A 72,089-nucleotide genomic window follows, 5' to 3' on the forward strand; every position below is an offset into this window, starting at 1 on the left:
TTGTACATTTCAGAATGTGAGTTCCGTTGTTCTCAGTTCAGTTCTTGGTGTCCTGGTACAGGCATTTTACTAAAGAAATCTGTGTGTCACTGTGGATCTGTATCTGGACCAGTTGAATCCCAACTGGCAAGATTCTGGTACCTTAGACTAAATAAACAGTATCCCTTCTACTGTGTTATAGTTGAAGACTCTTTTCCTTCCCAGAAGTGACATTACATACATATTATACATACATTATATACACACATATACACTATACACACATTTCATGAAAGATGACATTTTGAGTTCAGAAATGGAGCCCAATATCATGTTTCTATTTGTAAGATATTTTGTTTTGTAATACTGCAAAAAGAATTCAAGTAACTTGCCTGTTTATGATGCTTTATACGTTTATTCTATCCTGTGGGTAGATAAGGATTTTTAAGCATGAGAAGTCAAGGTGAGGTCATGTAAATAATGAACATAGTCATCCTATAATAATAATAATAATAATAACCCATAATTAAGGTTTTCTTTTTAAAAATCTTATGCTCTTGTCACTTTGCCATACTTTCCAAGATAAACTACCAGGGAACAGTTTCCAGGTTGCAACTAAAGTGTTAATAAGCCTCTTATGCATCATTTTTCTGAACTTTTCTTTCTCATTGCAAAATTTGTTATAACACTTATTATTTAGTGATATTTTTGTTTAATAAAAATCCCTTTATAGGAATATTATATACTCTTTGTTGCTTAATTGAAAAGGAATCACTAAGTGTGGTATTCTTGTAGGTGAACACAAACATATATTCTATAATAAGAAATTGCAGTACAAAATCTTGTGTTGCTGGCTTTCAATCTGAAAATGGAAGAATAGGAATACTCACTTTGTGAATGAGGGATTGTAAAGCCCTTAATAAAGGGAATGATGTATAGACAAAAGGCTCTGGAACTGTGAAGTGAATGGGCTCGAATAAACTGTGCTTTTCTACTGATAAAAATAAAAGAATTGAGACATTTTAACTCTGTCATTCTCCACAAAGTTTCATTAAGTACAATCTACCAACTTTTCTAAGGTGATCTTGAGTATGAACAAAAGGCTGTGCTGTATCAAGAATAAAAGGCAGATATTTCATTTTTTTAAAGAACATTTTTTGTTTAGTAAATCTTACCTGTGTGACCTGATTCTATCTCCAGGTAGAGAGTGTCAAAATTAGGCTGTGAAGTTGGGCACAAGCGAAAGTTAAGATAAATACTGTGTATTTTTTTAAAGCTCCAGTGAATAATTCCAAACTCCCCACATGCCCATGTTTGAGTGGCCATCGCAGGGGAAAAAAAGATCATTGACGAGACTGTGAAATTATGGAGTCTTTACAACTATGGAGGAAATCCCGGATCAGCCCATCTATCATTCTACTGATGACTTCCCTCTCACTCTTTATTTTCTGAGGCCCTAAATCCTAAAACTCAGCACCAATTCTTTGCTTCCAGTCCCAGACTTTCAGTTTGCTGGCTATATAACTGAATTATGGACTTTCTATTGTTAGAAAAACAATAGAAATTATGTTTTTTAAGAAAATGCAAATGTATATACAATGATAAGCAATAGGAGTTTGTGGGCCTGAAGGTCGCCATCCTGAGCAGATAAAGTACAAATTTCTCATTGGTTTAGCTGTTTTAGCATAAGGCCTCATCCTCTCTAAGGCTCTATCCTTCAAGCTGGCATAACCATTTTTTATGGATGGAAGGGAGGGAGACATTCTAGGTTATTTGCATGGAGACAATGGTGTTTTCAGCTAGATTTCTCTTGTCAAAATTACAGCATGATCACAGACTGTGTCAGATTTCCCATCAGAACTGGACCGGGAGCCACATGACTCTGCAAAGATCAGATAGCAACTTGACACATCTGTACTAGTGAAGTGTCAAGTTGGGAGCCACTAAAAATAATGTTGGTTCCCTCAATAAAACAGGCAAAGCGAAGGGCAAAAAGGACAAATGAGATGGAAAATACGTCCAATTAAAGACTTTTACCACAGAGCCCGGGAGGCTCTAAAATAACTATCCTGACTCAGGGGTGGTCTGAGAAATTAAGAGCCAGCGTAAGACAGAGAAAAATGCAGATAATGCTAGCTTTTCTCCTTTTAATTATAAAATAAGGGCTTACTTAAATTCTTATCTAGAGCTATAGCTGAAACTTGGGAATTTGAATATGTCGGAACAATAGCATGGCTATTTTTCCTCTGCACCCAAATGCTTGATTTTGCCACAGCAGGGGTCTCATTCTTAAAGTTTTTTTTATTAAGTTTTTATTTTTCAAAATTTATTCATTTTTGAGAGAGAGAGAAAGAGAGAGAGCAAGCGTGCGCACAAGCAGGGGAGGGACAGAGAGAGGGAGAGAGAGAATCCCAAGCAGGCTCCACACTGTCAGCACAGAGCCAGACGTGGGGGCTTGATCTCGTGCGAGATCACAACCTGAGCTGAAATAGACACTTAACTACCTGAGCCACTCAGGCCCCTGGAGGAGCAGAGGTCTCTTACCGGCCCATCCAGAGGTCAGTGGTCCAAAGGCTGGAATGACATCCGGCAGAGAAAGCCCAGTATTGGAGGACGTGAAGCCAACTCTGGGACGCGAGTGATAATGGTGGGTGCGGTGTGGCGGTGGCACTGGATCTCCAGACGTGTGTGTCTGTGCCTGCGTCTGGCCTTCGCTTGGACCTCCAGCTCCCTAAGGGACTCCGCTCTGGATGCCTTTGCCTCTGACTCCAAAGAGACACTTGAGCAGGAACTGCCAAGTAAGGAAACTGCTGTCCTTTGGGACAGTGAAATACTGGAACTTGGGGCATCCTCTCACTAGGCTCTTCCCTGAGTGCTTTTTATTTCTTCAGACAATGCTAGGTAGCAGTGGTACCAGGCCCCTAAGAACCAGCCCCTACAAAGGAAGAGGCTAAGTTATATCTGAAATGCACCTGCAAATAAAGTCTTTGAGGGCAGGGACCCTAGACAGCATTACATCTCCAGCGTCTGGCACATCAGAGATGTGCAGCAGGCGTTTGATGGATGAATTTAAATATAGCATAGTTTTGTCAGATTGAAGCCATTTACAAGTAGGTGCTATCACTCTTATCTGCATAATTTTTTATTTTTTTTTACTTTTAGACAGAGAGCTCACATGGGGGAGAGAGACAGCGGGAGGGAGAGACAGAGAGGATCTTAAGCAGGTACCATGATCAGTGCAGAGCCCGGTGCTGAGATCATGACCTGAGCCAAAATCCAGAGTCAGATGCTTAAATGATTGAGCAACCCAGACACCCCTACATTATTTTTATGCAAGTTCCAGTAAGATTATGAGTGCTAAAACACTAGGGATTTGTCTCTCCTTGGAGCTAATAAGTCAGTGAACTGATATCTGATATTGAAGACAATGTAAAATGAATTTCTTTTCAATTTGTCAATATGGGTTTGCTGTTTCATTTATAAGATTTTTCATAAGGGTGGAGCTAACTAGAATCATGGTGAAGCCACTCTTGCCTGATAGGATTTGTACTGCTGCCTCAGGAAGTTAGTAGTTTTATCTCCACTTTATGGGCTGGAAAGAGATGCTAGTGACTGGCATGGCGTCCACTGAAATCACATTCAAAGCAGTTAAAATATTTTTGGATCCCTATTATGAAAGGTCAGGGAAGGGAAAGGAGAACAAAGATATTTATTTAATAGTTCACCTCTGCCCTTAAGAGGCATCAAGCCTAGTTGAGAGGCAGAGACATGTACACATCTACATGCCTTTTGCCTTCACTTCATACAGAACTTGCTCAAATGTTCTATCCACTTAACTGACTTTATTTTGCTTCATGGTACTTATCACATTTGTTCACTATCTGTCTGCTCCCTCTAGGCTGTAAGCCCATGAAGATAAAAGGGATTTGTTTATTTCATTCATTTCTCTGTTTCAGTGTCCTGCACACTGATTGGCACATAGTAACTCCTTAATAAATATTTACTGTTGACTGAACTATCAATATCAGGTAGCCTATAATTTCTTCATTGACTTAAGACTAGATAATTTATGAGACCTTCAGTGATAACATTTTACAGTCCCCTATGGTCAAGAACAAAGGACCAGCCAATAAAAAGGATTAAAAACAACTGTTTCAGGGCTTAGTCAGTGAAGCATCTGACTTCAGCTCAGGTCATCATCTCACGGTTCATGAGTTTTAGCCTTACGTCCAACTCTGTGCTGACAGCTCAGAGCCTGGAGCCTGCTTCAGATTCTGTGTCTCCCTCTCTCTCTGCCCTTCCCCACTAACGCTCTGTCTCTCTCTTGCTCTCTCAAAAAATAAATAAACACTAAAAAAAACCTGTTTTACTCTGTTTAGAAAAGAAATGTGGAATCCAGTTGATTCTACCTTTTTTGAAGACTTATTGAGACAGCTTATTTTCAGCAAGGCTTTTTGTTTGTTTGTTTTTGGGGTTTCTGCTAGAGTCAATTCTCTTTACCACCTCTGTTGTTGGAGTCACAATAGTACAGATGGTCCTCAAAAATGTCTGATGACATTTTGTAGTATACAGAATCTCCTACTCACAGAAATAATCTTTTTATGGATATTGCAGTCTTTGGGGAAATGAAGGCCACAAGTTCTGAATTGATTACTTGAGGGGAAAAAAAGAATCAATACATAACTGCTTAACGTCTCTCAGACTCTGAATTACAGGAAAATTTTTGTTGAAACACAATGAAGTTATACTGTGCAATTCAATCACAGACTAAATCATTCAGAGTTGGTTTTGCCCAAAAACCCATCAATAATAGAAATAATGTTTAGTAGCAAATGCAATTTTGAAGATTGATGTGAACTGTCATCTTAAATAGCCATCGCTTTAACCAATTATGTTTTTTCATAGTTATCTCCAGCTGTGTGTTTTTTTTTTTGTAGACATGGTATGTTGGATAACCAGATGATATTAACTAAGGAACTGTAATTCTACAGCCTTAGCTTGGCTTATTTTATGCCTCAGGGAATGAATAAGTATGTAAATTAGACATGAATCACCATAGTCACCTGTCAATCCAAAAATATTCATGAGCAAGGTAAGCCAAAAATGACTGACTGGCAATTGTAGAATCTATTGAAATGTAATGCTTTCTTTAACATGTATTACCTTCTCTAATTGAATTAGCTGAGTGTCATGTGTTTGACTCATACACCAAACTGTATGAGGGATTGATGAATGGGAGGTGATAATCTGAGGGTCAGGCTAGATTTGAAAAAATTAAAAATATCAGGAAATCACTTAAGATTGGGTAAAATGACCTTTAAGTTACCTTCCAACCAGACTCTGTATGATTTTAAGAAATCATAGCCTATCAATGCATGCCTCCATCCAGCAATATCTTGCAGAGTAACAGTAACAATTTGAACTATCTGTGATAGAGTAGAAGAGATCATTAACAAATCCTCAACTGTGATTGTCAAATAGCTGAACATATCATTTCCAAGTTGCTGAGTCTTAAGAGTCACCTGATAAACTTGTTAAAAATACCCACTCTCAGGTTCCTCTCCATCCCTGAGATTTGCAGATTCTGGTGAAGTGGATACAATTTGAAAAAAAGGGAGAACCTTTCTAATATCCTATCAGGAATGAGATAGCTGAAGTTTTACCTTTCCATAGTAACTAAAGAAAACAGCCCACCTTATATCTGACCATTTCTAATTATCTACATGTTTGCTGGGGGATTAGGAGTTTAGGTTTTAAATTACCAGGGACAGAAGTTTAACCCCATCCAAACTTAATTAATGTTTTACATATACAAATATAAAAGAATTATTATATATAAAACTGTAGATGTGGTTGTTTTTAAAACATCAAATGGGAAAGACCTGTTTCCCACTCCTCATTTGTACTGCAATATCAATTCTCAAGAAAAGAGGCCTTGTTAAAGCTCCAAAATGGTGTGCAGTTGCCAATAGGAGGTTACAGATTACCCTGTTAACACTCCATTCATGATGGAGAGAACACTGTGAAAGGATGGGTGCACACTAGCAGCTGAACAATATCATTAAAAATAAAAAAGTTTTATGGCCTCATGTATATGAACTGAGATGCCATGTGATTATAATCTCAAATGACTCAGGATAATATTTGGTATATTTATATGTGGTTACTTTGGGAGCAACAGATTTATTTGTGAAAACTTTCAGAATTCACTCTGTACAAAAAAGTACCCAGAAAAAAATTTCTAGGAATTAGTATGATAAAATCATTAATTAAAATACTTAATCCCCTGCTGATGTTCTATAATGGAGATGTCACCAGAAAAACACAGCATGACTATTTTTTGCTGTAAGAAGATGTTGCATTCATTATACAGCACACTCGCTGAGGGACAGATGAAGACGTTTGCACTCATGCAGTTATGTGGGCAAATGGACACATACTACCTGTGCAATGAGTTGTTCTTTGCATTTTTAGGTGAAGAAACCAACATTCATGGCTACATGTTTGGAGCTAACGAGAGATGGACTTTCTTTCTTGATGTTTTACAAGTTAAAAACAACATTAGGGGCACCCAGGTGGCTCAGTCCATTAAGCGGCCAACTCTTGATCTCCACAGGTCATGATTTCATGATTTGTGAGATCGAACCCCATGCTGGGCTCTGTATTGACAGTGCAGAGCCTGTGTGGGATTCTCTCTCTCCTTCTCTCTCTGGCCCACCCTTCCTCCCCCTCTCTCTAAATAACTAAATAAACTTTAAGAAAACAACATTAAAATATCTTCCACGATTTCAGGGAAAATCAAATTTCTAGTTGAAGTTGAGACTGAGGAGGAGTAGGATGGATGAACATCGAAGCTGAGATGGGGATGTCCTTGGGCATATTCCTCTGTGCTTTACTTCTTCACTAGGAAAGTTATAGGAGTTTCTCTGAGGTTGCAAGGATTTAATGAGTTCACATGTGTAAAGTACTTGGAAATACAGCCCAGTAAAATGATTCTCAATAATAACAATGATTGTCATCATGGATCTTATAACCGGAAGTGGTCTGAGGAACTCGCCTAGTCTGGGCTTCCCTCTCCAGCAGCAGGATTATCCAGGTCTAAAGACAAAGTGATGTGGACTCACAGAAGAAGGTCTAGAATCTACCTAATAAATCAGTCTTTCTTATGTACATCCACTGAGATGCTGCCCTAGCTTTTCTCTGCTTTTGAAAATAATTTTAGAACATTTTCTGTTACATATTGGGTGCTTGTCAAAAATCTAATAGAAAAACAATTATATGAGCTATTCTCTTTGAACTTTTGTTTGATACTGAATGCACCTGATTGAGGGTTTCAGCATAAACATTCAGTGTCCTGTTAACTTTAATTTCCAAGTGAAGTTTCATAATTTCTCTCTTCTGAAGGTGGGTTTTGTTTAATGGTATTGAGATCTCAAGAGAGTTATAAGGTCAAATTGGCATAAACACACACATTCCATTTTTTTAAAAGGGTGTTTTGTTTGAAGGAGTTACAAGAAGGTTATGAAGCAATATATATTAGTGAACACACACACACACACGAGATTAACAAGCTGTCTTGGGGTGCCTGTGTGGTTCAGTCAATTAAGAGACTGACTTCAGCTCAGATCATGATCTCATGGTTTGTGGGTTTGGGCCCCTCACTGGGCTCTCTGCTGTTAGTATGGAGCCTGGAGCCTGCTTCAGATCCTCTGTCACCCTCTCTTTGCCCTCTCCTGATCTCTCTCTCTCTCTCTCTGTCTTTCTCAAAACTAAATAAATATTCAAAAATTTAAAACAAAAGAGATGTCTTAATTAGTGGAATAGTGTTTAGTTAATTTTTCAGTTTATTCTTTGGGAATGGGATGATCCATTTTGAGTAGCAGTCCACTTAAAATTGGTTGTTTACATTATGAAGTTCTTTACATCCTATAGAACTTTGACCACCCCCTGCTTTCCCTGTAATTAATAATACTATATTGTACATATGTCTTAGAGTGAACCTATGGTGTGCTTTTACATTTTTAAAAGTTTGTATAAAATACTGTCTTCTTCAATTGATTCTAAGTCATCTTCATATTGAGTGTAGTACAGTTTTATACACTCCCAATTTTAAGTGTGCATGTGCTTGTGTATATATGTAATACTGGCCCACTTCTCTCCAGTTCTGTGGCTACCATATCTTAATCAGACTAACCATCATCTCTTACCTGGATTTTTGAAAATTCAATTGTTTTCTCCTCTTTCGATTTTGCCCCATCCAGATTATTCATCACTGAGCAGAGTAACGTTTTTATTAAAATTTTTTTAATGTTTATTACTTTTGAGAGAGAGAGTGCGTGTGTGTGTGTGAGTTAGTGATGGAGGGGCAGAGTGAGAGGGAGACAGAATCTGACTCAGGCTCCAGGCTCCAGGCTCTGGGCTGTCAGCACAGAGCCCGATGCAGGGCTCGAACTCACGAACCAAGAGATCATGACCTGAGCCAAAGTGGAACGCTTAACCAACTGAGCCACCCAGATGCCCCCAAAATCTTCTGCTTCTTAAAGAAGATGAAATAAGAAAGGGGGAGCAGACATGGAGCAAGTCTCACTTGTTGTTATTACAGATCCTATCCATCCATGCTGATTTATTTTGTCACAGCTTTTAATTATCCTTCCCAACTTCCCAGTTGATATGATTTATAAAAGCAAGAACTGCTGTCATCTTCATCAATAAGTCTCTAGCAACTCAAATGGTGTCTAGTACAACGTAGACACTAAAAATTTTGTGTTGAATAAATGGATAGACATGATAGGCATTAAATAAATGTTTATGGTTTTCCCATTGCTGGATACATTACTTCATAGAGTACATATTCACTAAATTTTGAATGCATAAATATGATAGAAAGTTGACAATGAAATGCAACAGCAAAACATTGGAGGTCATTTCACACAACCTTGAGCTAGCTGAGTTGGTAAGATTCAACTAAGCATGTTGAATATGCGAAACTAACCTCTGATTTAATCATAACACTAATAACAAATGAAAATCAGCAAGTAAGCTTCTTCACTCTCTTATATGTTCCGATTCTTCTGATTCAAGTTGACTGTATCAAGTCTCTGTTAAGACCTTTGACTTGATATTTTAGCAGTGGTTCTGTGCTTGTACAGCATTTTGCTTTAAGATGGGGATTAGAGAGGAAGTGTAGAGTATGAGGCTGGTAAAAAGAGTGAAATTAATTGACCCAGTTAGATAAATGCTCCAAACAATGGTATGAACTCATTCAATATGAAGCATCTATTTTTATAAAGAAGAAAGAGTTTTGATAAGAGTTCTTTTGGAATAAACATACAATATTAGAGAGAACATGGCTTTGTCATCAAACAAATTCATGACCTAGAAAATTCATTTTCTATTCCTCTCTGAAAAAGAAAACTAATTATTATCTCATGCTTATTCTAGAAAAGGAACAAGTATAGAACCTTCTCCTCTTGCAGTAGAGCACCCTGCACATGCTCTGGTATAGAAACACCATAGTATTAAGGGACTGTTTATTCATATACTAGTGAGATGGGATTTGGTCTTACTTTACATTCTATCTGCAATGCCCCAAACTTCACTGTAATTACTACTTTTCTTTTGAGCTGAAATATCTTAGCCAACGTGTTCATTTTATCAAATAATATTCACCTACCTGTTTACTTTTTCTGGTTCTTTTCATTTGTTAATGTGGAGTCATGTGATGTTGTTTTCTTACTTCAGTATAGCTTTGCCCTTGCCCTCCTTCTTTTGAGTTATTTTCAAATATATTACATTTCCATATGTTAAAGGCTTGAGTACAATTATATACATATTGTTTTAAAGTCTACTTACTGAGGCGCATCGGTGGCTCAGTCGGTTGAGTGTCCAACTTTGGCTCAGGTCAGGTTTGTGGGTTCCCTGCATCGGGCTCTGTGCTGACTGCTAGCTCACAGCCTGGAGCCTGCTTCAGATTCTGTGTCACTTTCTTTTTCTCTGTCCCTCTCTGTATCTCAAAAACAAATAAAAATGTAAAAAATAAAGTCTACTTATTTATTTTATGAGACAGAGAGAGACAGAAAGGCAGAGAGAGAGAGACAGAGAATCCAAGCAGGCTCTGCTGTCGGCATGGAACTCAATGTCTGGCTCGAACTCACGAACCATGAGATCAGAACCTGAGTTTAAATCAAGAGTCAGATGCTTAAACAACCAGGGGCCCCAATATGTACTGTTTTATGCAACAATGTATTGCATATATGTATTGTTCTATACAGTTATTTTTAAATAAGTTAAGGGAAGAAAGAATTAAAGATCCTTCCTGAATAAGAGTTGTGCTTTTCTAAGTTAACTAGGTCATGAGAAACATGTTGAATCTGGTCAGTCGTGTTTTCTGCATTTTATTTGTGCTGAATCAAATGTTCAGATCCATATACCATCTGTTTTGCTATAAACTTATAGAAGATTTGACTTCTACTCACTGCTTGTTTAGTAAATAAAAACATGCCTATTGACTATAAGGTGACTGTAAAATGTATGTGACTTTTACCTCTACAGACTTTATAATGCTTTCTCATGAACTCTTCTCAATGACCATGACACAACTCCCTTCACCTGAAGATAATTAGCTGCCAGTCAACCCTGAATATATGACAAGAAGACACGAGTGTAAACTGGAAAGAGAAGGATGAACACATAGCTTTGCATTTAGCATAAAGTGACACCTTGCGAGCTAACCTTACTCTTCCTTTTTAATCTTTTGATCACTCTTCACTTCCTTGCTGTCTTCCCTCACCACTATCCAGATCTATGACCTCAGAATCCTACCACTCTTTGGCTGCAAATATTTTCTCCCAGGCTGTGGTGTCCTTTCATTTTCTTAACAACATTTAAAAAAAAATGTTAATATTGTTAAAGTCCAATTTATTAAGTTTTTTCTCTTTAATGGCACATGCTTGTTTCTAAGGACTTTTTTTCTAAGCCACTGTAAAAAGATTTTCTTTCTTAAAATTTTCCCATTAATGTTTATAATTTTCAGCATGCAGACTTTGATATTATTCTGTTAGGTTATACCTTAGAATTTCATATTTTATGGTTCTATTGTAAATGACACTCTTTAAAAATTTTTTAATTTCTAAGTATGCCTTGGTACTTTATGCAAAACATTTAATTTTTGCATTTTGACCTTTATTATTCAACATTGCTAAATTCACTTACTCTAGTTATTGCTTTTTTTGTAGGTTATTTGGGACTTTCTATTTAGATGATCATGTCATCTGTGACTAAAAACTTAATTTCTCCCCTTCTCATTTAAAAAAAAATGTTTATTTATTTTTGAGAGAGAAACAGAGCATGAATGGGGAAGGGGCAGAGAGAGAGGGAGACACAGAATCCGAAGCAAGGCTCCAGGCACTGAGGAGGCAGCACAGAACCTTATGGGGGGCTCAAACCCACAAACTGGGAGATCATGACATGAACCGAAGTAAGACACTTAACCAACTGAGTTACCCAGGCGCCCCTTCCCTTCTCATTTTTATGCCTTTTTTCCCCCTTGCCTTAATACAATGATTAGGATCTCTAGCACAACACTGAATAGAAGCGATAAGAGCGGAGATACTCGCCTTATTTCCTTCTCTTAATAAATGTTTTCAATTTAAAAACTGCAGATAATAAAGAATTTCAGAGCAGTATGTGGTCCCAGATCTACCATTAAGTAATTGTGTATAGGCTGAGATACTATTTCTCCTTTACTTTATTGCAGTGAATATCCCCAAGCACAAAAAAATGTTTATTTAATACAAAGTAAGTAACATATTTAGTAGTATGAAATGGAATATTGGATTTCTTTAACTTTCTTTCTAAGAGGGGGGAAGGCAGGAAGAGGGAGAGAGAAAGAGAGAATCTTAAGCATGCTCCATGCTCAATGTGGAGCCTGCTGCAGGGCTCCACCCCATGACCCTGGGATCAGGACTTGAGCCAAAATCAAGAGTCAAATGCTCAATTGATTGAGCCACCCAAGTGCTCCAAGAATACCAGATTTCTTGATAGTAATTTATATTTATAGGAATGGAATAGAAAAATGCTTGAGACATGATTTAGCTCCCTGATTCATAGACAACATTTCAGGGCATATCTATAGTTATACCTATTACTCAACATTACTTAAATTTTATTGCTTAGTCACATATTGTGTGTACATTAAAAAGTGTTCAGACAAATCTAAAGTTAAAAATACCAGACTTGTAAATCAATTACAAATAGTTATCTAGCTGTGAAGTTTTAGTCTCTGGGGACCCTTCCTCTTAAGATTGCAGTCGGTGGGTGACAAAGAAGATGTGGATCGCATTATAAATAAGAACAGTAGCCTGATGGTTTCAAAATGAACTTTTTATGGGTTTAAATTGTGAGAATTAATTTATGAAGTCTGGATGTCTTTGAGTAAACTAATGCAATTAAAAATTTCTTACCCTGAAGGGCTAAAAGCAGCCTTTAGATGATGGTGATTCTACCTCTGTGTGTCCCTAGCCTCATTGTTTTTTAATAAAATATTCCTACAACATTGTCAGTTCAATAGGGAATTTAAAAAATTAATGCACTTTTTCTTTTCATACCTGCTTGAATTTGATCTTTTTTTCACCCCTTTCAGCCAGAGGTATCTATTATCTCAAGAAGATAAGGATCATAATAATTAGGAAGGCAAAAAAGTTAATTTCAACTTTAAATTGACAAAAGAGGATCTTATGGCCCAGACAGACAATGGTTCGGAAAGTCTTGCTGTGTGAGAAGAAAAAACTTTCTTATATTTTAAAAGCTTTCCTTTGCATACTAAGAGGAAAAGATGGTGACCTTTTTTAAGCTGAGATTTTAAGCTATAGCTAGTAAGAACTGAAGATATGCCCAGGTTAAACATGAAGTGTTTTTTTTTTTTTTAAATTAGGGGCACCTAGGTGGCTCAGTCAATTAAGCATCAGACTCTTGGTTTCAGCTCAGGACATGATCTCGGGGTTCAAGAGACAGAGCCCCTGACAGCACAAAGCCTGCTTGGGTCTCTCTCTCTTCCTCTCTCTCAGCCCCTCGCCCTTGAAATAAATAAATAAACGTTTAAAACAAGAGAAAAAATTAATTTTTAAAAATTAAGTATTTTAGTTTGGTGATAACATTTAAGTTCTATTCTTTTTTAAAAATTGTTTTATGTTTATTTATTTTTGAGAGTGAGTGAGAGAGAGAGAGAGAGAGAGAGAGAGAGAGAGAACCCAAGAGGGAAGGGGCAGAGAGAAGGAGACACAGTATCTGAAGCAGGCTCCAGGTTCCGAACCACCAGCACAGAGCTGGACCCGGGCTGGAACCCACAAACAACGAGATCATGACTTGAATGGAAGTTGGATACTTAACCGACTGAGCCACTCAGGGGCCCCTACATTCTATTCTTAGCCGCTTTTCACACGGAGTTTTGGTAATGGTGAAGTGTGGAGTAAGGCAGAAACTCAGAGAAAATGAGGACAAGATGCTCTTGCTTCCTGAAGGGAAAGCCCCTCACAGCCCAGTCTTCTCTTCCCCAGCCTTTTCCCTTCAGGCCTTGCCTTGGGTGTGAGGCCCCCAAGGCCCCATCTTCCAGGGGAGCCCTTAGGGATCTCAGGGAGCCTCCTCTCCGCATCCCACTCGGAGCTTCTGCAGGTGAAGGAAGCAGTGGTGGGGCATGTTTGGGGGGCAAGAGGATTCGAGACGATGCAGGAGCGAATCTCGGCTCTCAGTGAAATGTGGCCGTTCCACAGACGCCTGCATAGCCCGAGGCGGTTATACAAGATCAAGGAGGATAAAATTAGGCTGAGAGCTGATACAAAACAGTTGTGGCTACATGTGAGGAATTCTGCAGTGCCAGCGAGGGGGAGGCTGGCCAGCTGTGAGACGTGGGTGATGCTTTTGCACGCAGTTAGCATGCCGCGCCCTGGCTGAGGAAGTCATTCAGTTTATATCAGCCATGGACACGTCTTCATTAGAGGTTTTGAGCAGGGGCCCAGAGACAAGCCTGGCAGGACAAGTTCATTAAGGAGAGCATCTGAGCCTCTGATAATCTTGGGCCGTGAGAACACTAGCTTTCCTCTACCATGCAGAGATGGGACACTCCTTGAGGACAAAGAGCCTGAGCGGGAGATTAAACTTTGACCTGGCCCCATATTTAGCGAAAAGAGACTACGTTCATTTTATCATATTTATTTAAAAAAATTTTTTAATGTTTATTTATTCTTGAGAGAGAGAAACAGTGCGAGCAGGAGAGGGGCAGAGAGAAAGAGGGAGACACAGAATCTGAAGTAGGCTCCAGGTTTCAAGCTGTCAGCACAGAGGCTGATGTGGGGCTCAAACCCACAGACCCTGAGATCATGAACTGAGTCAAAGTCGGAGGCTTAAACAAGTGAGCCTCCCAGGCGCCCTAAGAATAAATTCATTTTAATTAGAAAGTTTAATTCATTCCTCTAAGCTTGTCATCAGAGGGAAAGACACTCAGGAACAAAATGAACTCTGTTTTGAACAATCGGGAAGGAACTTTTTGATCATTGCATTCTTATCATATGTGAATTTTCATCCTATTCTATCCTTACAGGAAAAAATATCATTTTTTTAGAAGAGAACATTTGCTTCATGCATGTGATCTGTGACTGCTGGCTCTTTGAGTGATGGTCCTAAGCTGAATGCTTGACTTCTTGGCAAAGACCAATCCTGTGCCCTACCTCTTTCTTACCTCTATCTTATCAGATTTGGGGTTAGAAAATGAAAAAGCTTTGCAATTTGACCCTACTTTGGTGAATAATATATTTTGTGTACCATGATGAATCAATTACAGCCTAAATTTTTTGAATAGTAAAACATATTCCTTACAAGAAAGTAATCCATATGTTACTGAGAATAAATTTCAGACAAATTTTAAAAGTATACAATAGGGGGCACATGGGTGGCTCAGTCAGTTAAGCAGCCAACTTCGGCTCAGGTCATGATCTCAGGGTTCGTGAGTTCGAGCTCTGCGTCGGGCTCTGTGCTGACAGCTTAGAGCCTAGAGCCTGCTTCAGATTCTCTGTCTCCCTCTCTGACCCTTCTCCCACTCACACACTGTGTGTCAATCTCTCTCTCTCTCAAAAATAAATAAAAGTTAAAAAAAAAGGATACAATGCGATGTATACAGCTTTCATTTAGATGATTAGCTTGGGATGATCCAGTTGGACCTGCCAATATCAGTTACAGATCAAGTACTAATATATTCAGGGATAGTGTTCTAGAATGGAGGCACTGTGTATCCAGAACAAAGCAGGACTGTTTCTTCTTGGCTGCAAAGAACTTCTTGCTTCCCCTGACGTTCAAAATTCAGGTCACAGGACTATTTAGAATTGGGCCTGTTTTGAGATCTTCCATACTTTGGGAATGGCAATTGTCATGGAGGCCTTCCTCAATATCCATACAGATTTTAGTTTCAATATTTCAAAATAAATTAGAGAGCTTATAGGTGAAAGTCATTCAAATGTATTATTTTTTCTTAGATATAAGTTTAAAACATGAGACAGAGAAACATTTAGAAGTAAGGAAGAATTCCTTGCCTCTTGATAATCATTGACCTATAAGCAATGATTCTTAAATTTCTGTCACTAGACCAACAGCTTCATTTGGGAACGTGTTATGAGAACTTACTAAAAATACAATATTTTGAGCCCTGCTGTACAACTACTGAAATAGAAACTATTTTTACAAGCTTTCCAGGTGATTCTGATGCATGCTAAAGATTGAGAATCACGAATCAATAGAACATTACTAAAGAAAATCACTTTTTCTGAAATCTCTTAAAAATAAGAAAGACACCTGTATATATATATATAGAGAGAGGGAGAGAATGCTTTGGTAAAAATCTTTTCAAGATGTAGTTGGACCAATGCTATTTACAATTATTTCATTTACATGTATCTAAAATGTATAATTATACATTTCTCAAAATGATGCATATAGTGGTAGTTTCAGTTTGGTCACTTTTGAATATAAACTTATGTGGTATACAAAGGATAAAAAATTAAGTATATAAAAGTATGCAGAAAAGTACATAGAACTGTGCCTGGCACTCAGCTGAATGTTATAAAAAGTGATAGCTCTTTTATTTTATTTTGGTTTTTACTTGAGAGAGAGAGAGAGAGAGAGAGAGAGAGAGCACAAATGGGGGAGAGGGACAGAGGGAAAGAGACAGAGAATACCAAGCAGGTTCCACTCTCACCATGGAGCCTGATGTGGGACTCAATCCCACAACCCTGGGATAATGACCTGAGCTGAAATCAGGAACTGGACACTCAACAGACTGGGTCACCCAAGTGCCCCTAAAGTGATAGCTCTTAAGGAGCACTTATTTCATGTAGGCTACATGCTAGCCAGTTTTATATACGGCATTTTGTGTAAATATCTAATCTTTATAACTAATGTAAGATATCTTCCCAAATATCAGCAATTAGCTGGCACTGAGCCAGCCGGAAGTCTTCTTCAACTACGACCTTAACTTCTCAGAGTTAATTGTATGTAAGTGCCACTTTAGCCAGGAGATTCATTAATGACTACAGTGAGATCTTATTCTGAAATACTAGTCTCTTAGTAATAATCAGTGTGCATTTAATACTAAGTATCAGAATCATATGGCGACACTTTGGAATAAAGCCATCGAAGAAGTGACCCATCAGCAGCAGCATTCATACTCACGGTGTGCTTAAATATCTTTTCCACCACCTATATTTGGTGCTAAATCTTCTTTATAATGTGAGCACTTTCGTGCTGTCTCTTCTCCCATGACTCTGTTATAAGTCACTACGTAAAGACTGGTCCTTCTGACTGCCTGGACCATGAGAGGGGCGTACACAAGAGCAGCATTTAAGTCAGGGACTTGCTAGATTGAAATTGTATTACATTAATTCAAAATTTGTCTTTCCTCTGAAAACTTGGACGCTGTGCTACATTACGGCCATCTCAAACATTCTTTTGGAAAGAGTAGTGGTAAAATAAATTTGAAAAATTCCATATGACTCTATGTTATGTTAGTTGTTATCCCACTTCTGTGTGAGGACAAATCAACATTAATGAAATGAAGTTGAATTGCCCATAACAATTATGTATAACTAGCGATATTTTGAGAGCTGATGCTATAGAAGTAGGGAGGAGAAGATGTTTAAGAGACTGGAATTCACTAAAAAGCTATATGTTTTTAGTTTATGGGCTCAGAGTTCAAGAGAGTGCTGCTATTATTCAATCACACCATCAGGAGGTTATATAAGACTTTTGTTTTCTCCTGAAACTGCGCTAAACCTAGAGTAAAGGACATTTTTTTGAAAGCATAAGCAGACTAGGAAGAATGTTACAGGTTGAATTGTGTCCTTTAAAGAAGATATATTGAAGTTCTCCAGTAGCTTCCAAAATAATCTTATTTGGAAATAAGGTCATTGCCAATGTGATTAGTTAACATGAAGTGATACTGGGGTAAGGTGGGCCCTTAGTCCAGTATGATAGGTAAGACAGCGACATGGAGGAAAGATGGCCATGTGAAGACATGCACGGGGAAAACGCCACCAGAGGCTGTAGGCTGAAGTTGCTGTAATACAGCTACAAACTGAGGACTGCCCAGGACCAACAGAAACTGGAAGAGTCCAGGGAAAATCCTCCCCTAGAGGTTTCAGGAAGAGAATGCCACTGTTAACAACTTAATGTCGAATTTCTAGCTTTCAAAACTGTGATGGAGGGGCACCTGGGTGGCTCAGTTGATCTCGCGGTTTGTGGGTTCGGGCTCCTGTCAGGCCCTGTGCTGACAGCTTGCTCAGAGCCTGGAGCCTGCTTCGGATTCTGTGTCTCCCTCTCTCTGCCCCTCCCCCGTTCATGTTTTGTCTCTCTTTGGCTCTCAATAATAAATACATGTAAAAAAAAGTAAAACTGTGAGGGAATGAGTTTCTGGCATTTTAAGCCACCACATTTATGGTATTTGCTTGCACATTGAAGCAATGGGACAGGAGTAAAGAACAAAAAATGGGAAACTGGAAAGGCTCGCAAAACCACTAATTAATTCTGCAGAAGCAAGAAATCTAATTCCTAAGTTTATATGCAAAAGGTCAAGAAGCAACCTGGTTTACCTTGCTTAAGCCCCCCCAAAACACTGGAAATGATAATCCAATGTACTTGTGTAAATTAGGTTCCTGAACCCGATTCCAACATGTTTGTGTGGAGGCTTCTCTACACCAACAAGCAATGCTTGGATACCAGCTGGTGCCCAACTTCACAGCCTAATTTTGACACTATCTACCTGGAGATAGAATCAGGTCACACAGGTAAGTGGTTCAGCCCCACAAGACTCCTTTCCAATTCAGATGCTAATCACAGACCCAGGTTACCTGTGATTCTGAACAATTGACAGCAAACTGGAGGTTCCAACAACTTCTCCAACTAAAGATGCCAATTCTGAGTCTGGGTCATTACCTGTGCTTCCTACCAGCTGTCTATGCCAGAGGTTTCTACAACCCTTTCTGCGGGGTCAGTTAATTTGCTAGAATGACTCACAGAACCCAGGAAACTCCCACACTTACGAGATTACCAATTTATTACAAAGAATATTAAATCGAAGGCCAGGTGAGGAGATCCATAGTACAGGATCCCAAACGAAGGCGCTGTTGTCTCTGTGAGACCAGCACAGCGGCATGTGGAAGCAAACTGGTTCCTTTCTGCACCTTCCTTTTGGGTTTTTATGGAGGCTTCATTACATTACATCAGCATGATTGATTAGCTCGTTGTCCATTAGTGAGGGATTTGACCAGTGGGCCCTCTCGCCTCCCCAGAAATCAAGGATGGGAATGAAATCCATACCTGTGGTCGTTTCCCCTGGCCACCAGCCCCCATCCTTAGGTGCTTTGAAAAGTCACTTTCATTAACATAGACCCAGTTGTTATGAATAACAAGACACTCATTTGACCTTTATGGTTCTGATGCTTTTGAAGAACTGAGAATAGGAGACCAAATAGAACAAAAGATGCTCCCATTGCTCCTGTTGCTCAGGAGATTCCAAGGGCTTGGGGATCTTGAGCCAGGAACCAAGGACAAAGTCCAAATATAGACAAGAAATGTATTTTGTCATGTGATTTAATAAATCATAATATTGCCTTATGGAAGCAGGGATGAGGGAGAGAGGAGGCTGGAGGGTATGTGTATATATAGAGGGAATCAAGCATGAGGCAATAGTATAGAAACAAAGGGTAAACAGATTGGCCCTATGGGCTTATGAATAGAAAGAGATGCGGACCTTGAAAAATCATCCTGAGTTCCTGAATGTAGAAGCAGGTGCTTTTTAAATTAAGAGCGTAAGAACTCTCAGCCAGTCATAGGGAGGACTTTTCAAGAGTGTTGAGCTTACATGGATGGATCTCTTGGCATTTCATACCATCTTCTAATGGTATGATAATACAATTTAAAGATGTGGCAAGGTGGGTAGAGTGGCCAGTGTGTGAACAGCGATATTGCAAAAAGTTGCATTGAGGGCAATAGTGTGATTTGACAGATTATGAAGGAGATGACATTAAATTGGAAGAAGTTGGGTTCTGTGTAAATGTTTTCTGGTTTAGGATAAATTTTTAGGGAGAAGGGCACCCAACCAACCCTGGCTCTTGAGGAATAGGGAGGTTAAGAACAATGGCACTTGGCTCCAACCGAGGAATTGCCAGTTAGTTCACTCTAAGACTATGGTAAAAGAATCACTGAATTTCAACCTAAACAGTGATAAATGAAAAGCCTTTGAAAACTAATTGTAAGTATGAAAATCCTATGAGAAGTTTATTAAAGATTTTATTTTTCTAGTTTTTCAGAATTTTCTAAATGACATGGTGATTTGGTTTTAAAGATATATGACATATTTGTAAAAATTCACTTTGCACTTGAATTCTTTTTCTATGATGTATTAATTTAATGAGGCACTTTTCATTTGAAAAATAATTGGTTGTCCTGCTGTTTTTGTACCTCACGGTTGAAAAACAATGACCCTAGTTTGTAGCTATCAAATGAATGTATGCAAATTATTTCGTGTGATAGCGAAAAAATCACAAATTGGATTAACCCATTAAGTACAACCTCCAAACTTAAAACACCCCAACTAGAAGTGAAATTGTATTTGCTTTTATAGAACATATTTCTGTTCAATTGAAATACATGTATTACTGCCTAATAGAAATACATCTATTCCTGATAAAGATCATATGGTAGGTGAAGTTTTTAATTGACAAAAATTATACAATAATCTTATTGATATCTCATTTTGCCTGTCTTAGGAATTTTCATGTCTGTGTGAATTTCCTGTACATACAAAATTAAATTGGATTTTCTCCTGTTAATCTATCTCATGTCAATCTGATTCTTAGTCTTGCTAAAAGGACCTGGAAAAGCTGGGGAAATTCTGCCTTCCTGACAACATCTGAGTTGTAAATATGAGAGCAAAGTAAATACTTCTTCTTAAAAAATATTTATTTATTTATTTTGAGAGGGAGAGAGAGAGCATAAACAAGGGAGGGGCAGAGAGAGAGGGAGAGAGGTAGAATCTCAAGCGGGCTCCACATTGTTAGCACAGAGCCCAATGTGGGGCTTGATCTCAGGAACTGTGAGATCATGATCTGAGCTGAAATCAGGAGTCAGATGTTTAACCAAGTGAGCCATCCGGGCACCCCCAAAGAAAGTATTTCTAACTGTGTATGAAAACTGTAACCAGAAGAATTAAATAATGGAAGTTAAACTTAATCACCATATTGTAGTTTTGTATATAAATATGTTAAATAACAAAAACTCAGTGGAATAAATTTTAAAGATCTAATTACTTTATTGAAGAGTTTGTGAATCAGGCAGCATCTCATCTAGCAATACAAAGGCACCCTAGATGCCCACAGAAAGGGAAAAGTTTTTAAAGGCAGGACAAGGAAGTCATAAACAAGAAAAAGATTGCTTCTGGTGAGGTCACCTTCCTTTGTGGAACAAAAGAGCCTATTAGGGGAATTACTGTATCTTCCTTTGAGAAATCCATGGACAAAGGTGGTGGATTACAGCATTGGTCCTAATCAGAAAATTCCAGGCTGATGGATGAGGATTGCATTTCTGAGGAAGGTTGATGCTCATGTTAGGTGAGGTATTAAATCTTGTTGGGCTTAGCACAAGTGACTTCCAACTTGGGCCTGTTATTTCTTTTTAACCTATCTTCAATGGCTTGGATGAATGATGCTTGTATAATTTTAAGTTTGGCATTACATTTCCCAAAAACAATGGAATTCATTTTAACTAGTAAATGTGGTATTAAAGAAGCACCTTAAATTAAAAAAAAATTGGTACATGTGGAGAAAAAAAATCACTGTTTCAGTAGTTTGTTTTTCCTTTAGAAAATAGTATAATGCTAATTCTTTTTGTTCACAATGTCCCCTTTTCAAAATGTAGTTTAAAATAAATGGATTTAGGTCAAGGGCTATTTTGAAAATTAAATAGGGTCACTAATTCCCTCGTAGAATTATAACTAGTTGTTAAGTGAGCCAGTTTCCCTAAATGTTAACTGGATAGTATATATTGTGTTAATTCGGGCATTGTAACATTAATGCTTCTTTCATTTGTGGATTATGTATATTTCAAAAAGATTATATCACTTCCTAATTTTATGTAGCTCTCAAGAGGCTAGGCTATATAAATCAAAAATTCAGATTATAATTTCACAAACAATTCAGTTCAGTAAAAAATTTAAACTGAAAAGTTTAATTCCAAAAATGTTGATGAAACATATTGAAATAATCATGATTACTGTGACGTACACAAAGATGATGCAAATATTTTGCATACATATAAATGTATACATGCAAAATAAATCATTTGCACATATGCAAAAATACAAACTGTTTTAAAAAGAAAATATCAACTTTACCCAGACTTAAAAGATAGAGCTGTTGGGACATCTGGATGGCTCTGTTGGTTAAGCAACGGACTCTGGATTTCAGCTCAGGTCATGATCTCACGTTTTGTGAATTTGAGACCCGTGTCGCTCTGTGCTGACAGCACGGGGCCTGCTTGGGATTTTCTCCACATGTACCAGTTTTTCAAAACTTAAGGTGCTTCTTTAACACCACATTTACTAGTTAAAATGAGAGCCTTTTCTCTCTCTCTCTCTCTCTTTATCTCTGCCCCTCCTCTGTTCATGATCTCTCTCTCTCAAAATAAATAACTTAAAAAAAGATAGAATTGATTAAAATTTTTTTTCTATGAAGATAAATGTTAAAAAAATTTAATTGGCATTTTACCTCCTACTTGTCAAATTCTATTTTCATCAAATGTGAACATAGATATGCACAATTAATGTAAGTATGGAAATGTACATGTACAAGTAATGGCAATGCTTCCATTCACCATCACTAAATAGGTTATTTTATTGTTTTGCAAGTGGGGGTGGATTTATTTCCATCGTGGGTCCATTTACACTTTCTTCTTGAGTATGAGCAACTGTTCCTTATGATCGGTGGTTCCCTGCTGAGATGGCTAGAAGTGAGTGGCGTTAGAGGTGCAAACTAATAATAGTGACCACTCCAATAGTGCTTAGTATGTGCCTGGCTCTTTGAAATTCTTTACACATATTAATATAATTACTTCTCAGGATAACCCAACAAGATGTGTACTATTATTATCTCCATTAGGTAACTTGTTTACACAGCTGTTAAGTGACAGAAGAATTCAGACCCAAGGAGTCTTGTCCTGGAGACTGTCCTAGACCAAACTACTATCATAGCCCAAGACTTTAAAGTAATAGGTCTGTAGAGTTATTCACTCGCAGACTCACCATTAAAAATATTGATTATGCTAAATTGGGATAAGGAAGGAAGAGGGAGGCAGAAGCTATTCTGAAGCACTACACAACTAAGGGAGTTTATCAAATTCATCCAATGATCTGCTCTATTATTTCTGGAACATTGGCAGTCATAAAAGAGAAAGAAAGTAGTAAAGAGAGAGTCTTCTAAGATTTACCATTTGAACCATTAAATGCTTTAAGTTAGAACAGAAGAAAGGCTCCGTGGTTCTGTTTTGATCTTGGTCATAGAGACATTCGGAATAAATGTTTTATCTGACAGTCCCAACAATTCAAATGTTTTCAGATCCCTCAAATCAATGAAAAAATAAGCATTATGGACGAGTGTCAATAAATAGGTATAGTCTAGTGGCCAATCATAAACAAGTGTCTGAACAACTGAAAAACATGGCACCCTCCTTCTTTCTGGGCATGAACACAACAGAGCAGAGAGAACAAATAGGTCTTGGCTCAATTGCCAGGTCACGTGGCTTGCAGGGGCAGGGGAGGGGGGGTGTCGGTGCTCCAGGGGCTGTGTTGTGCAGATTTCTGGTGCTGCATTCCAGACACCAAAGGAAGAGAGGCTGCACTGAGTTATCAGCATCTCCTAGAGTATTTGTCATCTTGTTTGGAGGGTAAAATGTCTTAATTGCAATAATTATGAAGAGTCCTCCAAGTTAATGTGTAGCATTACATTAACTGATTACATTCTCCCTTTGCCTCAGTTTGCCTGTCAGAGAGAGTAATCATTTACTTATATTACTCTGCCTCTGTAGCTTGTCAGGACACAATATGTTCCTACTTTAAAGTCATTTAAACGAAGATATTATGGAAGCATAAAGCATTTTAATTCACTTGTTTAAGGTAGCATCGTAAACCCAGTTAGAAGAATAAACAAATGAGGAATGAAAGCTCAAAAACATGATTGCTTTTTACTTGCTGTTCTAAAGTTTTAATTCTAGAGAAAATATTTTATTTCTCCCAAGAAGCAGAGCATTGCTTACATGAGTGCTCATGGCATACCTACTTGAGAAATAATCACCTGTTTGCAATAGCAGCACCGCGTTGGAATCTCACCAGGTACACTCGGTAGTCAGCGTGAGCTCAACTCTTCCTGCGTGGAGCTACTTCTGCTGAAACTTTGTGAATTTGGAAAGACGATGATTAACTATCTGTGAACGGGTTTCACGGTCACAGACTGCTTCAAAAGTGTGGTTATGAGAACACTATTAGTAATGAGTTAACTGTAAAAAATTATTCAGCATCTGGGGCTTGGGGTTGCCAAGAACCACGGCGTGTTCTTGACTGTTGGCTGAAATTCTGGAGCAGATGAAAGGGCGAGGAAGAGCAGAATCCTGTGCTGACATCGGATGAGGCAGGTGCTGAGATGACTAATGGGATGAAGTCACATACGGTACCTTTAACTCAGTAAACATTTCTGTTTCATAGCGATAACTAAAAACGGGGGAGGAAAAAGCAAATTTTGAAGTCTGTCTTTAAAGGTGCAACTGCAGACACTTTAGGCTAGAAAGACAGAAGGTCGCTTGTCTCCATACTGACACGTGGTCTTGTGAGCTTTAAGTTACTGCACATTTATTAAGAGGCAAGAGGAAGTTGTCTGGAGGGGCAGTCTTGAGTTTTGCTGGTTTGCTGAAAGCACAACAGTTGGGCTCAACTTATGTTGGTTCTTCAGCGGGCCCTATTTGCACTAAGGATTACTGACTTCCTCTGTTCGGGATCAGGTTTGTAACTGTTGCTTCCGGGACGTTCCAGGGCTGTGGCCTACAGGGCATCTAAGCAGGGTGAATCCTGGGCACATTTTCATCAGTAGGGAACTCTGATATGACCGTCCTCATTCAGTTCTCTGATTTCAAACTCCTCTCTCAGATTTCTGTGCCTTTAGGTGGAATTTCCTCACGTGGAAGTACTCGCCTTTTCAACAAAAATCTCATCAATCATTGCAAACAGAGCTATTTATATTTAAAGAAAAACTAAATGGAGACTTTTCTCCTAAATCTGGCAATGGCCTTGGCATTCAGCTCTCTCCAGGATGGGGATTCTCCTACTGCATCCAAACTATATATAGATTGATTGTTTTGCCTAAATATGGGTTCAGTAATTTGAAACTGATTTTTTCCAAAGGAGAAAGGAAAAAAAAAAAAAAAGAGAGAAGAAAGAAAGAGAAAAAGAGAAAGAAGGAAATAAATAAGTAAAATATTTAAAGGCATATTTACTGGATGTGTATTGAGTCCATGAAGATTTTAACTACTTTCTACATCCAAATTGTGGTTACCTATGCTGACTGCTTCTCATTAGTAGGGTAAGCAAGATGAAAACTCCATTTGAAAATAGTCTGTTTTCAAATTTAACTGTTCCATCAGGCTGCAGTCTTTCTTTCTTATTGGAAAAGGGGTGGAAATGACATTCGAATGCATTCTGTACTCTTTATGGCTATAGGTCTTTCCCTATTAAACCATCCTGAAAATGTAGGCCAAAATTTCAGCTTTACATTATAAGGCAAGACGCACTTTTGTTAAGGATGCCCTTGCCTTGATGCCTTTCAGAGTATTGTTTAGAAAATTACTTTTACTGGACGATTTCTCCTCTCACAGCACCCTCGGGAATGTTGCTACATGGAAAAGAGAAGGGAATGACCCAACCTCTTCTTAGAACTCTTGGGGAATGATTTCCAAAGACATTTAATTACCAAGAATACCAGCTAGCACACACGCCCCCACTTCCTCAGTAAAGGCCTGACCATTGCTGTCACTGGTTTTATGTCCATACCGTTTCTAGACTTTGAGGAAGGTTGCAAAGCAGACAGAGGTCTCCTGGTCTGAGAGCAGCATTGCTGAGCCATCGTCTTCCTGACAGGCCGAGGACGTTCCTGGAGGCCTTTCATTTTCAGCCTTTGAACAGCTCGTGATTTGCTCTCAGATCACACGGGATTATAGAAAAACAGCTCCATTTATTTCCTCAGGCAAAGCAGGCTTCTTCTCTCTTCTGAAATCTTTTCCTGAGTCTGTGGATCTTTTTTAATTTCCAAGAATATCATACGAAGAGGACTAGTGATTGGGGATTGTATATATTACTTTACTCTTTGCAGCAGCACATTCCAGCTTTGCATTCTTGTACCATGTGAAGCAGCCATCATGATTAGGCACCAATTCAACTGGCTATCGAATGCAAACTGACTCTTTCAGGGACCATATGTTTACTAACCTCTTCTTCCTCTTTGGAGAATTGCTTTCTTTTTCCATCTTTACATAAGTGCTCCAAATGATCCACTTTATTTTACTATTGTTGTATATTAATAAGCATTTATTGACATAAAATTATTCTCTTCATCCTATTGAATGCAATTAGCATCAATTTTCCTTTATTGTCACTGCGAATATTTATTTATTTACCTACCTATTTACTTGTTAATTATTTTTTTAGAGAGAGAAAGAGAGAGCACGAGCAGGGGAGAGGGGCAGAGAGAGAGAGAGAGAGAGAGAGAGAGAGAGAGAGAGAATCCTAAGCAGGCTCCATGCTCAGCGTGGAGCCTGATGCAGGGCTCCATCCCATGACCCTGGGATCATGACCTGAACTGAAATCAAGAGTTGGATGCTCAACTGACTGAGCCATCCAGGTGCTCCTATGCTCATTTAAAAAATACCTTCTTGGGGCGCCTGGGTGGCTCAGTCAGTTAAGCGGCTGGCTTCGGCTCAGGTCATGATCTCACAGTTCGTGGGTTCCAGCCCCGCATCGGGCTCTGTGCTGACAGCTAGCTCAGAGCCTGGAGCCTGCTTCAGATTCTGTGTCTCCCTCTCTCTCTGACCCTCTCCTGCTCGTGCTGTCTCTCTCTGTCTCTCAAAAATAAATAAAAGACATAAAAAAATACCTTCTTTATTCTTTTTTATTTTTAAATTTCTGAAGCATTTTGTTTTATGTACTTCTTTCAAATAACATACAGTTGGAATATTCGGAAACTTAATGCTGGTATATATTTTTCCTAATAAACTTAAAAATTATTCTCATAATGAAGAAACTATTAATTAATATTTATCCAATCCTTGGCTAGATGTAATCACTAAAAAGAAAAATGATGAACATAATTATAAAGGAAAGAAATAGTATATTAGAATACCTAAATGTTAAAAAATGTGTGGTAGTAAAACATAGTAAAAGGCATAGTAATTAAGACAATATGGTATTGGTGTTGATGCTGTACCTAAATGTTAGATATGGACATTAAATAGAATATGGAATAGGCTTTTTAAGATAAGTAGAATAAGGTAGGATATAATAGGGCAGAATAGGTATTTCAAAAAATAAGACAAATATCCCTAAAATATTATGGGAAGAGGTCTGTGAATTACTAATAAGTGACAAAGCAGTTAAAGAACATCTTATAGCATAATAACTAATACTGATGGGTTCTTTACCATGTATTAGGCATTTCCAAGGGGCTTTTCTAAATTGACACTAAAAACAACTTTATAAAGTAGATATTATTTTCTTGATTACAGATGAGAGAGGTTCAGAAAGATTAAGTTACTTACAGGTCTACAGATGAGATCTGAATCAGAATGAATTGTCTCTGGAGTCTATAATCACTAGGCTATATTGTCTTGCATTTGTGTGTATGTGTGTGTGTTTATGTGTGTGCCTGTGTGTGTGTTTGTGTATACGCATTATATAAATAAATATATAAGTAATGCAGTCTGTGGAATATATGAAAAATATTGACAGTGGTTGTCTCTTGCAAGAGAGATTTTAGGAGATGCTTAACTTCCTCTAAAGCACTGAATGTTCTGCAAAGTTCGTGTGTTATTGAAACTAAAAGCAAAACATGTATATTCTTTTTGGGGAATAAAAGAGCTTCTCTTTTCAACCGTTGTGGCCTATATCTAGGTATCTTTATAGGAGAAAATGGACCTCCAACTTTAACCAACACTATATATAAAAATACTATTTAGACAGAAAGAAAACTAGTCCAGAGTTCAAGTAACCAGATAGTATAAAAAGAGTATCAGTCTGGAGGCCAGGCAGGGAAGAGGCCAGACAGGTTTGCGCTAAGGGCTCTCCCCCAGAGCCAAGGAAAAGGTTTGGGCCTCAGGAATAAGACAGAGCCTGACCCCGTCTGCAGGGCTGCACACAGGCATCCACCTAAGTGGCCACACTTCTTCAGTACGCCAAGTCCGATAGGACATCAGACAGGGTTGAAAACATCAGCTCGAAAGCCTTCATTTTATAACTTCCATTCACTCAGTCTTGTGGTCCCTGAACCAAACTATCAATTCTGTCATCTGGCTAGTGATGAAATAATTCCTGCACTTCCTCTAGTTACCATCTTTAAGACATTGATTTTTAACAGATCAAGGGACACTTTCTACAAATTAAGCTGAGGACTCAGAATTTGATTCACAATTCAAAGCCAACTTTTTTCTCCAATTTCCTCTTGGTTTCTTTTCTTTTTTCATTTTCTCCACACTTTGTCAATGTGAGACACCCATTTGTAGATTTGAAAGGAATCTTCAGTGGGACAGAAAGGATGTTTTTTTCCATGAGAGGAGGGGGCCTGTACTACTGGAAAGTGGGCCACATCAGCTCTGTAACCTTACACCCCACGAGGAGGCCATGGAGTCAGAAAAACATCTGGAAATCTATAACTAATCCCTTGAGAGTTCTACTCTGTTCCCTCCCGAAACCCTCTCCCACATAATGCCATATTTATTGGCATTAATGTAAAATTATGAACTGAAGCTAAGAGATTCAGATGGTGTTTATTAAATGAGAGGGAGTTACTCCTTTGTTTTTCTGTGGGGGAAAGGGTCAGAAATTGGAGCTTGAAGCACCTTGAGAACTGTTGTGATTTTGATTCACAACCAAAGGCACCACAGATAACTGCTGCAAACTCTGAAAAACAATTAAAATCATAGAGAAGGGCGAAAGGAAGAAGGGGATGAAGGGAAGTTTCAGAATAACAACCTAAAGGAGCCAGGAGAGGAGTGCCAAGGTGGCTCAGTCAGTTAAGCATCTGATTTGGCTCAGGTCATGATCTCATGGTTCATGGGTTTGAGCCCCGCATCGGGCTCTGTGCTGACAGCTCTGAGCCTGGACCTGCTTCAGATTCTGTGTCTCCTTCTCTCTCTGCCCCTCCCCCACACAGGTTCTGTCTGTATTTCTATCAAAAATAAATAAACATTAAAAAACAAATAAATAAAGGAACCAGAAGAGAGGGAGAAGTGGAGGGGCCCAATATCAGTGGGGATCAGATAATCAGACAATCACTGGCATTCAGTAGGCTCATTTTCCAGAAACCAACCATCATCCCCATAATGAAGCTCTTCTGTACTGAACACTATGTATGACTCTTGAGGAAATGAATAAGAACATATATAAATTTTAAAACTTGATGTGTATGGATGTTTATTATAACACCTGAAACATAAATATATTCTATACACTACCATTAGGTATAGTCTACATGATGCTACATCAGGGGTTAAGAAATCACCAGCAACCAAGAAAGTTTCCCCTCCTGTGCACTAGATTTTTAAAAAATGTTTATTTATTTATTTTTGGGAGACAGAGGGCATGAGCAGGGAGAGGCAGAGAGAGAGGGAGACCCAGAATCCGAAGCAGGCTCCAGGCTCTGAGCTGTCAGTTGAAGCCTGATGCAGGACTTGAACCCAAGAACCGGGAGATCAAGACCTGAATCGAAGTCGGATCCTCAACCGACCGAGCCACCCAGGCGCCCCTCCTGTGCACTATATTGTAAATGTGACTGTGAGAACAAAATACTTACATGAGATTTCTGGGGCAAAGATACATCAGTAACTTAAGGAAAATATGCCCCATACTAATACTTACTAGAGAGACAAAACTTGGGAAGAAAGAACAATGAGCCCTTAGTGATAATAAGTTCAGAGAAGCAAACTGTATTTCCGTCATACTTTCGTGCACACCTGGACACGATTATCTCTAACTTATCCCAGCTATAAGAGAAGAATGAATGAAGACAGATTTTCTTTACCTTTTGTTTTCCTTCTAGTCCTCTTTTGAGAATTTGGCAGAAGCTATCAATTCTGCCACCAGAAAAAAAAAAAACGTACAACCACACATTCATCCAAATATTGGGGGACAATTTCAGACTCTCTGAAGTCCATCCAAGGTGGTAGATGGAGAACCACTGAACTCAGGGTTGGCTGGCAGCACGAGAACAGTGGGGTATTTGTTAGACCTCCTGAATGTGATGAGTGCTTTCGTGTCCGTTGGGAGAGAAGGCATGAGAAAAGGTCTGGAAATAAAAATCACTGACTGGGGGATAGAGTGAGTTGGTTGGTCTGGAGTGAAATGTGCGAATGGTTAAAACAGAAGGTAGAATCAAAAAATTATATCCAGTACCCTGAACAAGTACAATTCGTAAGATTCAATTCACAGAGCAGACATATTCCCATCTCTTCCTGGTCTCATGGTGCTCAGTGAGCTACATTTCCCCCTGCCTATGCATGAAACAGGACAGTTACAGGACTTTGCAGGACACAGGCCAAAGATTCAGATCACTTTATGAATACAGTTGTCTCATTTTAGTGCTTAAAATGTCCAGTCTCATATCTAGGAGTTAATGCTTCCAACTTCTGCTGGGGTGGGGAGGGGGTCATGGGCTTCCTTCCACTTGATTCTCTTCCCCAGCTCAGTAAGCCCATGTCTGATCCGGCCGAGTGAGACTGTGTCCAGGGAGGGGCTGCAGGGAGATGGAAAGATCTTGTTCCCATAAACCATCTTCCTGCCAGGTCTGAGACAGGCCTAGGTTCAAACCCACTTTGTGACTTAAAGACCGGCTCCGTCCCATGTGCTAGAGATCTTCTACTGGCAGTTTCCCAGACACACAAGATGAACACTGCCCTGCCTCCTCATTTTCTCTCCTTCCACAGTCACTGGGAAACCCGAGGTTCCCTCTGCGGAGGCCCCCACTGTGGCTCTTTCCTCTCTGTGGCCTCTGTCCTGAGCCTGGAAACTAGTCATCTTGCCTTTGCCTGGACACATTCTTCGAGCTCAAGACCACAGCCCCTTTTCTCACTTCTGCTGCCGGCAGAGCCGGCCAGCCTGTCTTCTGCCTTTTCCCAATACTCAGGTAGGATCCAAAGTCAAGAAGTCAGTGAACTCGCTCGTGGTAGGGAGCACAGTCGAAGCTCTCCAGGCGGTCCCGTGGAAGTTGAGGGAAAGGAGGTGACTCACCCTGGTCCTTGTCCTGGATGGGGGTGAGATCCTCCTCAGGTATTCTCTCTAGATCTTTTACATGCGTGGTGAGGAGGAAGTATTTAATATGACTTTCAGCATCCAAAGTTTTGCAAGTTCTACTGGCTGACTTATCGTTACTGGTTTATTACTTTAGAATCAAATATTTATCATCTTGGGGAAAAATTAGAAAAAACTTTCACTTCACAGAAAATAAAGAATATATATGTATAGTTTTACAGAAATGAACACAGAAAATTAAAACACATATGCATAATTTTAGACAAAATAGCTGTGAATCAATATTTAAGGTTTTAATTTAACTAATTTAACACTGTTGCTACTTTTCCAAGTGCTTTACAAACTAACTCATTTAATCCTCGTAATAAAAAACTTTATGATGCAAGCATTACGACTGTCATCTCCATTTTCAGATGAGAAAACTGAGGTCCAGAGAGGTTCAGTGACTTGTTCAAGGCCACACAGCCAGTAAGTGGCAGAGCAGGATTTAAGCCTATGCAGTGTGGCTTCAGTATGATTGATGGTAGCCACTGTGCTATAATTCCTCTCAAGGTTATTGGAATCCCTAGGGAATTCTAAAAGGAAAAAGTGTATACTTTACCAATCTGGATTAAATATTCTATAATTTCAACCACTCTGTTGCCACTCCCAAAGTCCTTGCTTCCCTGTAGCAAATCACCTAGCAAATCAGATCATGTCAATTTCCTACTTAAAATCTTTGTGCTTTTTATTACTCACCAAGACCATATTTCTTAGTTATGTACATTCTAAATTTTTTTAACCTCCTCATCTCATTTTTTGCCATTTCACCAAATGCTCTACCATACACAATCTACTTGCCTGTGCCCTGAATATGCTAATGCTATTTCATTTCTCTATACTGAGCTATCCACACGGAAGTATCTCTTTCATATATACTTTGATAGTTTTCAATCTACAAGTGAATTGATTTTTCTTGTAAGGAGCCATCTTTGACCCTACCATTCATCCACCCGTCCATGCATTCGCCCAATGCCCCCCAGTCTCAGACAGTGTTCCAGATGCTGGAATATAATGGTAACCAAGGCAGATACTACTCTGCATTTCTTGTACGGTGTCTCCTAATCCCTGAGAATACATGCATTTCACTTCTTATCACATCATTTTGTAATCGTTTGTTTATATCTCTCTTCACCACTATAAACTCGAGATTCTCTCCCAAACAAGTCTTGTAAACAATATTACTGCCATTTCTCTAGGACACTATCAGGGCCCTTAACATATGAATAAGTGGTGGATTATTAAATTAATGAAGGCATATATTAATGAGAGGTAAATGAATAGATGAAGAGTCTAAAGAAATGGTTCTTGCTATATATAGATGTAGTTAAAAATTGATTCTAAGGAAACTAATAAGGAGGATTCTTGAGTCTAGGATGAAAGATTTAGAGTTTAACTCGTTTCATAACAGTTGTGGAGATAACTGTGGACCCAGAAAAGACCTGGCCTTGACTGGGAAAGAATAATGTGATCCTCTCTGAAAGCGAAGTGAGTGCAGATTTTCAGTTTTTAAAGATGTTCTCTGTCATCCAGAAGACACTTGAACTAATCAGAATGGAAATTTACAGCAAAGAAAGGCAAAAAAAAAATAAAGATTTCAAAAGTTTTCAAGAATGTATGGTATCATTTTTTTTCTATTAAAATCTAGTCCTTTCTTTCCTTTGATTTCAATAAAAGGTTTTGATATTTAAAGACAAAATAAATAAAACATCCTACTAAGCCAAGTTATCCACTGTCTTCTCATGCACAGTGAACTGAATATTCAAAGAAATTAAAAGGAATATATATTTAGGAGGTTTCTGGTCTTAGTTAATTTGGGCCGCCTTTGACACGCATGTTCTGTACTTGGATTGGCTTTCAGCAGATTTTCTTAAATCCATCATCTGGACATCCAGAGAATTATTAACAATTTGAAGAAGAAGGAATGGTATTTTTGTTAGATCTTTTTATGCTTATCTAGTAAAATAAATAAAATAATCGCTCCTTTGATGTCACTGTATCAAGGATTAAATTTCCTCTAAGGAAATTATTCATATCCCTTCCACAATATGGTAAAAATGATGAGTCACCTGCCATTGACCTTCACATGTTTATGTGTACTTATCTAAACCACACATCTCTTCTTTATTTTCCAATAAAGAGACCATATGCCCCTTGACTCACATATAAGAGCATAAACACACTAAACTTAATTTAGGGGATAAAATGAACTTTGAAGAGGATTCACATTCAATACCCTAGTTGTAAAAACTAGCAGAATTTGTTCCTAAACTCAAGAGTAGCATTTATTCTCTTCTTCCATAATACTCTGGTGAATAAAAGTTTAATAAATAAAATAACCTTTTTAAGAAAGCTAAAGAGTTAGCATCCATTATAGGTGAGTTTTTAGTAAAACGTTATATAAAAATGGCTTTAACAACTTTGGTCCGGGTTCATAACAAATACTTCATTCCTCAGAATAAGTTTTGTAAAACTTTCCCAAACTTAATATTTTAGCAATGTAAGCCAGCCAATTGTAGTCTTAGAGAAATATCAATCACAGGTCAGAAATTTACAAAGTAATAATCATAAAAATGATATTTCATATTTGAAAAAACCTAGTTTAAAAATTTTTACATTATTGACTTTCATTTGCTCCTTATATTAATCTAACAAGGTAGGAAAGACTATTATTATCTTGGTTCTAGTTAGGAAACTCAAGCTCAAAGAAATTAATCAAATAGCCTGAAGTCCTAATGACAACAGAGAAGCCAGAACTTGAACCCAGGTCCTCTGCCAAATATAAAAAAAAGAGTAATGGTTCAGTGGAAAGTGATGGTTTAAGTCATATAAAGATGCTTCTTCTTATAAACACAGTTCCTAATAACCGAGGTATATACCCAATTATATTATCTATTTGATACATGTTTTCTTAGGCAAGTGAGAGATTTAATACATCTCTTTCAGAATTTAATGGCTGAAGTTGACAAATATAGGAGGGGCAGAAGAGTTTTAATGTAGTCACATTGCAATCCAAACCCAAGAAATGTGTATTATTTATTTACTTATTTATTTATTTATTTTGAGAGAGACAGAGACTGCACAAGTTGGGGAGAGGTAGAGAGAGAAGGAGACAAGAGAACTCCCAGAGAATCCCATGCTGTCAGCACAGAGCCTGATGTGGGACTCAAGCCCACAAAGTCATGAGTTCAGACCTGAGCTGAGATCTTAAGTGTCAGATGCTTAACTGGCAGAGCCACCTAGGCATCCCAAGATATATGTATTTTTAAATATTCATGGAAAATACACAGAAAACTGATCATATACCATAGAAGCAGAGAACCCAGTAAATTCATAGTAAAAAAAACAACCCGACATGTTGCAGTGAAAAGAGAGTCCTGCAAATTTATTTGCTTGGAAATGATGACAAACCAACCACTTTCTAAGCTAATTCTTGAATTAAAGGGGAAATAAAAATAAATAAAAGATCTTTTGAAATGAATGCCAGTGAAAATGCTGTATGTCAAAACCTTCAGGGCATTGCAAATTTATAACCCAGAGAAAGCTTTATGATTTTAAAATTTGTATTAATGAATAGGAGCTATTTTTAAGAAATTGAACTAAAATATCTATAAATTTAAAAAGATGCAAAAGAGATAAAGGAAGGAATGAGTAAAGATAAAAAGGTAAAGATAAAAGCAAAACCTAATGAATTTGGTAAGAACAACACCATCACTACCACCATAACAAATCCATACAGCCCAGATTCTTTGGAATGAACAAAAAATAGATAAATCTATTAATCATTATGACTAAGAGGAAAAAATTAAGGAGAAGAATATAAACACATAATATCATTAATGAGAAATAAACTACAAGGCACATAATTAGAGAACAGATGATATTTTAAATATTGTTTCTTTACTATGCAACTCATGACAGAAATTAGAACTGTAGACACCGACAGAAGAGATGCTTTCGCTCAATCAAGGGCATCATCTCTTGCTCAACAAACTTACTCTGAATTATTTTGAGAAGGAGGAGTATCTTATAATAATATACTCAGACACTGAATAAGGAAGAAAGTAATCTTACTAGCTTAGTCTTTTTCCCACTTCATGTACATAGGACACAATCTCCCACGAAGAAAAACCAATTCAACAATAGTGTTAATGCAAAAAAAAGTCTCTGAAAGGGTGTATAAAGAATAAAATCAAAGCATCAGTTTTCACAGATAAGGAAGTAAATACTTTACTATTAATATAAAATGAGTATGTATGTATGAATATGCTTTTTATATATAAATATAAATATAAACATAATCCCCCAGCCCAAGACTTTTGCAATACCTTCTGTTGCTGACTTACCCTTCTATTTTGGTGTGAAGGAGGAATCAGTTACAAATAGAATGAAAAGCAAAGTCCCACATAAAATAGAAAAGGACACATATCAAATTATTAACAGTGGTTAGCTCTGAGAGCTGTGGGGTAAAATTGCAGGAAGACCTTCGACTTTATACACATCTGTAATACTTAAACTTATAAAAGCCATTTTTTTTCATTAGCCAGGGTAAAAAGACAGTTCATTCACTTTGATCTATAATTCAAAGTATAAGTGTCTTATTCAAGGAAAAAATCAACGGGAAAAAAAAAGAGCCTAAATCAAAGTTGACCCTTAAACTTTAAAATAGTAAAAAATTATACACAAGTTACAAATTCAACAATATAAAATAGATATTTGAATCACACCATGGTCAAAGAAAGAGTAGAGTTTCAAATAAAATGATTTAGAAATGTTTAATAGCTGGAGAATTATTTGCAATGATATGTATTATGTTTAGCTTGTTCTTAGGTTGTAATAAATATTAAATATTTTATATACTTCAGAAAATGTAGCATTTACAATGTACATCTGAAAAAGTGTTAAAATGGAATTGCAGAAAAAAGTTGCAGTGCAATTATGAAATATTTTTTAGCTTTTCTTTATTTTCCAAATACTCTATCATAACAGAGATCACTTTTGTAGTTGGAAAATATTGTTTAAATTATATTATCATTAGTAGATATTTAATTAGATAAATTTAATCATATACTTAGAGTTTATTTTTAATAATCTACTTAAGGGCTTATTTTAGACTTTGCTTTTTAATGGTCTTTCCATTTGATACTTTAATCAACTTATTCATAGATAATGGCTTCAGAGAAATCTATTAGCAATTGCTTTGGTAGCATAGGCAATTCTTTGGTTCTTCTTCATTCTTTTTATGTTTTATGAGTTCACTATGATAAGCACATTATCACTGTTTTATACAAGCTATGATAAGACTTTTTTATAACCACAGAATCTGGTTACTTTTAACCTTCACTAGACCTTAATTATCCCCTTGCATTTTATGATGCAGGTTAAATATATAGCTGGATGATGGATGGATAGATGGTTAAATGGATGGACGGATTGGAAGGAAGGAAGAAGGAAAGAAAAGGAGAGGAAAGGGGAGGAAAGGAAAGGAGGGTGGAAGGAAGAAAGGAAGGAGGTCTATATACTTCTATGTGCATTATGGTATCATATTTAATCTTCAGAACTACTCTATTTTACATACAGGATCACTAAGGCACAGAAAGCTCAAGTCATTTGCCATCTTTTTCTCTATCCAACCATCCTTCCAACTATCCATCCATTCATCCATCTGACAAATATTTATTGAGTTTCTACTATTTGCCTGTGATATGCATTGAGAACAGATGGATATGCAAGGCATGGTCCCTGCCCTCAAGGATATTAAGGTCCAGCATGTAATCCAGCATAGTATAATTAGAATAATTATTCCATGTCTAACTAATTAGCTGCGATTATGAAAAGAACATAAAAGGAGTGCTTACATAGGGTAAGAGGTAAAGCTGTGGTAAGCTTCACAAATGAAGGAACACTGGATGTCTGAGGGTCACATAATTGGATACATTCTTTTTTTTTAGGACTATTTATTTTGAGGGAGACAGAGATAGTGCCAGTGGGGGAGAGGCAGAGAGAGGGGGAAGGAGAGAGAATCCCAAGCAGGCTCTGTGCAGCAAACACAGAGCCCAGTGCACAGCTCGAACTCACAAAACTGTGAGATAATGACCTGAGCTGAAACTAAGAGTCAGACACTTAACCGACTGAGCTACCTCAGTGCCCCTTGATACATTCTTCTTCCACACCTTCTCTTCCATTTCTTATGAAATTAAGAATAAACTACCGATCGAGGTTGCACTGTATGCCAAAAAGGGAGCTATTTATACAAAGTTGTGGACTTTTCAACAGTTCTAAGAAGGAAACAGATGTTTGTAACAAGAATAGTGCAAAAGTTGCTGTTTTTTAAAGGGCAAAGTCAAAATCAAATTAGTGGGAGAAATTTTCCTTTCCTCATATAAAACGTGAGGGCATGGTCTTTGAGGAAAATGAATGCTCATGTGGGTGGAGTGTACTTATTTCCTAATAAAGAAATAAGTACTAAACTTTAAGTTTACAGTTCAGTTATAATTGAAATTATAGTCCAGTTTAAACGAAATTAAAAACAGATTTTTTTAACCCATTTTTCTTCTCTCCATAGGATGGCAGTTCAATTTAGGGACAAGTGAAGTCCATTAGGCTCCGTTAATGTTCAGTTGGAAGCATTCATCTCACAGAATTCAAGCAGGAACTAGGGAGATATGTTTCCCAAATAAAAACAGGATAGGTTTTTGAGGGCCTTGGAAGAGGAACACCCAGAAAAAGAGGGGGTAGAAGAGAGAGGGTCAGCAAAGAAAGAGAATCTACTTGTTCTTGTTCATGTAAATATTTGTCTCTTGTGAGTTAGCTTGATCTTAGTCCGCAGAGATGGATAAATTCTGGATGCGTTAGTTCAAGTCCAGATTCTGAACTTGCCAACATCAGACCCTATCACTGAGTCTGGAAAGTAAGTCAGATTGTGACTACCTTACGAGATCCTTCCCAAGTTTCTAGCTGTCTTTTCTAAACGATGCTTTTATTTCCGGTCCAACCTAGCACTCTGGTTACTAAATAGAATAAGCAGTGTTTGCAGTCCAACACCCCAGTCTTTTGTAGACACCTGCCTTTGTTTCTGGAGTCACGGGGGCATATTCTTAGCAGTTTCCATCTAAGGACTACAGTTTTTCTCCCTTTTAAGTAGCCTTCACACCCATTGCAGAGTTAAATGCAAGGCCTGAACTCATGACCAAGAGAGCAAGACCTGAGCTGAGATCGAGTCAAATGCTCAACTGACTAAGTCACCCAGGAACCCCTCAGCAAGGCATTTTTTATTAAAATTTTTTTTTGGGGATAATTGTAGATTCATATGTCATTGCAATAATAATAAATACCACAGAGAGATGTTTCCTATCCTTCACCCAGTTTCCCTCAAGAATAAATAACATCATGTATAACTGATAGTACATCACAGACAGGTAATTAATGTTGATATAATTTTAATCTTATTCAGATTTTCCCACATTTATATGCACTTGAGTCTGTGTTATTTCTACACGATCTTATCACATTTGTGTAACTTATGTAATAGAATCATCCTAAAGGTTTCCCTTATATTAATTGAGAACTATATTAGACTGTTACAATTTTTGCTTTAATTATGAAATACGATTGAGAAAACTCAAAAGAAAGAAGAATGTGTACTGTATTTACTTATATTTTTTCTCTCTCCATTATTCTTCCGTCCCTTCTCTTCCTTCATGATTCCTTCTTTCACCATTTTCTTTCTGCTTAGAGGTCTTACTTTAGTCATTTTTTATGGTTCTCTGCTGGGTGACAAATCCTTTAGTATCCTCATCTGAGAATGCTTGACTTCCCCTTTATCTATTTATTTAAAACAATTTTTATGTTTATTTATTATTGAGACAGGGAAAAAGAGAGCATGAGTGGGGGAGAGGCAGAGGGAGAGAGAGACACAGAATCCAAAATCTGTCAGCACAGAGCTCATCCTGGGGCTCCAACCCATGAACCATGAGATCATGACCTGAGCCGAACTGACTAAGCCACCCTCCGCTTTATTTCTGAAGAATATTTTTGCTGAGTATAGAAATCTGTGTCAACAGATATTTTCTTTTAGCTCTTGAATATATCCAGCAACTTCTTTCTGGCCTCTGTGGCTTTTGAAGACAAATGCACTTTTATTCCAATTGTTTTTCTTCTCTGGGTAAGGTATCATTTCTCTCTTGCTATTTTCAAGATTTGTGTTGTTTTGAATCTCGTTTTCAGAAATTTTACTGATTTGTCTTGGTGTGGATTCCTTTGTATTTTTACTTTTTGGGTTTACTCAGCTTCTTAAATCTGTTGGTTTATGTCTTTTGCAAAACTTGAAAAGTTTAAGCACTCTTTTACCTCTGCCTTCTTTCTCCACTTTTTCTGGGACGCTGATGACACAAATCTTAGACCTTTTGTTAACGTCTCACAGTTCTCCAAGGCTCTGTTCAGGTTTTTTCCTCCCCCAGGCTTTTTTTCTCTCTGTTTTGCATATGAGGTCATTATATTCTCTCTTCACATTCACTGATCTTCCCCACCCCAACTGGCTCTAGTCCACTATGGAGCTTATCTACTCAGATCTTTTATTTACGTTATTATATTTTTCAGTTCCAAAATTTCTACTTGGTTCTCCTTTACATTTTGTCATAGTCCTTTCCTGTGATTTTCTATTTTTCTATCTGTTCCAAGTGTGTTCATAATTCCTCAGTGAAACATTTTTAAGATGTCGGCTTTAAAATTCTTGTCAGATAGGGGTGTCGGCGTGGCTCAGTCAGTTGAGCATCAGACTCTTGATTTTGGCTCACGTCATGATCCCAGGGTCGTGGTATTGAGCCCCATGTCAGGCTCTATACTGACCATGGAGCCTTCTTAAGATTCTCTTCTCTGTCTCTCTCTCCCTCTGACTCTCTCCCCTGCTTGTACTCTCTCTATATCTAAAAACATAACAAATAAATAAATAAATAAATATTTAAAATATTTTGCCAGATAATTCTAAAATCCATATCGTCTTGGTGTTGAAACTTGGACATTTAAGGCTAACGCCTTAATAAGACTGTGTCTTATTTAAATGTTGTGTTTTAGCAGGACTTATCTGAAACCGCTCTGGCAGGAGTTGCTGAGGGCTGCCTCGTTACTGCCAAGAAGGGGTGAAAGTCCAGGTTTCCCACTCAGCCTCTGTGCCTCAGGTGTGGTGGCAGGAAAGGGGCTTCTCATTACTGCGGGGCGGGGCCGGGGGTTCAGGCTTCCCCCTCCCCCACCAGCCTCCCCAGATGCGATGCCATTCTGTAGGAGAGCTTAGAAGGGCACTGTTCCCCATGGGGTTTTCACTAAAACTATAGGAGACTATTGCCTCGTTATCACTGATAATAATCTCTAATTATCACATTACCACGAGAGGTGGGGAAACCCCTGATGCTCCATGAGGCATCCTCTGACACCAATGCAAGTTGGGGCCACCCTGTTACTACCTGGTGAGGATGTAAGTCAAGGCTCCTAACTTGGCTTTTTGTGACACTACTCTGCAGGGTGTTGGGGCACAGTATTATAGCCTGCTGAGTGTGGAAATCTAATTTCCACACTGCGACACAAGGTTGGTTTTTTTTTCCCCTGACATTTGGCAGAAGAGCAATTATTGTCTAAAAGTGTTCTGACTTGCTAGTCTGCCATTTCTTGGTTCTATGGCTAAAGACAACACTCTACTCTCAGGATCTTTGTTTTATTTTGTTTTTGTCTCTGCCTGTGAGTGGTTCCAGTCTTCTGGCTTCTCCCGAGCCCAGCCTGGGGTATATGAAACAAAAAAGAAAACTGTAAACTCACCACCATTCATTCCTTGGGCTCCCAATTCTCTTTTCTCTAAGTTTAAGTGGCTGCTTAATCATGATTTACATATATTTCCAGAGTTTTCAGTTATGCTCAGCAGGAAGAATAGGGGAAAGTATGCATACTCCATCTTTTAGAACAGAAGTGGAATTCATTATTCAATTGCGAAAAAAAAAATGACACCAGCGTGCAGGATAGTAGTGTCTATGGACTTATGAAAAAGAGCAAATCCTGAGGGAATTCTGTTTACCCTTCCTACGGGTGACATCTAGGACCATTTCTGGAGCTACTGATTCTTGAACAAAAGAGGCTGTAAATTTCACTTACCAAGAATTTTCTTTAATAGATTCAAGAAGAAATATGATCAACAAGAAAGTGTTTTTTTTCCCCAAAGAAATAAATCAACTCTAAAAGTGAGAGAATATTGATAGAGGTGGAAAACATATATATCAGGAAGGGATTATATTGGTAAAGTAATAAAAAAGAGATGTGGTGATAGTTAGAAATTAAGGCTTGGGATGGTTATATAAATGGATTTAGAAACTTCTGTTCTCAGAACCTGAGAAGGAAATATCTTCCCTGGGAGGGCAATATGAATTTTCAAAGAGGAGCTATAGAAAATGAGAGGGAAATTAACATAAAAGTGGTAATAAAAAGTAAGCCACAGATATGAGAAATTAGTCTCCAAAATAGAGTTTTTCCCCTTCTTCCCAACTTTATTCTGTCTAGAAACTCAACCACAGTAATTTCCTACAAGTACTGAAAAAGTATTTCTAAAACTTATTTATCCAGAATTTCATGATCTGTTTTCTTCATTAATTTAACAGAGGATAGATGCATTCTGGAGGACAGAATTCTGAAATAAAGTACCATCGTTAATCATAATTAGCATAATTTATCATATTTATCATAATTTCCTCTGGAAATGTAAGGTGATGTTTACATCACTCAGTAATGACAAGGATGTGCATAGCAGTGGAAGAAAAAATGAACTTCACATATACAAGTTAGAGCGATCCTAGCCATATGCAAATGTGATAGCAAACTACTTATGAGTGCTAAATCATCAGTATTGTCAATTAAGTTTAAAGTAAGTTACATGTAGCAAGAAATTATAATGGAGATTTATAAATGTGCAGTAGTTATGACTGATGTGATGAATTCTCTTTGATATTGTACCATCTAGAAGAGTCTTCTGAATTCACTGCTCATTTACTAAACAAGTAAATTATTGAAATTATCTTCAATGTACTTTAAGTCTTAAATGTATTTTAAGGAGCGCCTGGGTGGCTCAATCGGTTGAGCATCTGGCTTTGGCTCAGATCCTGATCTCACGGTTCGTGGGTTCGAGCCCTGCATCGGGGCTGACAGCTAGCTCAGAGCTTGGAGCCTTCTTAGAATTCTTTATCTCCCTCTCTCTCTGACCCTCCCCTGTTCATGCTCTCTCTCTGTTTCTCTCTCTTTCTGTCTCTCCCTCTCTCTCTCAAAAATAAATAAAACATTAGAAAAAAATTTTTAAGTATTTTAACATCTTCCTATTAATCCATCCTAGCATGTATAAATTGCCATACTAGACTCTGATTCAAAATAAATTGTCACAAGGCCCTCTCCACAAGATATTATGCAGTAAGTTAGATATCGTGAGCTGCTTTTTGGAGTTGCGTTGGATATTTTTCATCAATAAGTATGCCATGATTCTACTAACCAAGCATGATATTTTACAAAGTTAGTTGTGCTAGAGTAGATAAAAAATATGATGAATTCATCTGTGAATTGGAAACATTACTTCTAACCCACAGAGCTACATTAGAACAAGAATTTCTGCAGAGGGGGCAACATGAAGGAGAAATCATGTGATCAGTTGGGTACCTGCTCTGAAAATAACTGGACGTACACAGGTCATATAATTTCTTTAAGTCTTAGTCAGTAAGCCAATATTGGAATCCTTAGTCGTAATTGAATCAAATTCTTAAAACTGATGCATTTGAGAACCCCAGCCCTCTATGTCCTGTATACAGCTTTACTATCTAGCTTTGGAAAACTGTACTATTGAGCAGACTCCACTCATATGACTCTTCTAGGAAACTTTTGCTCAGGAAGGCAAAAGTTGCACATAGCTGTAGTTTTTGTTTCAGGAAAATCCCCCTCATTCAAAAAAAAAATCATCTAAATCAACATCAGACATTCACCTTTTCAATAGCTACTTTTTATTGGTCTCTCCAATTACTCTTTTCTCAATGTTACTCCTAGAACCCCTTGTCTAAAAAATCTCCACCTTGTGGTATTCAGCAAACCTGAAGTATTATAGTGTGGCCCTTATCCAATTCTACTCAGGATCCCACGATGAAACATTCATCTTAAATCATGCTTCCAAACATCATAAATACTACAAGTCTTCCCTCCACTCTCAAGCTAGAGAGATTCTATCAAGATAATGTTTTCTTTCACATTGGAAACCAATAAAATTTGCTTTGTCCTGTCCACAGTTTGTTTTAGTAGTATTTTCAGGAATCCAGCAGTCTGTACGTTCCTAAGCACTACTAGGAACATTACATACTTTCTTTAAAAAAATTTTTTTAATGTTTATTTATTTTTGAGACACAAAGAAACAAACTGTGAACAAGGGAGGGGCAGAAAGAGAGAGGGAGACACAGAATTTGAAGACAGGCTCCAGGCTCTGAGCTAGCTGTCAGTACAGGGCCTGACGTAGGGCTCAAACCCACAAACCGTGAGATCATGACCTGAGCCAAAGTCGGATGCATAACTGACTGAGCCACCCAGGCGCCCCTGAAAATTATATACTTTCAAAATAGAAGATATGAAGATGAATTAAAGAAATGGGTATGATTGGGATGGGGGAAGCAAAGGACCAATTTTTTGGCAATTTTCACATTTAAAAAAGTTACTGCAGGTGGTGACTATTGTATTATAGAAAGAGGAGGAAATGAAATTTTAGCTGTACTAGGAAGACTATAGATTATGTTGTAAAATGAAGTGACACCAACCCCTAGCTTTGTCTCCCTTCCTCTTCCATTACGTAGGTGGCCACAGAACTGGAAAGTATGTAATTGAAACTGACCCCAACCATCCTGGATGGGCAAGGGAGAGGCTTTTATAACTTCACCATATCAGTCCGGTTTAGGGAAGAAATCTTCAAGCATGCCTCTCAGTCATGAGGATGCCTGCTTATCTATACCCTGTCCCACACGAAGTAGGATGAAAAAGTACTAGGAGGTGAGATCTGTTCCCAAACAGGACGAGAACACCCCGGGGAAAACACAAATTATCCCCTCACAGCAAGACTCATGGTTAAGAGTCCAAGTCAGCCATCAGCACCAGCTTTCTCTGTCAAGACACTGGCTGCCCCCAGAACCCCAGTGCTCTCTCGAGAGCTTAGTGCTCTTCCCCGCCACCCTCCTTTGAAGGAAGTTGTCTATGAACCTCTTCCTCCCCCTCCAGTGAAAAAGTGTGCAATTCCTGGTGGAGACTGTGGCACCGCTGGGTAGTAGATAAGAACTGTGTGGGAAAGACAGATGGAGGAGAGGGATGGAGTCATCTGCAGAGACAGCGTTCATATAGGACTGTGCCTCTTTTGATGCATCTCTTTGTGAGCCCTTGGAAGATGGCAGAGAGATGTACAGAGAGAGAGAGATGCTCCTGCTGGCCTGGAAGAGGCCAACTGCCATGTCGTTGAGCAGGCCACATGGCAAAGAGCTAAGAGGGGACTCAAGGAGCTGAGGGTGATCTTGTAAGCTGGCAAGAAAATGGGGACCTCAGTCATACACCTGCAGGAAATGCATACTGCAAACACTCGAAGGAGTGCAGGATGATGCATCTTTCCCTAGTCAGCCTTCCAGATGAGGGTGCAGCCAGCAGACACTCTGATTTTAGCCTTGAGAAATCTTAAGAGGAAGACCCAGCTAACATGTGTTGGCCTCCTGAGTCTGGAAACTGTGAGCTAGTCAGTTGGTGTTTTTTCAAATACTCAGTTTGAGATAATGTGTTATGGAGAAATGGAAAACAAAGACACTATTAGACTCAGAATAAAATTCGGGGCACCTGGGTGGCTCATTTGGTTAAGGTCTGACTTTGGTTCCGGTCATGATCTCATGGTTCATGGGATCAAGACCCACGTAGGGCTCTGTGCTGACAGTGTGAAGTCTGCTTGGGATTCTCTCTCTCCCTCTCTCTGTTCCTACCCCACTTGTGCTTTCTCTCTTAAAATAAATAAAATTAAAAAAAAATAAAATTAAAAACTCACTCCATGGCCTATAAGGCCCTGTAAGATCCTAAGTCTTCCACTCCATCTCTCACTCGCCCCCACCCCTTTACTCAGATACAATGAATGGTCCTCCTTGGTGTTCCTCAAACAAACTGCTTTTCTCTCTTCCCAGAAGCCTTTGGCCCTGGAAGTCCTCAAGCCTCACTTTCTTACTTTATTCTTATTTCTGCACGAATATTCCAACTTCAAAGAGTCTTTTCCTCATGCCTTACTCTATCTCCTTACTTGGCTTTAGTTTTCTTCTTAGCACTTAATCCATTATATCATGACATTATGGTTTCGTTATACTTCTCTCCTGTTTGTCTACCCACTAAACTATTAAGAGTTGGGCCTTTTTTTGCCTAGTGGATACTTTTTATCCCTAACATTAAAAAAATTTAAGTTTATTTACATGAACTGCAAGATCATGACCTGAGCTGAAACCAAGAGTTGGACGTTTAACTGAGTGAGCTACCCAGGTGCCCCATCCCTAACCTTTAGAATAGTGCCTAGGACATATTGAGTGTTCTGTGCACATTCGTGAAGAGAAAGAAGAGACTGATGTTGGCAGACTAAGTGGGTCAACAGCAGTGTGGGCACCTGGGGAAGCTGGTCACTCAGCTGGTCTTGGGAGCAGTGCACAGGACTCTCATAGTCAGTGGGAGGCAGCAAAGAGGGGCGTTCTTGATGCCTGCCTGGCTTGATAGTGTGACAGATGGCAAGACACCAGTGCTTGACTCTGACATGGGGAGCCTGCCTACATAGCAGGGAGACCAGCTTCCCTGGGAGCTAAGACTGGAGACTTTCCAGGGCCACTGTCACAGGAGTCCTGGTGCCGCCCAAAGCCAGGCTGGGCACCATGGCCAGTGAATGATGTTGGACTCCTCACAGCCCATGGCGAGTGGGTGCTCAGTGATGAATTAATGCAGAGAAATAAACAAATGTGGCATTTATTGCCTCTTGGAACCAGGAATCATAAATGCATGAATCATAAATTCAAACCCTAGCTAAGAGTTTTTGAATCTGACGCTTGCTTTCACTTAGAAAGGAAACCATGGTGGCAAAATGGAAATGATAGCAAAACAATAATCAACTGAAGATTTAATGACTTGAATTTTTATTTCAAAACTTGGGGTGATGCTGTCTGAGTTTAGGACAGAGATGGAAAGCAGCAATGCATTGTAGTGGTTGAAAACTTGTGCTTCATGGTCAGATGGCCTGTGTTTGCAGCCCGGTGCTACTGCCACTTCCAGGATGTGGTAAACTCATCACAGGGAGCCTCACTGATGTTCTTAAGGCCTCAGAACTTAGTGTCTGTCTCTCTCCATGTAATGCACTAGCCATTCCTGTTCTCTGTGCCTTAGTTTACCTTTCTCTAAAATGGGCAAAGTGATAGCATCACTTTGAAAGGCTGCAAAGTAGATTAAATCAGGTAATGTGTAAAGTCCTTAGCACAGTGGCTAATCAGAACTGGCTATGGTCATTCATGACATCAACTAGATAACTAATTAAATGCACCCAAGCAAGTCCATATACATAAACCTCCCCTGCGATGTTGAGGGAACAGAACCAGCCATTCTACGTAGCTCAGCGCAGAAATTGTAGCACATCTCTTCCTTTCTTTAATCTTGCTCTGTTCTTAACTTTATTCCAAGGTCATCGGGGTGACTCATGCAAGCTGTAGATACGGAGGTTTTGATGCCCCCCCCACACACACACTGAATGCTGAATAGATATTTCTGAGGAAACTCTAAGTCCCAGGAAATAGTGTCTGTATCTGATGAAATCATCTCCTTTCTAGGATGATACTTTAAAAAACTTGACCTTCCTCTCACGCTGGCTGAGATTACTGAGCATACAGAAAGTGCCTGATAGGGGATAGTCACACACAAGTTTTTTATTTGCCTTGTATTTTTTTAGCTGAGATATAAAATGCAATTTTTAGAGTATAGTACTCCAGAAACCAGATGAAAATGGAGAACTGTCCATTTTGCACATGGTTTGGTGTTTTGGTTTTTTTTTATATAAACTAAGTATATCTATTATAATCCCTGGACCAAAGGCTCAACACAATGAATTAATACGATGGATTCAGAATGGTCAGGACTCCCAGGACTACTGTCTATATACCTTAAGGAATACAGAATCACCTTAACTTTTTTTTATTATATTTATTTATTTTTGAGAGACAGAAAGAGACAGAGCATGAACAGGGGAGGGGCAGACAGAGAAAGAGGCACAGAATCAGAAGCAGGCTCCAGGCTCTGAGCTAGCCCAGCACAGAGGCCGATGCAGGGCTTGAACCCATGAACCGTGAGATCATGACTTGAGCCGAAGTCGGACGTTCAACCAACTGAGCCACCCAGGCGCCCCACCTTAACATTTTTAAGTTCCACCCATTCTGTAAGGGTTGTCTCCTGCATGCAGGTTTCAGCCCAGTCCTGAGCCTGTAGGTCAGGTGCCCTGGGGACAGCCTGACTGGTTTGTACCAAGGGCCTGAGGAGGTTGTGTTCATTTATCCAGACTCCATCCTGGGATTGGATCTGCTCTATAAAGACACTAACAGGCACACAATAAGGCACACAGGATATTCAGAGGACGAATCATCTTTCCAAAAATCTAGAACATTCAAAGAGGAAGGATATCCTTGCCAATGGAATCCTTACCTCTGTGACAATTAAACTGGCATTTTATGCCAAGGAAAGCATCTGAAACAGATAATTCTCTTCAATGCTTCCTGGTGGAAGTGGGGCACTTAGAAAACCCAGGACTCATTGATTTCAGTTATTCCTGGGAGTCTCCACAGTGCTTTACTGACCCATGAGGGTTCCTGAATGGGCATTTTTTAATGAACAAAATAACTTACTAAAATGGATGAATTGGTGTGGGAAGGACTGAGCCTGAGATGTACTATTTTTAAGTCCTTCCATGTGCCGGTCATTATGGAAGCATTTTCATAAGTACTTCATAAAGTCAGTGCTGCTATTTTTATTTTTACATTTATTTATTTATTTACCTACCTAATTTAATTAAAAATTTTTTTACTGTTTTTATTTATTTTAGAGAGAGAGAGACAGCATGAACAGGGGAGGGTCAGAGAGAGGGGGACACAGAATCCAAGGCAAGCTCCAGGCTCTGAGCCAGCTGTCAGCACAGAGCCCGATGCAGGGCTCGAACCCACGAACCGTGAGATCATGACTTGAGCCAAAGTCAGACACTTAACTAACTGAGCCACCCAGGCATCCCCTATTTAATTGTTTGAGAGAGAGAGTGAGTGAAAGAGAGAGAGAGCACAAGTGGGGAAGGGGCAGAGGGAGAGGGAAAATGAGAATCTCAAGCAGGCTCCACACTCGGCCCACAGCCCGATGTGGGGCTGGATGTCATCATGGTGAGACCAAAATCGAAGCAGAAATCAAGAGTGACTGAGTCACCCAGGCGCCCCTGTTATTTTTATCTTGTATGTGAGGAAACTGAAGCCCAAACTGTTGTCCAAAATGGGATGTCAGCACATGTGTCTAATGGGGATTTGAATTCATGTCTATACCTCAAGGTCAGCATACCTACCTTTAAACCACTTTGAGGATCATGGTGGCATCACAGGAAAACATGTCTAAGGAACTGGTTTTGAAGGTGAGGAAGACTAAGACATTTTATTTTAGAAATCTCTGGCCTTGTAAAGTACAGGAAAGTAAGTGGAGACACTCAATATGATGGTCTTTTCCAGAACGAGATGTAGCTGATTTTGTGCTGTTAACCCTTCTTTGTAATAAGTGTTTGTTTTTGAGTGCAAAAAAGGCTTTTTCCCCTCATTTTTTAAATTTCAGCATTGACAAACTCGAATTGTTAGAAATTACCCTTAAATTTAGACCGGTAGTCTAATAGTCTTCTAGAATTAGCATTATTGCAAGAGAGCGAGTCAAGTGCAAGGGAGAAACCCTGCTGCCGGCGGGGTTGGGGGGGGCGGGAGGAGGAGAGGGTGGCTCTGGGGTCAGCCTTCGGGCGGGACGGTTGGCAGCAGCCTTGCTGAACCGCACAAACAGGGCTCTCTTCGACTGGCTGGCAATTTCTCCTCTTTGATTCCTCTTCTGTCTATATTTTGCCTCTCACCCAAGGCTTTGGAATCCATTGAAGAATGACATGAAGAAAGAGTTCAGTGTGGGTTACAGCGTCTGATTTTTCAAGCTATTGATTTGATAGTAGCTACAATTAAACATCAATCAGTAGTCGCATGGAGTGATCAGTTCCGGACTTTCAGTGACCAGCTTCTTCACACTGGCTTCTGAACTCCTCCTACTTTTGATTGAATTGGTCATGAAAGACTGTGAAAAGCCTACACGGAAAAGCTCACATAAGTAAAGGAGGAATTATATGGCCCACTTGCAGGTTTTATTTATGTTTCTAGAATATTCTTACTCTAAAGGTTTAGAGACATGGACTTGAGGTAAGGTTAGCATTTGGATCTTGCCTCTGCCTCTTTCTGTCTCTGTTAACCCGAACAAGTTACTTAAACTTAGATATCTAATTTTCCCTACTGATGTAGGAGAGATAATGATGCCTACTTCATGTAGTTGTTCAAAAGATTTAGACCCAGTGTCCATAAAGCATCAAAACCATGCTTGGCACCCAGTGAACAGGAGCTTTTCTCATTAAGTATGTACCATCATCCTGATAGATTCTTCAGCATGGGACCAAAGCACTTGAATTCAAGAACCAAATAACATTATTGATATTTTCACGTGAAATATAAAAGCAATTTCTCTCTCTTCAAAGCTTCTTTTTCTTTATTAGTATTATATTTCGTCAAAAGTTATAACCATAGTTTTTGAATATAGGTCTCAACTCTTTTTCTCAGTTTGGACACTGAGAAATCTTGTATTTCAAAATGTGTCTGCATTTCTTTGAGCCTTTCATCCAGGTACTTTGCTAGCTGTGTGTGGGAGTCAGCAAAAAAAAAAAATTACTATTAACAGTTAGAGACAGGATTCAGAAGGACTTTGTTAGGAAAGAAAGGTTGGCATTTTTGTGGTGGGACTGACTGGAATTTTAAGTGCCCCTAGCTATAAAGCACATGGATGGAGGAATTCTAGAAAATTTGTTTTCTTTTTCCTTTTTTCTCACTCATAGAAAGTGTTTGGTATCAATAATCCCCATAAAATGGGGAAATGGTTTAAATACCTGGTAAATTCCCACAAAATGCTTTTAACAGTGACCTTTAAGACAGCACTGTAGATTCAATTTTAGTGTAATATTCATATCATGCATTTACAAGATCAGAGATGATAACTGAGTTAAAAATTAATTGATACCTTGGCCCAGATGCCAGTGAATATGTCCTGAGAAATGTCTAAATCACCAGTAGCCTCACAGTCCACCTTCTTAAGTCCCCCAACAGCAGGTCCCGGGCATGGTGCTACCGAAAGCTGTTCTGGACAACTGATGTCACAAACAGAGTCCCCAACATGGTGCGCTTCTACGGGGGATAAAGCCTCCTTGCTTATCTGTCTGCCCGGCTTCTCAGTACAGTTTCAGTCTGAGTGTGCCTTTGATTGCAGTTCCATACGTTCTGTTAAAAGAAGAGCCTGGTCCCGGCCATGGTCGTCACTGACCTCCATGATGCCAAACCTGCCATATACACTTTTGGTCTTCATTTTTCTTGGGCTTAAAAGATTTGACAAAACTGTCTCTTCCTCCTTTAATATTCCCTTCTTGTGGCTTCTTTGATTTCTCTTTCTCTTTTCTCTCCATTTTAGATCTGCAAACATCTGGTTAAAACTTAGACGAGAGAGGACATCAGTGGTTATTGCAGCAGCTTTGACCTGAGTTAGAGGTGGGGCTGAAAAGATGGAAAGGGAGCCACCCCCCCACCAAGCTTTTGCCCTACCCCTGACTTCACTGAGCTCCAGACCCATTTACAGAGTTGAGCACAAATTCTTCTCCCACCCACTCCCGAATCTGAACTTCCTTCAGAATCTCCTGCTTTGAGAAATGGTATCTGGATCATTAAGGCACAAATCCTAGTCACCACCCTTCACATATGTCTCTTTGTTTCTTCATTTGAATTGATCCCGGTCCCACCTCCTGGTGATCTCTTTTTCCACAGCTACTGCGATAGTCTACACCACTGTCATCTGTCTCTTACTTTGACTAAAGGAATAGCTACCCCACATTTGCTTTTGATTTCAAATCTATTCTTCACTGTGAATTGGAAGGAACATTTAAAAATGAAAGTCTCAGCACATAATTCTCTTATTAAACCCTTTAATGGACTTCCCATTGTTCTTGGGACAAAGTCCAAACTCCTTTAAAGGGGTGGCTACAAATAGCAGGAACCTCGTCCTGCCCCTTTCTGGCCATCCTCCATCTTGCTCACAATGGTCCACCTGTTCTCCTCCTTGTCAGGTGACACAGGCTCCTTCTTCCTCTCTTCCTGCATAGACTCGTGCAGTAAATATATCCTTTTTTTGTGAGGTGATTTGGGACAAAATGCAGATTGATGGAGATGTTTGGAATTTAGGAAGAAGCAGTCAGGAAAATGCATGGGGCAACCAGAGGGAGAGGTAGGTAAAGAAAGCGGCAACTGAGTTGTATGGTTTTATCTAGGGCCCTTGCGTTCGAGCCTTTGTTATTTACCTAACAGTTTTATCGGTTATATAGCACTTGGTTTGTGCAAAACGTTGTCCCAGGGGCTTCACAACCATTAATTCAATGACTTAATTCCTGCCGTGTTTCAGAACAGAGCTATGTTGCAGATTCTTGCTCCTTGATGTTGCCCTGCTCACCCGGCGGAGCGATACACGTCTGTGGAAGTCTGGCCGAGAACAATGTGGGCAACAACACATTGCCCACTTCTGGAAATACCTGACTTTGAATATCCCTTGCCTTTTCATTTATTCTTTTCATTAATTCTTTCAATGTTTAATGCGTATCTTCTTTATGTTAGAGCTTTGCTACCGTTGGGATTGTGCTGCCAGGACTGCAGCTTCTGTATCTGCACCTGACCTTTCTTTCCCTTGCTGGCATTCTCTGCTGCTTGTCTCTCCTCATTTGGGTTAGAGCTCTTCACAGCTGCCTAAATTACCTTGCAATAAAAAATGCATTTAATCTATTCCAAATTCCTTACCTTTCACACATTTTCTGCCTGCAGCCCTGCAAAAAATCCAACAGGAGACTCCCGTGATGCATGGCTTCTCCTTCCCTGCCTTGTCTTTGCATTCCCCTCCTGCTACTTGCAAAGCCCTTGCCTCTTCTCTTGCCCTAGAGACTCCACTCATTCCTCAACACCCGGATTAGATGATGCGTTGTTTTAGGAAATTGACTTTGCAGAGATGGATACTATCTCCTCTGAAACCCCACGTCACTTTGTGTATATGTCTGTTTTCTCAATCCTATTGCATTTTACATCTTTGTAAACTCCAGATTCAACTCTGAGCTTCTCAAGTTCACAAACCATATCTTCCCCAGTTTCCTTTTATTGGCACTTTGGCAAAGACTATCACCACCGAAACAACAGATATAAAATATCTAAGAATAAACCCAAGTGAAAGATATTCAGACACGATATAAAGAGAATGTTAATACTTCACTAAAAGACATGAAGTAAGCCTTAAATAAACGGAAAGCTGTATCCTGTTTTTGTATAGAAAACCAGAATTCCTACTGACGATGTTTCTCAAATCAATTAACTCATTCATATCTCAACTTAAATAAGAACAGATTATTTAAAAAATTTTTTATGTTTTTTACTTATTTTTGAGAGACAGAGAGAGACAGTGTGAGCAGGGGAGGGTCAGAGAGAGAGAGGGAGATATAGAATCGGAAGCAGGCTGCAGGCTCTGAGCTAGCTGTCAGCACAGAGCCTGATGTGGGGCTCAAACCCACAAACCATGAGATCACGACCTGAGCCAAAGCCAGACACTTAACCGACTGAGCCATCCAGGCACCCCAGAACAGATTATTTTTTAACTTGGCAACAATTCATATAAAATAATCAGCATGTGAAAGTATCTTGAAATATTCTGATGTAGAAAAGTAATTAGTGGGGACTCATTTTTAAATGAGGTTTAAAAAGTATTAGGAAGTATTAAAATAATTGTTACTACTGCATAAATAGATCAAGGAAACTGAAAGTGGGTTAGAAATAGACTCAGAAATATAATAAAAAAATTAGGAAAGAGGATATTTAAAATAATTGAGGATCTGCAGAGTGTTCACAAAGTTCTTTTGGGCCATTTGACTAGATCTTTTGAAAAAGATGAAGCTGAAACCTTACTAGAAACTTTATTCCTAAGTAAACACCAGAACTATAAGCTTTCAAATATAAAAAGAGAAATTCTAAAAGCACCAGAAGAAATAACTTTATTTCTTAAAAACCTTGGTGTGGAAAAGACTTTTTCAAACCCAAAAACTCAGAGGGAAAAAGTCTTAAGTTAGACTGCATAAAAAAGTAGAACTTTTGTACTGCAGAGAAATTTCACAATGTCACAAGAAAAATGACAACTATGGAAAATATATGCAAAACATAAAATGTATGCCAGACAAATGTCATATTGCCTTGCCACACAGAGTTCTCACAATAGAAAAATGAATAAAGACTTGAAGCAACATTTCACAGAAAAATATTGCAAATAGCAAATAGCCAGCCATATGGTAAGATGCTAAAATTCACCCATAACCATATATGCAAATTCAAATAAACAATGAGACACCATTTTTTCCCTATCTTAGAGGAAACGCGAAAATGTTTTATAATAGCCACTGTTAGCTACAATAAACAAGTACTCTCAAATTGTGTTGAAAGACAGTTTGAAAATATCAAGAATTCTTGTGATCTTGAATCCCAAAGGAATTTATTTAACCATTTTGCTTAAGTGCGAAGATGTTCATCGTTGCCCAAATCCAGAAAACACACCAATGTTTAGCAATAGGAAAAGTATTAGTACCCACACAATGGGCTATTTTTGCAGCTGATTAGAAATGAGATTTAACTGCTTAAATGGACGGTTGATCAATACATTAGTTCATAAGAAAAGAAAATTATAAAACACAAATCTTGGTGTAAATGCAAGTGTCATTTACACATAACGTATGCTTATTTTTTTGGACGTGTAGACATGAAACTGTTGATATAGTTCAATGTGAGGAATAACCACTGAGTGGGAAGGGAGGTGACAGGGAGATAGTGTTACTTCAAACTCTTCTGGGTTGTTTGAACCTTTTGTATAAACCCCATATGATGAGATTGTTTTTCATAGATTTTTTCCTCCCCAAAAAGGGCAACTATTCTTACCTCTGTCACTTTAGACTGAGACAGTTATTCAGGAATAACTTATTTGTTCCAAGATACCATGTGTCTTCCTGGAGAATGATGGATCCAGAAATTGCAATATTCGTGCTCCCTGATGGTGACAAATCCCTTCTGGGGTTAATTCCTGTATTTGTAGTTTCTCTGACAGGAATGTTGAAATCGGTACGTGCATGTCACAGCTAGGATGTTTTTGGCATAAGCGGAGGCTCTTGCTGCCACAGAAAAGAAAGAATGGATGTCTCTGTGGGAGGGGCAGCGGTCTGACCAGGAGCAAATCTGTTTACTTTGGCATTGCAGGCATCAGACTTCCCCTAGCCCCGTGCTTTCTGCACTCCCCTCTAGGTTTGGCAGAAAAACAGATTTCACGGTATTATTTTCTCTGTGGCTTCCTAGTAAAGTAAGAGAGGGGAAATATTGCCTTTCTATGTGGTCTAACTGCTAAACCTGGAAGTTCGGTTCCAAAGGTACCACTAATTAGGTAAAGGATTTTCTGATTACCACGCACCCTTCAGCACCCAGTCCTCATGTGTCGGACTTTCACCACCCCCGACCCCGACTCCACCAAGCAATTCTATGGAAGCAGCTGGGTGTTTTACAACTCTGCCCAATTCTGATATTACCTACTCTGAGAAGGCATCAGATTCTATAGGTTTAGGGCTCAGTCCTACAAGACTGCCTCTCCCCCAAAGGGCTGTAAGTCCAGGGATCTCACAATCCCCACTTCGGGTTTCATCACTTTGCTAGAGTGGCTCACAGAACGCAGGGAAACATGTTACTTATCAGATTACTGCTTTATTATAAAAGGATGTAGCTCAGGAACAGGCAGATGGGAGAGATGTGTAGGACAAAGTGTGCGGAAATGTCATGGAGCTTCTAGGTCCTCTGAAAGTTCCCAGCCTCTCATCTCCAGGTTGGCTCTACAGGCTGTCAGAGGGCAGTCTTCTGGGTTCTCCCAAAGTTACCCCATTAACGTTAAAAAAGACACCTTAATTGCTCTTATCTCTTAGAAAGTTTGAAAGGTTTTAGGAGCCTGGTGTCAGGAACAGGGTGGAGAACTGAGTATATATTTCTTATTAGAAGTCACAGTATCACACCATATGTGGTCAGAATTTTGGAAGGTCTGAGAGTAGCAAATACAAACAAGAAAACAAAACCAAAATTTACGAGAGGGTGTGGGCTTTCTATTATCCCTTTGTTCTCCGGGAGCACTGGTGTCCAGGGTTCCAGTCCACTCCACTTATTTAAGTCAAGAGCAGAACTCAGTATCCAACTTTATAGGAGGAAGAATGGGGTAAGCACCAATCATTTCTAGCCACGTTTTCTATTTTGAGCTCCATATCATTAACTAGATTATACCTGTTCCCAAGTTGTGATAATTTAAAAAAAAAATTTCTTCAAGCTGAATTTAGCAAAAACACATGAGTATGGAGTGTTGTATATGGTGATAATTAAAAAAAAAAGTCTTGGTTGGCTGTCATACTTTTGTCTTCTGGGTAAATAACAGTAGGATGCAGAGGACAAAAGCTTCAACTTGTAATCATTGCAGTCAGTGTTTCTAATGAATTACAAAAAAAATGTAGTCAAAAGCAAAAAAAATATTTAAAAATAAAAATATAGGGGCACCTGGGTGGTTCAGTCTCTTAAGCGTCCAACTTCGGCTCAGGTCATGATCTCACAGTTTGTGAGTTTGAGCCCCGCGTCAGGCTCTGTGCTGACAGCTAGCTCAGAGCCTGGAGCTTGCTCAGATTCTGTGTCTCCCTCTCTCTCTGACCCTCCCCTGCTCACGCTGTCTCTCTCTCTCTCAAAAACATAAATTAAAAATGAAAATATAAAAATATTTAGTTTTCCATCTCCCCAAATACAAATACAGTTATTCAGCCCAGTAAATGAGGCTGACAGAATTCAATGGGTATTCTGTTTAATGAGAGAATTTACTTGTTTACTTTTTTCTCTTTTTAAAAAAATTATCGTTGAGGGGTACTAGGTGGCTCAGTCAGTGAAATGTCCAACTTCGGATCAGGTCATATCTCATGGTTCGTGGGTTCAAGCCCCACATGGGGCTCTGTGCTGACAGCTCAGAGCCTGAAGCCTGTTTCAGATTCTGTGTGTGTCTCTCTCTCTCTGCTCCTCCCCTGCTCATGCTTTGCCTCTCTCTCTCTCTCTCTCAAAAATAAAATAAACATTAAAGAAATTATAAGAAAGTAAAACTATCATTCATAAACTTTTTTTATATATAAGGAAAGCCACCAACTCATTTTTTGAAGGTACTGATTGATTTCAATATAAATCCACAAAAAAATATCTTAGCTAGTTACCCAGAAAAGAAATTTTAATAGCAGAGCACAGAGAAGCTGTTTCTCTTACTTCTCAAAATAGAATTTAGCTAATTTTATAGAATTGGGATTTTAATTCTATTTTAAAAATATGTCATGCTCATTGAAAATAATTCAAAGCATACCCAAAGTTCTAGGATGAAAAGTTAGAATCTCTCTCCACTCTCTGCTTTACTTCCCATAGTTAAGATCAATTGCTACGTTCTTAAAAATCTTTGTGACAGATTGGTTTTCTTTGCTAAGATTTTCTATTTCTCATCAGTTTCAAATGAATCTGTCATTTCTTTTTGAAGCATTTTTATGAAGGTTGCTTTCAGATCTTTCTCACACTTTCCCGGCCTCTGAGTCATTTTGGTGTTGGCATCAGTGGATTGTCTTGGGTTGGTGTGATGGGTCACTTTTAATTGTATCATCAACATTCTGATAATTATGTTAGAAGACTCTAAGTCCCATTAAAAATCTCTTATTTTAGCAGGCAGTCACCTCCCTAGGTTTAGCACTTACGTGCTGGCTGTAGGTGTTGGGAATCCCTCTCTTCCCAAAAGCTATGATTGCTGGTGAAGAGACTCTTACCGTAGTTGGATCTCTTCCGCCACCTCTGCCCACTCACCCAGTCTCTTGGTGAGAGAGGGCAGTCTCTGAACTGCAGAAACAAAGAGCTTTCTCAGCCAGGCTGCCTGTGTGGCTCCCCATTGTTGGTGTCACCAGGCCACCCATTTCTCCATGAGGTGGAGGGGAGTCTCAGGCCCCATGAGATCATTTCCGTTGCCTGCTGACATTCACTGTGGGTCTTTATCTTTCCTTCTTGCATAATTGTCTTGCTTGCCTTATGTTGTTGAAAGGACTCCTATTAGATCCAGGGGAAGAAAGAGTCAGGTTGGGCTGGGCTCCTTAGCTCCATGGGAAATCCAGCATGTGGGGCCGGGGTCACCTTTCGCTGTTGGGAGGGGGGATGGAAGACATTGCCACTCTGTTTTTCCTTCAGTCTTGGGAACACTAGCCAGTTTGCCTTCCTCTTTCCATCATTCAGAGTTCTCCTTATGTTGCCTCTTGCATTATTTTCAGGGTTTATCACTGTACTTGGGGAAGAGAAGCTGGAAGAAATGAACGTACAGCTCTTTGTCCAGAGTAGGAATCTCTGTCTCTTAGTGTGTATGTCTTCCTCCACTAAACTCAGACAGCGGAAGCATCAGGGCCAAGCTGTACTTTGTGTCTTCGGTGTTTAATTCAGTTTCTGACACAAAGCACTAAAGGAATTAATGCACAGAATTTGATCTAACTATCTACTATTGTGAAGAGGACATTTCTGTGCTATGTTGCTTAGCCGTGACTACAGATTATGGCTCTTCTCAGTACTATACAGATGGGACTTTCATCTCCTTTCGGGATGGCTGGCTTCACACCTTTCAGTGTCCACTGCCCAACACTAAAAGATGTCAGAAAAGGAGACACAGAGAACATCTGAGCGGGCAGAGTTTTCTCAGAGGATTTCAGAAAATGTTTTATATACAGCTACACTGCACATGGCTTCTGTTAAAAAAAAGATGAAAAGAGAAATTTCTCTCCTCTAATACCGGATGAGCCTACAAAACAACATCTAGCATAGCTGAATTTAGTTATTGCCAAGGCTTAATGGAATTTGGGGCAAAAACGTAGATGTCCGCTAAGATTGCTTAATGGTAGTAATGATACCTTCCTTTTTTTGAGCATTTCCTTGTGTGAACCCTGAGCTAGCCACATTACTGACATAACTAATAAATTCCACGAATCCCCATTCTGTAGATGCAGAAGTTATGAATTAGAAAAATCATGTTATGTAAACTCATACCAGTTGCAGACTCTAGAGTAAGGATTCAATCTCAGGACTGACTGCAAAGCCACCGCCACCCTTTCGTGTGTGTGGTAAGCCTCTTACAGGATACAAGATTGCTAAAGGAAAGCATGAAAATGTACTGCATGACAAAATAAAATGTCACAAAAAAAGTTTTTTTCCCCTCATTTATCCAAAAATGTCAGAGTAATAGCTTAGTTAATATTATAGGATGTTTTGCAGCCACGATGGTACCAACTGCTTTTTAACAAAATAATGCATTGTTATTAGCTCATTGAGCTATAATGGAGAACATTGTTTCCAAAGGCAATAATGTCTTACAATATGTGACTTCTGCCCTGCCCCCTGCTGTGTTATTTTCTTTGCTCTGAGCTGACAAAGGCATTCAACAAAATGAGGAAATAGTGGAGGGCACAGCTGAATCAAATTTTGAAACAAACAGCCAAAGATAAGTGTGTCACATGAGAACAGCTCTTAATTGTTCTATGATAATTCACTCAAAATATAATGATGTTGTTAGAAAGAATGAACTAGTTTCTTGCAGATTAAGAGAAAATCGTTTGTAGAAGATGAAAGGGCATCTAGCATTTGAATAGACAGAGAAAAGAACTGCAAGAACATGAAATTACTTTTTTGCCCGATAAGACATTTATCTGTGTTTCTCTATCCTCATGCTAAATGAGGTCTAGAAGATAGGGTCCTTTGAAAGCAGAAATGGTATTAGGTTGGAATTCTGTTCCAGGCACTCAGAAGACAGGCATAAATAAGCTCCGTAGTGAGTCTGGTTACTAATGAGAAGACCTCTTCTGCAAAAATGGTCTTAACTAGCTTTCATTTTTTTCTGAAAACTGCCCAGAGCTGGTTACCCAGAGCTGAGGCTACATTCTATGTATGCAAGGAGATAAGACGGAAAGGAGCTTCCCTTCACTGGGAGAATTTGGAATCCAGGGTATATGGACCCAAATCATGCTTCTGGTGTTCATACGGATTTGAAAGCAGATAATCATGGTGATCATTCGCCTTTGAAGATAAGCCCACAATCTGAACCTATTCGTTCATGTTTTGAACAATTCATCCTCCTGCTTGAGACAGCCTCTATTTCACATTATTATGTAAAGTAGACTCTGCATTCAACTTCTACATGAGCTTCCTGATCTACCCTTTTTGTTGCAACCCTCTGATATATGGAAACTTTCTTCCAATATGGAAACTTTGCCACACGTTAATGAGGATCCCTCCCACTCGAAGCTGTACAATCAATTGGTGATGTGTTAAATGGGAAGGGAAAGAACCTGAGGTCTTTGTAGAAAATAGTACAAGTAAGCTTTTAAGTGATTTCAAAGTTGGTAAATGGAAATTCCTGGGCACCTTTTGTTATAAATTTCTTAAGAGACTTTTTGCAATAGAGATAGTTCCTGACTTACAATATTTTGACTTATCGTCTTTGGACTTTACAATGGTGCAAAAGCAATATGCATGCAGTAGAAATCGTACTTTGAATTTTGATCTTTTCCTGGGCTAGTGATATGTAGTACAATACTTTCGTGATGTGGGGCAGAATCTGGGAGCCACAGCCCCCCCTGAGCCATGCAATCACGAGGGTTAAGCATCTGTACCCATACAACCACTCTGTGTTTCAACTTCAGTACAGTCTTCAATAAATTACAGGAGATCTTCAACACTTTATTATAAAATAGGCTTTATGTTAGATGATAGTGCTCACCTGTAAGCTAATGTAAGTGTTGGGAATACATTTAAAGCAGGCTAGGCTAAGTTATGATGTTTGGTAGGTTAGGTGTATTAAATGCAGTTTCCATTTACAATAGTTTTCAACTTACTATGAGTTTATCAGGTAACCCCATTACTAGTCAAGAAAGTTCTGCAAATCCTTTTCATAAGAATGTCCCAGGAAATATGCATCTATCCGGCATAATGCACAGGGAGCTGGTAAGGGAGGATGGAGGACTGAAAGCATAGGGGTTAGATTCCACGTGGTACAACACATGGCTGATTCTGAAGAACACACCTGCTTGATACAACCAAATCATGCATAAATTATGATAAAATGTTTACATGTTTAATATGCACATGTCTAGGCTCTTGAGGAAGCTAGAAACCAGATGAATGAACAATGGGGAACAAACACCCATTAAAAAAAGGAGTAGCTCTGGAGTCAAGTGCCCAAACCAACAATAGGATGAGGAAATGAGATATTAGGACCAATGTCAAGGAGTGATGGTGATTCTGACATTCAATATAAACTGGAATCCTCAAAGGGGCTCAAGTAACTTTAGGGAGAGATAAGTGTAAATTATTTTTGGAAGAAAGCATTCTGAAATTAGTTTCTTAAGAATTCATGAAAAAAGTTCAACTAAATATGAATGTAGATCTAAAAATTACATAATGTTCAAGAAAATAATTTACCATATGTGAGAGTCAAAAAACGCAACAAAAATATTTAGGTCCACATACTTCATATTTTGGAATTACTAGCTAAAAATATAAAGTAATGGTGTATGAAAGGTTTAAGAAGCAAAACACATACAAAAATGTTCAAGAAAAAGGGATAAGGGCTATTGTTCCTGGCAATTCCTCGATGATTTGGGTCAACTATTCTGGAGAGGAGAAGCGGCAGAGGAACTCATGTGTGTGTGTGTGCATGTGTGTACATGTGTGCACGTGTACATTTGTATGTCACTCAGCGTAAAGGAACGAGGGAACCAAAAGCACCCAAGGATTCCTGGGCCAAGGTCCCGGTGAAGTGTGAAGCCAACAAAAGTAGAAGAAGATATACCATACAGACAGTCAGCAAAAGGAAGTTGGTTTGGCTATCAGGATGCATTACTAAAGAAGACTTCATGTGGCTAAAAATTCAAGATGTAATTATACATAATTTGTATTAACTTCAAAATATGCATGACCTAAAAATATTTGGAACAAATATTGACAGAACTAAAATGAGAAATGGACAAATTCAAACGGACAGTGGGAGGTTTTTAACACAAGTCTTTAAAGAATAGTTGAAGAACAACTAAGTGAGAAATAAAAATTTGAACTACTTGTTATTATAGACTTAGCTGCGCACACACACACCACACACACCCTCTACCTAACAACTGCACATTACATTTTCCAAGGATAAATGTGGCAGTTAAAAAGATTTATCATACACTGCCTCAAAAATCATATTTCAAAAAATTTCAAAGAATTGAAATAATATAGGCTGTCTTCTCTTATTATGATATAATTAATCTAGAAATCTGAAAAAAAATATCTATTTGGAAAATCTCCACACATTGAAAACTAAGAAATATACTTCTAAGTTACTCATGGTCATGAAGGGAATCACAGTGGCAAAGAGAAAATATTTATTTTCAACTGAATTAAAAATAAAATACTGCTTTTACAACTTGCAGCTTTCTGTTCAAATATGCTTACAGGAAAATATGCATTCTCAAAAATGCATATACTAGATAAGATGAAAAGCTGAAAGTCAGTCATCTACATCTCTAACCCAAGAATTTGGAACCAGAAAGGCAAATGAAGCCACATGAAAGTAGAATACAAGAAACATGATAAAGTTTAATAAATAAAGAAATATAAGAAGATTAATAAATTGATATATGTTTGCTGAGACTGAATAAGAATGAAAAGGGAGAAAGCAAAAATAACCAATGTCAGGAATTAAAAATGAAACATTAAATAAGTTAGAAGAGTCCAATAAGAAATTGGTAAAGAAATAATCCAATATATCCAATAAAATAGACATATTTATAGAATGACACAACTTATCAAAATGTCCATAAAAATAGAAAAGCTTTATAATTCTATACTTGTTAAATATACAACCAATTTAAAATTTCCCCAAAAGGTAAGTGTTAGCTAGTCTAGATGCCTCCACCAGTGACTCAAACCAAACAGTAAAGTAGAAAATAATAATTTTGTTCTCCCCGAGAATAAAGAACAGAGGGGCAAACACCTCAATTTAATATTTGAAATCAAAGTAACCAGCATATATGGACAAACCTAATAGAAATTCATAAGAAAACATTAATGATTGAAATAAAAAAATGTAATGAATGGATTCAACAACACATACACACAATTGAGGAAATGATTAATAAGCTGAAAGATAGATGTAAGGAAATTACCTAGGCTTTAACACAGGAAAACAAAAAGATGGAAAGTATGGACATAATAAGGGGCCTAGAAGATTGAATGGGACAGTCTGACAAATATATCCCATCACTGTCCCAGGAAAAGAAATAGAATGAGGAAGGTGCAATTTTCAAAGAAATATTTGCTGATAATTTGATAGAGCTAATGAACAGGCAGACTCAACACATATTCAGAGCAGGAAAATTAAAAAATAAATATAAACCTAATAAATCTGTACAAAATCTGGCAGTGAAAGGGGGGGGGTCATAGCCAGAAAGAACAAATTACCTCTAAAGAACAACATTTTGTCATGAGACTTCTAAACAGAGAATTGAAAGTCAGATGATAGCATAACAAAATTTTCAAAGTGCTCATAGGAAACAGCTGTCAATTAGAATGGAATGTCCAGCAAACTTGTCTTTCAAAAGAAAAGGGTTGAAATGAATATATTTTCAGATAAAGAAAACCTGAGTGTATTTACCACTAATCAACTTCTCTAAAGGGACATCTAATGGTTTTTCTCCAACAAGAAGGAAAATAATCCCACAAGGAAAATGCAAAATGAATTGCAAGAAAATAAATTGGTCTAAGTATGCTGCTTTAGCTCTCTAATGCTGAGTAACAAAGAAGCCCAAAGCTTAGTGGCTTAATACAACAATAACCACTCTTCACCTGTTACAGTTTCTGTGGATCAGGAATTTGGAAGTAATTTGGGTGGATGGTTCTGATCGAGGGTCTCTCATGCGGTTGTCATCCTATGGTAACTGGATTACCATTCTATGTCAGTGGGGGTTGCAGTCCTATGAAGACATAACTGAAAAATACACTTCTTTTTTTTTTTTAATGTTTAATTTGAAAGAGAGAGAGAGAGAGAGAGAGAGAGAGAGAGAGAGAGAGAGAGAGAGAGAGAGGCAGGGCATGAGTGGGGGAGGGGCACAGAGAGAGGGAGACACAGAACTGAAGCAGCCTGCATGCTCGGGGCTGGATGTGTGACTCAAACCCACAGATCGGGAGATCATGACCTGAGCTGAAGTCGGATGCTCAACGGACTGAGCCACCCGGGCGCCCCAGGGCACACACTTCTAAGGTGGCTCACTTGCATGGCTCACAAGTCGGTGCTGGTACCGGTTCTCTGTAACAGTTCTTGGGTGTCCTCACAGAATGGCAGTCAGATTCTCCCAGAACAAGTGATACAAGACACCAAGGTAGAATAATTAAGGTGCCATTATGACCCAGCATAGGCCACATCCTACTGCTTATGTTGTAATTTGCTAGTCATATTGGCCAATCAGGATTCAATGTGAGAAGAATTATACAAACATGGACACATGCAGTTACAGCCAAACACACACTGTCTTCATAACATAACAATAATGATGTACCAATTTTGAAAAGAAAAACAAAATTAAAGGATGAAATGATCACTGGAAGAGATATGATCAGAGTTAAATTGCTCAAATTCTTTTAATTTTTCAGGAAGAGAGTAAAGTAATTTATAGTTTTGTCCTCATGGCAATACTGTGATGGTAACTCATTAAAAAATCAGAATAGGTTATGTAAATTATGGATTGTATAGAAAAACAAAAGAAAAACAGAGAAGCAAAACAAACAATATCATGGAAAATATAAGGAAGATTCAAGAAGCATGCAAAAGTGTGTCAATTAGAAAGCATAGTGAGATATGGTAGAAATCAGTGCTGGTGTATCTGTAACACATTAAATACAAGAAGAGTAAATTTGCTGGTGAAAAGACAGGGATTGCTAGTTTGGATAAAATAAATCAAATCAAACTAGAGAAAATACAAATAAGATATAAAAGCATAGAAAATTTATTTTATTTATTTTATGTATTTATTTCTTTAAGACAACCTACTGCTCTGGGAGGAGCACAACTTCTTTAAAATTTTTTTAAAAAAATATTTATTTGTCTTTGAGAGAGAGAGAGACAGAGAGAACAAACAGGGGAAGAGCAGAGAGAGGAGACACAGAATCAGAAGCAGACTCCAGGCTCTGAGCTGTCAGCACAGAGCCTGATGCGGGGCTCAAACTCACTGACTGAGAAATCATGACGTGAGCTGAAGTCAGACGCTTAACTGACTGAGCCACCTAGGAACCCAAAGGCATAGAAATTTTAAAACAAATGGTTGGAAAAATGCATGTGAAGTTGAAAGTAATATACAAAGCCAACAAATAAAAAATGTGTAGTTACAGTAATATCAAAATTATCAAAATATCAAGAGTAATAGAGAAGATATCTTTTAGAATTGCAAAAGAAGCAAAACTTGTTTATTTTTATACATATTCACTTGGTGCAAAAAATCCCACAACTATTTACTATTAAAGATGGCTTAATAGAGAAGTATCCCATATTCACGTAAGGGAAATTGAGTATCATAAAGATGTCCATTGTCCACAGTCTAATGGTTCAGGGAAACTGCAGTCAAAATTCAAACAGGTTTTATTTTTGAATATTGATTAACAGATTTTAGATTTTAGAAATTAAATTCTGGAAATATTATCTGGAGTTTTTCGAAAAAGAATAATAATACGGGAACACCCCCTTGTATATGCAAAGACTCAGTATAAAGCCATCATGTTGCCCCAGGAAGAGACATGCTGTCTAATTGATCCTAACAGAGAGACTAGAAACAGTCCATGAATATACTGAAATTATATATGACACATGGTATTGTAAACCACCAGGGAAAAAATAGACTAAACAATAAATGGGCCTGGGACATTTGTTTATCCCTATGGAAAAAAGTAAAATTGGATTCCTACCTTGTACCACGTACTAAAATAAATTCCAGATGGATTAAAGACTCCAATATGAAAGGCAAAACTTTAAAGCATTTGAAGAAAATATTTGGGTGACTATTTTAAGATGTTGTAATAGGAAAGAATTTTTTAACTAAGACTCCAAAAGCAGTAACACAGGAAAGAATCAACATAAAGGAAAATAGTGATAGTTTTTTTTTTTTTTGATAAAAATGACACCTATTTGTTAAGACATCATGGAACTGAAACATAAAACGGAGAGAAGATATTTGCAGCATATATAGCTGATCAAATATCTTAGTGTATCCAGAATATATACTGTGTATTGACTGGGGAATGTTAAGAATTCCAAAAATTGTAAGCATTGTTATGAATGAGGAGCAAGAGAGTACCCAACAGAAAGCGATTCACTCGAGGTATGTATCCAAGGAGTGTTTCTCACATGCACTAGGAGGCAAGCGCAAAAACATTGTTACAATATTCAGAAATATTTGGGGCATAAACACAAATGTGCATCTTACCGTTGTTGACGAAATCTGCGACACTCCCCAGATTCATATACTGAAGCCGGAACTCCCGGAACCTCTAATGTGATTATATTTAGAAATAGGGACTTGAAAAGGTAATTAAGTTAAAATGAGGCTATTAGGGTAGCCCCTAATCCAATATAACTGGTGTCCTCATCGGCAGAGGAGATTAGGATGCAGGAAAACACCAAGGGTACATGTACACAGAGGAAAAGGCCATATGAGGACACAGTGAGAAGGTGGCCATCCGCAAACCAAGGAGAAAGGGCTCAAGAGAAACCAAACCTGACGACACCTTGACCTTGGACTTAAAGCCTCCAGAACTGTGAGAAAATAAATTTCTGCACTTGAAGCCACCCAGTCTGAGGTATTTTGTTACGGTAGTCCTAGCAAACTGGTACACTTACCCCCTCCATGAAGGCAAAAAATGGAAACACCCCAAATATCCACTAACAGAAAGCTGGACTTTCTCTCTGAGGAATAGTCTTCAATATAAGTCTGTGCAAGGGAAGTTAGTGCTCTGTGTTTTACTATTCCAGGTCCCCAGATCCAGGAGAGAGACTCCAACTCCACTCCCAGAGCACAGATAACAGAGATTCCCGTTTGGGTTAGCTACAGGAGTCTGAAACAGAGTCACCTTGACGTCCGCTGCATTACAAAGTGGTTGCCCATCTCTGATCACTGCTTTTAGAGAAAGTGAGTGTTTCTCTACTCCTAGAAGCCAAATGGCCCTCTGAAAAATACTCCAGAAACCCTCTCCCTCCCCTCGTTGTCCTTTCTTCACCTCCTCTTGGTTTCGGTATCTTGAGTTTCCAGAAGGGGGAAGGAAGATGAGAACCGGATCGTGTGTGTAGTATAGTCAGATTTTAAACCGTGTGTTGTAGTGGAGTTTATTCGCATCTACTTTATGTCCTTAACCCCTTTGATGAACGTGGGCCTCTAGGCGGAGAAGCAAGACTTGAATGTTAGATTCATCTCGCAGGAATTAGGGGGGTAGGTAATATTACGGAATGGCCTTCAATCAAAATTTATAAGATTTGGTACTGTGGACTTCCATCTAATAAAAGACCAGTAAAGGTAAAAGTTGCCGTAGATGAGGCAGCAATGAATTAATTTATCTAAGCTATTCTTTTCTACTATCTTGATCCTACATAGTTAATACATGTTTGCACTCCTTAATTAGGGAGATAATTTCTGAAAACTAAGTTTAGTAAAAACAAAAGATCAGAAACTATTAATTGGAGTTAAACATGTTACAAGTTAAAAAAACAAAACAAAACACTACTCAAATTTATTTAACTCACTTTTCTACCAGAGGTTACATTTTGTGTTTCAATCATAGATAATAAACATTGCTTCAGCTAGAGTTTGACAAGAGAGCCAAATATTTGCATAAACAAAATTGCTCCCAGAATTAAACATCTGAAAGTAAACAAGAGGGTTTTTTTCCTTTTTGCAACAATACCTAAACTTCATAAAAATAATCTTTGATTTTATATGCAGAGGAAACTGACTCTGTGTTTACGGTGTGTTATCTGTATTCACTAAACCAATACAACAGTTCCTGGTGCTGGGATTTAAACATGAAGGTCTGAGCCAGCGAGTTTCTCATTGGGATGAGAGAAAAGTGAGTAGTCACTGTCACCTAGTCCCCGTCTGATCAAGTTATGCAAAATTCTGTCACTAATGACTGCGTTTAGATTAGCGAGCAATTCACACATGAAGCGTGTCTCAGTTGTCTTGAAATAATCAGGGACTTATCAAGTGGGTGGCAGAACGGGGGGACACAGATGTATCAGGGGAGACTATAAGAGCATTCTAGAAAGAAGGAGCTACATGGTCATGACACAAGAAGAATTCATTACATTTCATTACACAAAGAAAGATCCCGTCCTGAAAATATACTTATATTGAGAGTCAAAAAATAAAAATAACAGTTAATCCATTTGGTGCCTGGGGGAACTTGATCCTTAACTTGCACTGACCTCAAAACAATCAGAGACTTGGCTGCTTTTTGTCTGTGACAGTGCCAGTCTTATTTATTTGGTTCCAATTTCAAGTAATTTATTCTTACTGTCTCTACAGGTTGTGCAAATTCTAGGCATTTTAATTCTCAGCACAGATCTTACAGTTTCTAAGAATTATGCAGGACAGTTTTAAAATGCTCCCAAACTTTTAGAACTTTTCAAGAGATGCAATAAAATAAATTGAATCCTCTAGCATCCTAGAGATATTCATGTGTCAAAAGTACCCCTTAGAGCCCAAGGTTATACATCATAACTCCTCAGATTTCACTACAGTTTATTACAGTGGAAAAAACACTCACATGGCCCTGAGTGCATCTTCAATTTATGAGTATCAAAGGAAGACAGATTTAGATACATTAAAATGCAGTTTCTATGTTTATAATGATATGCAGCCACATCAAAAATAATGTACAGAACACCTTGTCCTGCAAAGCAGCTGTGGGGAAGTCTTTGACTAGAAATTGTCCCAGTTTGGAAACATTAGATTAGACATATACATAAATTAAAGATAGTATTAATTCATTTGAAATAATGGAACATTTAAGAAAGGCTGTTTCTACCAGTGGAAACAAAGATGGAGAACTGACAAATAATTGTGAGTTGCTCAGAATTCTGCCTGCCTTCCAGACATTGAATTGGGAACAGATGTCTGCCCACACAGAGAAAATGATACTAGTAAGTGTTTCTTTAAATGAAACACATGATCGCAAAAATGATTCTCTAGTGGACTCCCAGTCAACGGAGAAGAAATATTTAGATAAGGTGAAAAATATGCCATGCTCTTCACATGAAATTAGTGGGGCACCTGGCTGGCTCAGTCGGTTAAGCAGCCAGCTTCGGCTCAGGTTACGATCTCAGGGTTCATGGGTTCAAGCTCCATGTCTGGCTCTGTGCTGACAGCTCGGAGACTGGAGCCTGCTTTGGATTCTGTGTCCCCCTCTCTCTCTGCCCCTCCCCCGCTCACAAGCTATCTCTCTCTGTCTCTCAAAAAATGAATAAAAATGTAAAAACAAAATAAAAAAAAGAAATAGAAACTAGCAATTTAGAGGCATTTTTCTGGACTGCTTGGGAAGAAAAACTGCGTTTCACTTATAATTTATTTTTTTGCGAACATTTTGATGAACAACAAGAAATGGTTGATGAAAAGATTAGACACTTGAAAGAAGGCTTAGATTTTATCTTTTTTAGTTTGGTTTCAAACCTTAATATGTTTACTTTTGTTTGGTTAGAAGGACCAAAACAGACTTTTACTTAAAACAATTAAGCAATTAAATAGTATGTGGTTCCAAAAGAGGGGGGTTAAAATTAGTATTTATAAGAAAATGAAACGAATCATTTTCCTTTAACTATATTTATATTGATTATTTGTATAGTATTTGTCTTAAACTCCTCATATTAGAACAGATTTTTTACTCACTCTTTGCGTTTGTAATCAAAATTTTTGTGGCAGTTTGATATATAAGTGTTTGGTTAGCTATTTGGAATTGTCTTTCAAGGAAGAGGACTATTTTTCTTGAATGCTAAAATATGAATAAAGAAATACATCTTATGACATTGTGCCACAGCTCTGACATCCTTGGTTCCCAGCAAATGTTTCTTGATTTTATTGAAGACCTAGGACTCTAGAGAGGGGTAAGGTAAGTTTAGTAGTTACCACCAGGGGGCAGCAGAGGCTGTAGGATCTGGCGACCTGGACTTTGTTCCACCAGATAAAGATGGGTAGTCTTGCTGGCTTCCTCCATTTTTGTTGGGTTGCGGTCCTCAGCTGGGAGTACACAAAAAAATGGTCCAAGGAGCGTTGAATAGTAACTGGGGCGGGGGGGGTGGCTGGGGCATGTGTAGTTTCTAAATGCAACTGGCTAGTCTCATGCATAGGAACCGGTGAGGAGAGAGGAGGGTAGAAAAGATTCCCAAGATGTGTGCCTTGCCCGTGGGTTGCCCTTAGGGAACTGTGAAAATATGTTTATCTGGGTATATTTGGTTTCATACTCTCTAGTCACATGATATGAAAAAGGATGAAACAGCCTGGACTATTTTCCTGAGGTTCCCTAAGGACTTATATTTTAACTGGTAGGGAATATCCACTAAGCTGAAGTTCACTGGACTTGCCTCACTGTAAGTTGGTCCACAAAGACCTCTGATGAGTCTCTTTTTCTCTGGATGCTTAATTGGAGTTGTTCCCATGCTTTTAACTTAAGTCGGTGATTTTACTATTCACTCAAACAAGAAAATGTTTCCCTCTTAACTGAGCTCTTCGTATTTGCACTAAAGTCATTAGTTATGGTTAGAACAGTGTTCTGATTCTATCTTGGATATACAGAAATTTTAGGGGTGGGTGGGTGGAGTTTCCTGCAAATTACCACTTCTCTCATGCTTGGCTCAATGGTAGGTAACTTTTTCTTTTAGTCTTCCAAAATTAAGTGTAAAAAATGGTCTTTCCATTTGTATCTTGGAGCTGAATCCACAGTTCTTAAACAAGAGTTGAAATCACAAAGGGAAAATCACAAAGGGGAAATAAGCCTAAACATTTTTATAATTCTAGATAATATTTCTTGCAAGATAGGGTTGATTTTCCGGGCTCACAAACTTTATTTTTTCCAAGATAGAGCCCAAGAACAAAAGAGATAAGGAATAGATTCTCTCTCCTCTCTCTCTCTCTCTCTCTCTCTCTCTCTCTCTCTCTCTCTCTGTAATCAATTAGCTCTTCCAACTCAGTTTGGAGTACTGCAACTCTTCCAATTAGGTTAAGGGTTTTGAATTTTATTCTGAGTGTGTTAAAAACCTTTGGAAGGTTTTAACCAGGAAGGAATATGTTCAATTTGTGTGTGAAAGAGAGGAATCAGACTGTTCTTTGATGCACAGATGGTAGGAAGATAAAAGGAAAAGCAAGATCAATTAGGAAACTAAATGGTACTCTCAGAGAGAGGTGATGTTGCTTATTTCGACCGTGTAAGTAGTGAAGGAATAAACATTTTCAGAATGCACTTTGAAGATCCTCCATGGACTGAGTCAATTTCTGTATAGAAAGGTGGGCAGGGGCCAGGGAAGGCATGGTTGGAAAGGAATGGTTGGAAAATCTATCCTTCCCCCCCACCCCCCCGACTCTCAGTGCCCTGGCATAGGTCTCCAAATCGCTACTTGTGCTCATATCTTACTGAAGAAATGGGGTTGAGAAAGACTTAGTTGAGCCTGTCCTTCTCTAGCCTACATTTTAAGGGGGATTAATGTGTTTTCTTTCACTCAAACGTATTTGCTGAGGAAATGACACATTAGAAAGAAAAACAGACAGACACGTGAGACTTCACACTGTGTTATGCAGAGATAGGAAACCAGTGCAGTGGGCGGGAGAGAGCTGGGAAGCGATTGCTAGAAGCAGGTACACACAGGGGTTTGTTTAAACTAAGCATATCACTGCAGGTCCAGGCCTGGAATCAGTGTGTCTAAATGTCACGTGTGAGGCATAGGTGCACTTTGTTGAAACTTGGTCATCACCACACATACATTTTTCAGTTTCCCTTTAGTGTTCTGTTCCTTCCGGTGATGCTGTGATGGATTTCTTTTTGCCTTATGTGTGAGGGATTAAAAAATATTGAAAAATGATCATCATGAGAGCACTGGTCTGGGAGCATGTATTTCTGCTATGACAGATCAGCCACTCTTACAAAAATACCTGGGCAAGTCACCTGTCCTCCCTGGAGAAGTGACTGTGATACGGGGCGTTTGACTCAATAACCTCCAAATGCCTTCCAGCTCTAATAATCTGGGACTCTTTCTTGTCTTTGAAGTCCAGATGAAAATAATGCCAACTGTGGAAGCTGTCAATGTGCTGCAGGTTTTTGTTTTAAATGAAACAACTGCATGGCATATACCAGCAGTCTCAGAGAAACAGATATCTGAATTTTCAAGGCAAAGAGAAACATAATGATTACAGGCTATTGTTTCAATCCCATTA

General features: G+C 38.6%; 1 long non-coding RNA gene across 1 annotated transcript in view; it reads left to right on the plus strand.

The window, feature by feature from the left end:
* LOC115289415 overlaps positions 1-75 on the plus strand; it is a 72,608-nt gene extending 72,533 nt beyond the window's left edge. The window contains exon 5 of the long non-coding RNA XR_003907618.1: positions 1-75. This exon is cut by the window's left edge and continues 268 nt beyond it. This is a non-coding gene — a long non-coding RNA (uncharacterized LOC115289415).
* The last annotated feature ends 72,014 nt before the right edge of the window (positions 76-72,089 follow it).

Source organism: Suricata suricatta, chromosome 4, assembly GCF_006229205.1.
Source record: "Suricata suricatta isolate VVHF042 chromosome 4, meerkat_22Aug2017_6uvM2_HiC, whole genome shotgun sequence".
Taxonomy (NCBI): domain Eukaryota; kingdom Metazoa; phylum Chordata; class Mammalia; order Carnivora; family Herpestidae; genus Suricata; species Suricata suricatta.